General features: G+C 45.3%; 1 protein-coding gene across 1 annotated transcript; it reads left to right on the top strand.

Moving 5' to 3' along the window:
- Positions 1–7,669: 7,669 nt before the first annotated feature.
- Positions 7,670–54,640, top strand: MAP6 (microtubule associated protein 6). Its single transcript, XM_062511718.1, has 4 exons — positions 7,670–8,394; positions 39,316–39,529; positions 41,391–41,587; positions 54,571–54,640. The coding sequence occupies exons 1-4, from the start codon at positions 7,670–7,672 to the stop codon at positions 54,638–54,640; spliced, it is 1,206 nt and encodes a 401-aa protein (XP_062367702.1).
- The last annotated feature ends 7,257 nt before the right edge of the window (positions 54,641–61,897 follow it).

Here is a 61,897-nt window from a genome sequence, read left to right as displayed (position 1 = left end):
CTGACACAGAGGATCTGCAGGAAGAAATGCAAGGAACAGTGCAGTGGCTCATACAGGATGCCAGGATGCTGCACATTTGGCAGGAGGAGCTGGCCATGAAGTGGACCTGTGGAGTTTGCTGTTGAAGCCCCACCACCTACAGACCCTATGGAACTTAGTGCTCCAGCAGAAGAGCTGTAAGCACTCTTCAGATCACTGCTCCTCTCTTCCAACCATAGATAATCCCCTTTTATTTACCCTAAAGCCTCTCAGTCATTTCTCTGTATACCTAATTTACCCTCCAGTGGCCAAAATTATGAGAAGGAAACTGAATGTATCATCTTGGGGGTTGCACAGTGGATTCTCTGAGTCCCATTCATTTCTGACCCATCACTCCTTTGGTAGCAAGTGTTCCTCACCTAGGAGGTTCTCCTCCTTTCTACTACCCCATACCTACGTGATACCATTTCACCAAGCTTGGTCTTTGTCCCTCTACAGCTCTGAGTGAGGCCATGGGTGTGAGAGAAGCTCACTTCTGCCTGGTGGGAATTTTGGTTTTGGGGTTTTTTCAGTGCAATTTTTTTTCAAATTTTACTCCCCCTTCTACCTGTTACAAAATCACTTCTGAAATCTGGCTGTGTTATGCCAGTGATTTTCATTAGTTTCATGTCCTTTAGAGCATTTGATTTATTGGTCAAATTTTCTTTTTATGCATTTCAATTATTCTCTTTATGCAGCACTCTGATATGGATTTGCTTGGGCTCCTGTCCCATTTGGCCTTGAAACTCTCTCACAACATACATGAATCATAAGCACAGCTGGCAAGGAAAACAGGAACACCCCAGGCTGAACCTTGTGAACCCACCAGGCAGAACCTGTGCATGATTATAAAATGATTTAAGATGTGAGAGGCCACTGAAACTCCCCTTTAAATTGTCACCTGCAGTGTTGTCATGTTCTCTTGTCCCTGGTAATAGATGTTATCTCCTGCAAAGCAGAGGGAGTGCCTGGAATAGCCAGAGTAAATAGAGCTTTCCTGCATCTCACTGGGATAGTGTGGAGCTGAACACTCTGCACAGAGGGAGCTGCAATCGTGGTCTGGCTCAGGTTTGGAGATGGAGTCTCACCTACCTTGATCCCAGGGCATCTCCATTCTTACAGTGGAGGGAAAAGGTTCCTAAGGAGATGTGAGGCTCCTACCTGATTATTTTTTCTTCATTTGTGCCTCATTCCAGCTTTTGTCAGAGATCTCCTGGGAGGATAGGATGAGCTGCCATCCCCTTCCTCTGACTCTCATCAGTGATTAACAAGGAGTTTGGTTAGCCTGCCCTAGAGATGGCTACCATTGTATGCTGTGTTTTCCAGAAATAAACCCACAGTCCACTCCTATAAGTTCTTGCCCTGAGCTTTGCCATGCTGTTCTCACAAAGCCATAGCACTATTTCCTAAAAGAATTGGTGGATATGAGTGCACAGGGTGTGGGGGAGAATGTGTACAGACAGCATGTGGTGAGATGTCAGCTGGTGGTCTGAGAAAAGCAGCCAATCCACCTTTGTCATCATCAGATCCTGCAGAGATATAGACATCTGCTCACATTGTCACTGCCAGTCATTTCGCCCTTCATGCCATCACAAAATGCAGGAGAAGCTATAAAAAATGTCCTGGATGGTCTGCAATAGCTTAAGTTTGACTGAAAGGTGCCTTGGCTTCGTGTGAGGATGCCAGAAGAAGGTTCATCAGGTTCATTATTAATCAGCTTCCAAAACATCCTGGTTATTGTTGCACAGGGGATGCTTGGAGCTATTCCTTGCCTCCATGCAGGTGGATCCCAGCATGAATAGGACAAGGAACCACTGCTTGGGGCTCTGCTCAAAGTCAGTGATGATTTTGAGAGCTATGAAATATTTGTCTTGCTCTGGTTTGCACCACACCATGGTGCCTTTGGCATCATCATACATTCACAGACTGGTTCAGGTTGACAGAGACCTTAAAGACCATCCTGTTCCACCCCCTGCCATAGGCAGGAACACCTTCCATTGGACCAGGCTGCTCCAAGCCCTGTCCAATACTTCCACGGATGGATTAGCTGCAGCTTCTCTAGGGAATCTGTGCCAGGGCCTCACCACTCTCAAAGGGAGGAATTTCTTCCTAATAATAAATTTTTAGCAGGATTGTGCCCCAGACTGATGCAGTTTGATGCTGTATGACACCCATGTCCTTGGCCACCCCCCATGTCCCACAACGTGGCATCACACTTGGCCACGCCCTTTTCCCAGAGGAGGCTGGAGAAGGAATTCTTCCTGCCAGGGTGGCTGTAATTTACAAACAGAACTTTTTTTTTTTTTTTTTTCTCTCAGAGATTTTGCAGCCAGCACATCAATTCCACTGATTACAGCTAATGGACTTTACTTGATGATGCTTTTCCATAATCAATTCCTGAATGAGAATGAGCAGCCATGCTTCAAGAGATAGAGATAGAGATAGAGATAGAGATAGAGATAGAGATAGAGATAGAGATAGAGATAGAGATAGAGATAGAGATAGAGATATATGACCATATAGTCCACTGAGATGCTAAGCTTATTTTTTTTTTACTTCTGCAGCGTCTAACACCAGCTAGGTCTGCATGGTACATGCAGAGCAACAAAGTCTCCTGATGCTGCAAAACCTCATAAGGCTGTTTTGCCCATGAGTTTTGTTATAAATAAAGATGATTAATACATGACTGAATGTTTTCATGTGGCATGAGCCCAGGCCTGCTGCAGATGAGGGACCCTCAAAAAGAGGCTCTAAAACCCTTCATGTTCATGCCAGTCCCCAGTTCCCAAAGAGGTTCAAGATACTGTGCAATTCCCAGTGTGATGGCACTGCTGAACACAGAGCTAGGACATGGATTAGCTCTGGAGTGGAAGCTGTTGCAATGGATTCATACAGGCTTGCACCCTCCAGAACACACTAATATCTCAGAATCACAGAAACACAGAATAGTCTGGGTTGAAAGTGACATCAAAGATCCACTCACCTGCCATGGAGGGACACCTTCCACTAGACCAGGGTGCTCCAAGCCTCATCCAATGTAGCCTTGAACACTTCCAGGGATGGGGAAGTCACAGCTTCTCTGGGCAACCTGTGCCAGGGCCTCAACACCCTCACAGCCAAGAATTTGTCCCTGGTATCCCATCTAACCCTGTCCTCTGGCAGTGGGAAGCCATTCTCCATTGTTCTGTCATTGAAGGCCCTTGTCCAAACTCCCTCTCCATCTCTTGGAGCCTCTTTAGGCACTGGCAGGGGCTCTAAGGTTTCCCCAGAGTCTTTCCTGTCCAGTCTGAACACCCCCAGCTGTCCCAGCCTGTCTCCAGAACAGATAGGCTTCAGACCTGTGATCATCTTAGTGGCCTCCTCTGGACTCATTCCAACAGGTCCACATCCTTCTCACAAAACTTCCCTGTTATATTAAGAACAACTCATTTCACTAACAGCTCTCAGTGCAACAAGTCCTGAAACAGCAACACAAATGAACTTCAAAAGGTTTTCTGCAGGAAAGTTCACAAACATGTGTGAAGTCTCAGTGGACAGCAGTTCTCAGATCAAGATGGGGTTCACACTCTCAAAAACCACCATGACAGCTTTAAGATAGATGTAATTATTGAGAGTATTTCAAAAGAAATACAGTCTTTAATTTCACCAGCCAGAAAGCTTGATCCCATTGCAATACTTTGCACATCTTCCTTGCAGACATTGGGTCACCATCATAAGGTCATTCTTTTCCAATTTTCCTTGCTCCTGTTTCCATGCATATATTATCGTTTTTTTGCAATACCATAGTCCATTCAATGTAAAAACTGTTTGCCATTAACCTGTAGTGTGTGTGGAAACACAGAGCTGGGGTCTGACAACAGGTTTTGGGATGACTCTATCATCTTTGATGCTTGAAAAGGGCTGCTGGGAGGGAGTGGCTAAACATGATCCTAGGTGCTCCCAGACAGGGAAGAGGCCAAGGGAACTTCATCTGTGTCAGCAATGGTGTGTCCAAAAGGACCAGGGCAGTGACCATGGCCCTGTGCTGGGCCCTGCTGAGGCACATCCAGTCCTGGGGACAGTTCTGGGCCCCTCACTGTGACAAGGACATTGAGTAGTTGGACCACGTCCAGAGAAGGGAACAGAGCTGGGGAAGGGTCTGGAACATGAGGAGCAGCTGAGGCATATGGGGGGTTCAAAGGAGGCTCACTTTCTCCTTTCAGCCAGGAGAAAAGGGGGAACCTTCTCACTGTCTTCAACTCCTGTGGCAGGACTTCCCCCCTAGCACAGGAGAGCTGACCTGCTCTGTCCATCAGCTGGACAGCTTGGACATTCTGCCCCCAACATGGATTGATGAGATAACCCAGGCCAGCTTGCCTAGATAGTGAGTTATTTCTCTCTGGCTCAGGGTGGAATTCCCAACAAACAGCTGTCTTGAGGACAAGATGTGGGAAGATAAGCTGGAATTCCTGACTGAGAGACACTTCACTTTACAACTATAAAAGCTGCACAAACTTTCACAGAGGCAGTGGCCTCCCACACACACCTTGGAAAGGTGTAGGACTTCTCCTATAGAGTGTGGACACAAATTCTGTGGATAATTTCCTGAAAACTGAGTGAAAGTATTCTGTGTGTACTCCCATCATCAATTTGGTGGTAAATTACATTGAATTCTAATCTATACTATTACTTAGCTAGCTGTAATATAGGTACCTTTTTGTTGTGCACTGTATTTTAACCACTAGTAGTTCTTTTTGTTTTATCCTGGGTAGTAAGTAGTCTGTTCAGAGTCTAATGTCTGTTAATTTTGTGTCTATTCAATAAATAATTCATTTTGTAATAGACCTAATCAGCCATTATCAAGAACTTGTGAACAAGAGCAATCTGGGTGCAGACTGCCCCAAACAGAGCTACTGCCAGAAATCTGAGTCAAAGGCAGGACTTGTTTAAGCTCATCTCCATTCATAAAAACTCCTTGGAGGGAGGTTGGAGCCAGGTGGAGTTTGAGCTCTGCTTTCAGGTAAGAAACAAAATAACAAGAGGAAATGGCCTCAGGTTGCACCAGGGGAGGTTTAGATTGGATGATCCTCATGGGCAGGATTGTCAAGTCATGGCAAAGTTCCACAAGGCAGTGGTGAAGTACCTATCCCTGGAGGGATTTAAAAGCCATGTAGATGTGGCATTTGGGACACGTTTAGTGGCGGCCTTGACAGCACTGATGGAATGGTTGGACTCGGTGATCTTAGGGGACTTTTCCAACCTCAGTAATTCTGTGACTCTGTTTCAAAACCCAGCCCAAGCAGAGATGAACACATCTATCACAGATGCACAGGAGTACACCACACACTTACAAGGTTGATACACAGTGCATTGATGTTCCACAACACTATGGCTTGTGTCCCAACTTGGGAAATACTGAGGAGCTTCCTAAATCTTTAATTGTAATCCTCACTTTTAATTGCAATGGATGTAATAGCAGGAATTATATAAATCTGGAAGACAAAGAAATATCTGTGTATAGACACCTCTAGTTAATATTTATTTATTTATTCTCTTTCCAATGGCAGCTCTTTGAACTGTCTATCCCCACTGAGTGCTCCAATACTACCCATAAAACGAGTTTCCACAATTTGCCTACAGGTAAGAATGAAATTAAGCCGTTCCAGGCAAAGACAAGCAAAGGAAAAAAACAAACCCAAGCCCAAAATCCTCAGGGCCTAAGAATCAACAAGGGGATACACAGTATTGTAGTAGAGAAACAATCCCCACAGGGATAATCCTGCCTTTCACTGCACTCCTAGCAGCTGCAGTCACTAATGAGCGGGAATTGCTTTTTCTCTTTGTAATTCAGCATTTGGGTGTGTGGATTTCACTGTTTTTATTGGAGTTCTGCTCCCAGTGGAAATGCTGACAGTGCTGCAAGGCTGACAAAGACTGGAGGGCTTCAAGTGTGGATGTGATTTGGGTGCAAATGGACTTTATTTGCACAAGGGAATACAGAGAAAGATGCAGAGAAGAATGGAGGGGTTCAGGGAGAGATGGAGGGACAGTGGGAGAATGGGATGGAGGGCTGAAGGGATGGAGATAGAGAGGGATGGAGGGATGAATGGAGAGATGGAGGTGTGGAGTGACAGAGTGATGGAGGAATGAATGGATGGAGAAACAGAGGGAGGAATGGAGAGAGGGAGGGATGGAGGGAGGGACTGGTGTGAGGAAGGGTTGTAGGGCTGGCATGACGGATGGGGTGAAGTGGAGGCAAGGCTAGAAAGGACTGTGGGATCTGGGGCTGTGAATCCACCCCGGGAATCAGATTTCAGAGGAAATCAATCAGCAGGAGATGGCTGGGGGGTGTTTTGGTTTGGGTTTGCAACGGCAAAAGAGGCAAAAGGAGAGAATAAAATGTGTGTGTGTGTGTGTGTGTGTGTGTGTACACAGATGAGCAGCTCCCACATGTGTACATGTGTGAGCAAGTATCTGTTCATGAATGCATGCACATGGGAGCACACACATGTGTCTATGTCTGTCTGTCTGTGCACGGGTGCATCTGTTCATGTGTTCACATGCATGTGCACGGCATGCGCACATCTGTGAGATTGGGTGTGTGTGTGTCTGTGTGTATGTGCATGTGCACATGTGCATATGCAGCACATGCACGTGTGAGTGGGCAGACCCATCCACTTGTGTGTGTATTCATATGTGAGTGCATGCTCGTATTTATGTCTGCGTGCACGTATATGCTCACACATGTGAATGCAGGTGTGCATACTGTGCATGTCTGAGCACAGGGCTGCATTTTCACAGTTGTTCACGTGCATGGTTGTGCGTGTGTGTACAGGGGCGAGTGTATGTGTGTGCTGGTTTGAGTATACATGCATGAGTTTGGATGTGCTTGCATGACTGTGTGCGCAGTCATGTGTGTGTACGCACGCTCACATCTGTGTGTACAAAGGTCACTGTGCACTGCATATGCACTTACATGAGAGCCTGCATGTGTGAGTGTGATTTGTGTGGTGTTGCAGGTCCGTGTGTCTGTATGCAAATATGTGTGTTTTCTGTGTGAGTTGACATCTGTGCATGTGCACATATGCCTGTGCAGGTGTCTGCACACAAGTGTGTCTTGCATGAGTGTTTGCATTCCTGTGCAGGCACGTGCGAGTGACCATGCGTGGATGTGCATGAACACACGGGCACTTTGCACATATGTGTGCGGGTATGGCACCAAGCATTTTTGTGCGTGCATACATGCATGGGCATTTCTTGTAGGTTTGTGCTCTGGTGTATGTCCATGCAGTTACATGTACACACTCATGGGCATGTGTTCACATGTGTGTGCAGCTGCGTGTGACTGTGCAGATGTATGTGTGCACACAAACAGATACATCCCTCATGGATGTGTGCCAGAGTGTGTGTGTGAGGATGCATGTGTTTGCACACGCCTTGCACATGTGTGCGATCAGTCATGTGCAGATCTGTGCGCACACACACAGAGCCATGTGTCACACGTGTGTGTGGATGTGCAGGTGTGTCTCGCGTGTCCGTGCCTTCCCGTGTGCGCGCACGCCCCGCCTCCCCCGGCGCGCTCCCGGCGCGGTGCGGGCGGAGCGCGGAGCTCGGGGCGGAGAGCCGTGCGGGGCTCGGAGCGCGGAGCGGTCGCTCCCGGCGCGGGGCCGCCATGGCGTGGCCCTGCATCACCCGTGCCTGCTGCATCGCCCGCTTCTGGAACCAGCTGGACAAGGCGGACATCGCCGTCCCCCTCGTTTTCACCAAATACTCGGAGGCCACCGAGCATCCCGCCGCCCCCGCGCCCCCGCCGCGCCCCGCGGCTCCCATCGAGACCCAGCCCGGCGGCGAGGCGGCTGCGGGGGCCGGAGGGGCTGAGCCGGCTCCCGGTCCCGCCCGGCCCGGCCCGGCCCCGCACGGCTCTCCCCCGGCCGACTCGGTCATGCGGCATGACTACAAGCCTTGGAAGGTGCAGCGGCCGGAGCCGAGCTGCAAGCCCAAGAGCGAGTACCAGCCCTCGGACACTCCCTTCGAGAAGGAAACGCAGTATCAGAAGGATTTCCGTGCCTGGCCCATCCCCAAGCGGGGCGACCATCCCTGGATCCCCAAACCGGGACCTTCCCCCGTCCTGGCCCTGGACCGCGCTCCCCCGGAGAAGCCGGCTCAGGAGAAGCGGAGGAAGGTGCGCCTCGCTCCCGAGAAAAAAGAGGAGCACCCCGAGGTGGAGGATGAGCATCTCAAAACAGCGCTGCCCGGGGATGGGAGAGAGAAGGGTCGGAAGAAGGCGGAGGAGGCGGGCGGGCAGCCGGCGGAGCCGAGCAGGGGCCGGGCGGCTGCCGATGCTGTCAATAGGCAGATCAAAGAGGAGGTGGCGGCGGGGGTCAGCTCGTCCTACAGGTGAGAAGACATATCCCCATCCCCCTGTCCATCTAGGTCCCCAACCTTCCGGCCCCTCGCCAGCTATTATCCAGTTCCCCTCTGTGCGCTTTCCCGGAGGGGCATCCCACCCTGGGAGTGAGGCTGTGAAACATTCCAGGGGGGCTTGCGGATTTCCTGCCCGGGGGGTGTCCTTAAATTCCCCATCTCTGTGGGAATCGATGATAGGTATTGTGCAGGTAGTGGTTACACGGACACTTTTTGTTAGCGGGTTTGGCAGCAGGTTTGAGTGTCTCTGTGCACACCCCCCCCCCCCCCCCCCCCCCCATTCCAAAATTCAGAGACACCCACCACCTTGGATTTCCATAGGGGTAATGTTTGGGGGCACCTCCGTGGGATGTGCAAGTCGCCTCTGGTCCTTCCCAGCACATCCCCGGCTGTCACGCAGCAGCCAACCCAAAGGACCGGCGACCTGACCACATCCCAGGGGGCCCATGCACGAGTGGGGTGCCCCACACGCAGGAGCCTCCCAGGGAGCATTCCAGGCTGGCCCACGCTCAAGACAAAGCAACCCGGCGATGCGCCAGGATAAGGGCATGCATCCTAGGCCGCTTGGGTGGGGCAGCCTTCAGATGCTGCCATGTTTTAATGCAGCGCAGCAGGGGATGACACATCCTTCTGTCCCCCCCTACCACCTCCCCAGCCGAATAGAAATGGATGCCCTTATTTCACCTCAGCAATAGACCTTGTTTGGGATTCAGAGTGTGAAACTGCTTGCAGCGAGCCGCTGTTGTTTCTTTCTCTCCGGGTCAAGGCGTTTCGATGTGTTGGGAATGCAGAAACAAAAGTGGTGGGGTGGTTGCCCTGCATGTACGTCTGCAAGGAGGGTTTGCCGCGGTTGTGTTTTCCAGCACTTTCTTTGGCAGAGCCCACCACTGCCGAGAGCAGGGTGGAAGTGGCATAGAGCAAAGCTGGGGGTTGTGGTGGCAAAAGTGTGACTGCAGCCTTTTTTGCTTTTCCCTATAGCTGTGTGAATGCTGAGGTGTTTATGCCTTGAATGATTTATTTTCCTTCTTGGGGAGATTAGAAGTGACACCTGGCCATCAAACGGGTTGTACATTTATGCAGATTTGAGATGAAGCTCTGACTTGACTCCTCTGTCCCATGGGTGGCACAGCAAAGCTGACAGTCGTCTGCTTCCCCCCTCCCTAGGTGGGAAACAGTTCAAGCAGAGAGATCTTGATTTTTGCAGTCATTCAGCATCAGCTCTAAATCGCACTGGGTAATGCCGGAGGCTCCGGTGCATCCAGGTGTGACAGTGATGCTTGGCTGAGGCACAAGAAAATGGCCAGGGATTTTTGGGGGTTCTGTTTTGCAGGGGTGGAGAGTGTGGGGAAAGGGGTCTCAAGGAGTGACACAGCCCTTAAATCAGCTGTGAACTGAGACTCAGCTTTTTGTCTGCTTGTAAGGTCTGGGCTAAAGCAGAAAGCTCTCCTGGAACTGGAGACCCAGATGTGTTGTTTCTCGTCCGCTGCTACAAAGGATAATTATTTGCATATTTAAATGCGGAATGCTCACTTTCCTATCCCTCTTTCTGCTCCAGCAAATTCCTAAGGCACTAGGCTAGGATGCCTTCCCAAGGAAAGGGTTTGGATCAGCAGGGATGTTAAACCTAAGAAGAACTAGAAGGATCGAGCTTTCTTTGTGTCGCTTGTTGGCTTTCACAATACTCTTAGGGCTTCTCTTTCCACTCGGGAAACTGTTCTCCCACTTCCATGTTTTTCTTCCTTGCTGCATGTTGCAGAAGTGTTTGCTCTGACACTCAGCTGTAGAACATAAGTGCCTCTTCATTAATGCATAAGTGATGTATTGGCTAATTGTTCTCATTTTCTGTTCAAATTAGGCATCTTCTAAGTGTTGTTTATTGTTTGGAATTCTCTTTAAAAACCAAATTCTCCAAATCCTGATTACTGCTGAGAACCTGGCTGCTGACATGCTGGGTGGGCATTGAACATCTCCAAGGATGGAGACTCACAGCCTATTGGGGCAACCTTAGGGGCCACCCAGCAGCCAAAAATTACCTCCTAATGACCTCTTGCTGGATAGGAGCAAGGATGGCTCTCATGGGACTTTTCTTCCTTGTGCATGGATGAAGGCTCCCCATTAGCAGAGAGCTGTGGGGGGAGATTTCCTTTCTGTCAGTGCTCTGTCACTGCTGAAAATCAGTGTTTCCAAGGCTGGGAAACAATTCCTTGGTGAAACCAAAGAGCAGACCAGTAGTTTTAAAGCTCGCTCTGTCCCACTGGGTATTATTTCCATGTAAGGAATACCTGAGAGCATGGAATAGAGTAAGCAACTAGCCCAAGGTCATGGGGGAAGTCCATGCTAAAGGGATGAATTCTCTTTTTTAACCTCTGCACACCTAGACAGATGAATATCACAGAGACCATATGCCTGTGACCTCCTCCCACGTCCACCCAGAGCTAGAGAGCAGAGGTGGTGCCTGGTGGTGACGTCCATGGAAGATGGAGGTTCCTCCCAACCAGAGGGATGAGTGATTTGTTTGTGTTAGCATTTGAGCCAGAAGCCTTCTGTGAGTGGCAGGACTGTGGATGTCTGCTGGAGACTGCCTGTGCCCAGGGATCCTACAGAATAAACAGGATTATTTCCAATATTTCTAGCATTTATTTACCTTATTCATAGTATTTACATTATTTGTATTTTTATATTTATATATTCATTAACAATACTTTTTAACTACTCAGTTATACATGGGATTTATATAGGTACTTATTCCCGCTGCTCTCACTGGGTGTGCCATGGTCAAGCAAGGTTCCAGCACTGAGGGGCTTCTTGCCTCAGTTTCCCTCCCCAGCAGATGAGCTGTCCAAGTTTACAGATAACCAAGGTAGGTTACATCTCTTTCACCTCCCCCCCATCTTCTCTTTGGTCCTGCTTCTCAGGGTGGCCTGTGGACCCTGAGGGACCAAGTACCAGGGAATCCTTCAGTCAGGTCAGTGACTATCCCCTTAAAAAGCTGCTGCTGGTGGATGGAGCTATTTCTTGTTCAGTTCTGACGATTTTATCTGTATTGGGTGAGGGGATTTCTGAACGTCTGGATGGGATGGGCAGAGCATTTCTCCCTGCTGCACCAAAGGATGGAGTGGGCTGGACTTGTTCCTGGGGGTTTGGGACCAGAAAGAGCAAGTGACCAAATGTGCACTCAGGGGCATTTTCTGGTGGATGTGAAACAACTGAAAGCACATTTGGCAAAAATAAAAGAAGGAGTGAATGAACACTTTCCATTTTTATTTGGAAATTGTGGGGAAATTACAGAATTAGGTGTTTCTTGGGTGTTCCCCCCCTTCTTCTTTGTCTTTCATTCTGCTTCTTTTGTTACCTTTATTCCCTGAAGAAAAAAGATACAAAAGGGAAAGGACCATTTACCCTCTTGTAAAGTATCAAATGAGTGCTAAGAAAATTAATTTCTCCCTGAGAAGTAATACTGCAAATCCAGATTTTTAATATTTTTTTTGGCAAACCAATTATTTTTTTCCCTCCCACCAACTTCCTTTCCTAGCAGAGGAAACAAGACAATAAAGGCTTCAATGGAAAATTTTGGAATACCTCTAGTACTAATGAATTGCCTGTTGCTAATGTTCTGTCATTAATCTCAGACCCTGGAGGTACTAAAGATGTGGAGCAAATGAGTATTTGTAGTAGCTATAGAGATGAATGAGTCAGCACTGGAGACTTGCTGCCTGGTTTTCAGAGATACAGCTGAGATAATTTAGAGAGGGATGTCCACACAGGAAGGCTGGACCAAGATACAAAAGGGCAGGAAATTCATACTGCTCTTTGTTCCAAAGACAGGCTGGAAGGCTCTAGGGAGGCCTTAGAGCCCCTGCCAGTGCCTAAAGGGGCTCCAAGAGTCAGAGAGGGACTTGGAGCAAAGGCCTGGAGGGCCAGAACAAGTGGTAATGGCTTCCACTGTCAGATGGCAGGATTAGAAGGAATATCAGGGAGAAATTCTTGGCTGTGAGGATGCTGTGGCCCTGGCACAGGTTGCCCAGAGAAGCTGTGGTTGCCTCATCCCTGGAAGGCTCCACGGCCAGGTTGGATGGGGCTTGGAGCATCCTGGTCTAGTGGAAGGTGTCCCTGCTAATGGCAGGAGAGTGGAACAAGATGAGCTCTAAGGTCCCTTCCAATCCAAGCCATTCTGTGTTTCTGTGATTTTATAAAGCCTAATTTTGAAAATCTCCAGTGGAGGGACATCTGTCTTGGTGAGAATGTTAATAACACTGCTTATGCTCTAAGATGGGAAATTTTCCATTACCTTCTGGAATTTCTGATCAGATCCATAACTATGTCTATGCTAGTAAATTAAATAGCCCCAGGACATGTTCCTGGATGTGCAGGACTCTCATGAACACTCCTGTTCTTAGAACTGTCCCTAGCCCTCTTCTCACACTGAGGTTGGTAGCACCCACTCCCAAGCCAAGAACTTATCCCTACAATGAGTTTAGATGCAGCCACCTTGGTTTTAGAGGCTAAAGAGGTTTAATAGCATTAGTGAGGACTATCCCAGACTCCACTGCCAGAGAACATTCCTGGGCAGGTACCATTCTCTAAATCCTTGTTGTTTCAGCTATGAGAGTGTTTCCTAAAGTAACTGTGTAGGCAGATGGATCCAATTTTCTTCTCAGATGGAAAGGAGGGGGGAAAATTTTTCTTCCATCCAGAAAAGGCTGTTCAGAGAAGGGTTTGGCAGCTTTGGGAAAGGCTGAGCTCTGTCTCAGGGGTCACTTGATAGAGACCTTTAGTAGCAGGAGGAGACACAATGTGTGTTGATACCACAGGGATCAGCTGTGTGAGTAACTAATGACTGTTGGCCCTGGTGTTCACTAAGACACAGAGCATGGAGATGGATGATGCAGGCTTTGCTGGCTTTGCATAGCATGGTAGTGGGGGGGGGGGGGGGGGGCACAGGGGTGGCTCCTGTGAGAAGCTGCTGGAAGCTTCCACCATGTCTGGCAGAGCCAATCCCTGATGGCTCTGAAGATGGACATGGTGCTGGACAAAACTGTGCTAATGAGAGGTGTTGGTAACACCTCCGTGATAACAGATTTAAGAAAATCAAAACAAAGTGGGAACAGTTGTTCTGTAGCCAGAGAAGAGGAGGAGGTGAGAACATGTGAGGGAAGCAACACGGAGACACCAAGGTGAGTGCAGAAGGAGGGGCAGGAGGTGCTCCAGGTGTCAGAGCTGAGATCCATGGGGGGATGCAGAGATCCACCCACAGCCCATGAGGGAGGTGCCCATGCTGGAGCAGGTGGATGCCTGGAAGAGGCTGTGATCCAGTGGGAGACCCAGAGGAGAGAGGGGGCTCCTGCTTCCAGGATGGAGCAACCTGTCCCTGTTGGACTGCACCCTGTGGATGAATGACCCATGCCACAGCAGTTTTGGGAGGAATGTCTGCCCATGGGAGAGACTCATATTGCAGAAGTTTTGGAAGGACTGGTGCTCATGAGATTGAAACCACGCTGGAGAAGTTCACAAGAGAATTTTCTCCTGTGTGAAGGGACCCCCTGCCATATCAGGGGAAGGATTTCTCTCTCTGAGCAGTGGAAGAAGATCTTGAGTTATGAACTGAACCCCCATGCCCTGTTCTCCCTGAGCTGTCGGTGGGAAGGAGGGAGGGGTTGGGGTAAAAAGGTGTTTTCAGGGCTTATTTTACTTCTCATTATCCTCCTCTGATTTTGTTAGTAATAAATTCACTTTGTACCTCTAAGATGAGCCTGTTTTGCCCTTCGAGTGTTTTCTTCCAGTCCTTATCTCACTCATGAACCCTTTGTTTAATATTTTTTCTCTCCTCTGTCCAGTTGTAGCAAGGGAAGGTGAGTGAGCATCTGTTGTGGGTGCCTGGCGTTTGGCCAGTGTCAAACCACAACCATGCAGGCAGAGAGCTATTCCACCACACTCTTGATCTCCTCAGGATGTAGTCCATCAGCTGAGAAAGACTGGTGCTGTCTCCAAGGTGGGGACACTTGCAAATAGGTAGCTCCAAGTTGGAGTATGTGGCAATGTATTCCCTGCAATCAGTTTAAGGTGGACAACATCCAGCCCCAAAAGCCAATGGGGAGCTACTCAGCAGTGTAGATAAGGCTGAGTCTTGCTGCTTTGACTCTGTGCAAGCGGGCGCAGGTCTGTGCCTGCCTTGGGACATGGTAGAGGAAGAGGTGGTGGTGGCATTCAGGTGATGGAGTCAAGATGCTTGAGCAACTATTCCTCTGCTCCTGCTCAGCTGGGTCTCCTCAGAGAGACCTTTAGGCACATGGAGCTGGATGGGACCTTCTGAACCTTGAAGTCCAACTATCTGGTTCATTATTTCGTCTTTATGAGTAACACCATTTCTGTCTCAGAAACGCAGAGTTTTTAGTTGCATTATGCCATCAGGAAGGTTGTGCCAAGACCTCCGTCTCTGGTGATTTGCAACTAATTTCCAGTCTGGGTCAATGACAGGCTGTAGTTTGCTGTTTTATTTGGTTTATTTCTCTCATATATTTTTTCTGGTTTATTGGCATACTTAGTGACTTCTGTCCAAATGTCATTGCTAAGTGTCTCCACATCGTTAAGCTCTGTAGCTAGGAAGTAAAAAATTTTTACTTCCTCTTATCAGCCTTGTCTGTCTAGATCTTCCTAGATGAAATCTGTTTCTTAAACAGAGATGCAGACTACTGCCCTTTGGAGATGAGGTTCCCATTTCTACTGTAGACTCATGAGTCATGTTTGTGGGCATCACGGATTCATTATGAATCCCTCATTTACTCTTTGATAACTAGGATGCCCATACTGTTCTCCTTCTCAGGCAGTTACATCCCATAGCAAAAAATTCTGGTGGTTAGTACCAAGCCTAGAATTAACTTCTAATTTTCATTCAGTTTTGAACACGGCAGTCAAGGTCAATCCCTTCCTTCCTTTGTGATTTCCTGATCCTCCTACACATTGGTGCTGCTAATTACGTTGTGTCATTAGGAGGTGTCATCAATGCTGCCCTACTTTTTTAGTGGCAAAGTCAACCTTAAAGATGTTAGACACTGCTAACCTCCTTCCGGGCTGCAGCTCAGCCTTCCAACACTCATCATTGTCACTTCCCTTGCCTAGTTTCCCATTCTGCTGATGTTCATGTTCACTGGCTTAATTACTCATTTCCAACATGGCCCTGGATAAAATGCTCTGCTGAAACCACATAGATTTTTCACATTTCTTTTGTCTGTTAAGTCAGTTGTCGTGTCAAAGGACATGTCAAACATCTCTCCTCCTCCCCTTCCACACACTTCTGTGTCTGGTGAAACCACCAGCTTCTTTGGGATGCAGGAGCTGATGCTGTAGGAGACAACCCAATTCTACTTGGTGGCTTCAAGCCACCACTGTAACACAAGGAGTAAATAAAGAGGAGAGAGATCAACTAATTGAGATAACCCATCCTTTATTTTTCAAATAAATCACTAAGAGCTGTTATGAATCTGTCTCCTCTCGCATTTAGAGCATGACTTTTCCTGTCTCCTACAAGCTAAACAAGCTAAGTACTTCTGCACTCAATATTGCATCAATCTCACTGTTCTTTGCTCTGAGCTGAGTGTATTTTATATATATATATATATTTATATATTCATATAGTGTCTTTGGCTAAGCCTTGCCCCACTGGGGCAAGAACATGGATGATCTTCTGCTACCGTGGTCAGCACCAGCCAGGAGGGACAGGGCCATTTTAGTGAATTTTTATAGGATGGAAGTTTTATTTCTCTTGATGTATAACTCAGTATTCTGGATATCCTTCCAATGTCCTTTTTATATAAATAAATATATATATATAGGACATTGGAAGGATATATAACTATTTGTAATTATACATTATTTATTTTTGTTGATTAATATATTTTATATGCTAATGTTTTATAAATGGTGTTTATATCTAGGCATATCTATGTTTATATATTATTAAAATACTATACAAACAAACTGGGGTGTTCACAAGTTACTGCTTTAGCCTCCAACTCATTTCTCCTCCCCAAATCCAGTATTGCATGTGTCCTATTGCAAACAAATTTTGCTTTCTATTAATAACTGCTTTATTTTGATTAATAGCTCCTTATATGGCAAACTATTCTTTCAGTTTGTAATTTCTTTTTGATCAAAAAGTGCCTCCAGCTGAGGGAACCCTGCAGCACTTTGCACACACAGTGTGCATATGGAGAGACTGCTGCTGCTTTGCTGAGTTGGCTGCAAGCTATGCTGTTAACACTACAAAATAGGAGGTTTTGGTGTTGAGAAGGTGGAGAGGCTATTTTTCTTAAAAAAAAAAAAATGAATGTTTTTAGATGTTAATTTTTAAAAAAACTTCACATTTTTAGGAATTAATTTTAAAATAAAATTTAATTTTTTTTAAATTTAAACTGGTTTTTTAGACCAACACCTTCTGGTTTTTTTTCCCCTTTCTAAGCAGCAAAGCACCTGCAGAGCATCACACATCTTTAACCTTTTGAAACACAAGAAAAGAATAGCAGCAGCCAAGCACCATTAGTCAGGCACCAGCAACCTTGCAAAGTATTCCAGTGAGAAATCTCTGTCTGCTTTCTAATTCAGCATCTGCAAGGTTGGGCAGATAAACACCCTGTGACAACTAATAATGTCTTTGTGCTGGATGAATGGGAAAAGGAGAGGTTATCCAGGCACAGGAGAAGGAAATTCTTCAAACCTGACTGCTGAGCTTCAGGCTTCCTCCCAAATTTCACTTTGCCTTTCACCTTGAAGGAGGCTGCGCATCTGCTCTTGTGCAGGGAGCTTTGTTTGAAAGGAGTGAGTATCACATACTGATGGGCTGGAAACACAGGCAGGGATGTGAGCCCTGACTGGTCCCATTCCCAGGCTGAGGCAGCAGTGGGGCTGCTGGTTGGTTTATTGGATGAGGCTTTAAAGGAAAGCCTGCAGATGCCTTCAGGATGCCATTTCACTGCACAGGTGTCTCCTCTCCCTTCTCACATCCATTTTGACTGTGTAGTTCCATCACTGTGAGCCTCAGCAGGAAGTTGAAAGAACCCTGGGTATCTTGCAAACTTTTTTGCAGCCTGAGCAACACTTCTCCACCAGAGAAGTGCATCAGAGCAGACTATCAGTGAAGTTCCTAAAACTAGGGAGGGAATTAGCTGACAAGGTCTGATTATTCCAGTGTGCTGGATTTGTGGACACCAGCATGCTGGGTCGCAGATCAGGACTTTGAACATGTTTTTTGTTCTTGTTATTTGGATATAAATGGATGTGCAGAAGATGGGAGATGAGGGAAGGAATGTGGGATTGAAGGTTACTCAAGCAAGATCCTACGAAGGTATGAAAGCCCTGGGCTGGGTTTGCCATGGCTGATAGCCCCCAGCCAGGTATCCTGTACATCCAGGGGACAAAGGCACGGGTCTCAGCCAAACAGCAGAGCTTTGTCACAGTGTCAGCCAGCAGCTATGGCAACTCACACACAGGATTCCCAGAGAGGGATGTGTTGGCAAGCAGCCCAGTGGAGGGAGGTCACAAGAAAAGAACACGTGTTCCCTTTGGGGAACTGGGATGGGTTTTGGCAGCATCATCATGCAGAGAGCAAGGAAGGTGGCATTGGAAGTTGCAGTGATGGAGTCTCCCTTGGTGGGTAAAATTTCTGAGAGCACAGCAGCTCTGGGACAAAGCTTGGAGCAGGATGACAGAATCACAGAATGGTTTAGGTAGAAAGGATCCTTTAAACTCATCCAGTTCCACCTCATGCTATGGGCCTGGACACCCTGCACTAGAACAGGTTTCGCCAAGCCCCATCCAGTCTGGCCTGGAACACTTCCAGGGATGGGGCAGCCACAACTTGCTTTAAGGGGAGAGGTGATTTCCTGGTATCTCGCAGAAATTCTCCCATGGCTCTGTGTAATCCACAGAGCTGAGAGGGTCTGCAGCATTTGGCTGGTGTGAATTCTGTGAATGACACAGGACAGGTTGTTTCAGCCACTGACTGTCAGTAGCATTTCCAGAAAGCCAGACAACCTTCAGAGGAGATACAAAGGTCCATTGTTTGATCCTGATCCCAGAGCATGGGATGAATTGAATGTGCTCTTGAGATTCTCCCCAGCCCTGTTTCCTAAGATTCTTCTTCATGATTGTTCTAGGACTGCATGGCATGCTGATCCCTGTACATGGAGGATTTTCATCCTCCCAAGAGAGATTTCTCTTTTATGACCAGTTGCAATTTGTCTCCTTGTCTGCTTTGGAAATTGGAAACCCTCAGAACACACAAGCTCATCTATTGCCTTAGAGGATGGTTTTCTGGTTAGGTTTCTGCTGGTACCTCTAGTCATGGAAGTCTTGGCAGTATTTTTGGTAAGAGTTTGCAAAGCCCAGCTCTTAGAGTTACGTGGTTAGGGGAGGTCCTCAGCTTCCTCTAGAACAAAGACCTTGCTGGGTGGTGCGATGTCCAAAGTTGGCAGGGAATAACTGAAAGATGTTTCTTTAGACTAAACACATTGTGGTTGTGAATTGCAACCAGGTGTGTCTGTCCAGCCCTTCCTGTCTCAATCTTTGGTCTTCCAGTGGGTCTTGATGTCTAGTAGTCCGTCAGTGGTGATGGCATACATATCATCATCTTTCTCACACCCTCATGGGCAGTAGGGGTGCTCCAAGGAATTAGTGCTGGAAACTTGTGATCAGGCTTTGGACTATATCACACTGATGTTTGGTATGGATATTGGGTGGGAAGTAAAACTGGATGATTGTGTAAAATTGGTCTTTTTGTGTCAGACTTAGGGTATGATGCCAAATAGGAGGAAACAGAGGCTTGTCTTATAATTATGGTCTGGGAAGAGTGAAGATGTGAAAGTGGTGAACTGCTGTGCCCCACTTTCATCCCCGTGTTGCTCTAATGAGGGGAGCTGTAAGCACTGAGATAGAGGCTGTATTTTGTTTTAAGGTCTCAAAACACTTGCAGACAGTTCCAAATTAATCTGGTCCCCAGTCTGGATTTCAGCAGACATTACATTCCAGCCCACAGAAGTATTGCTGGGTGCTAGAGCCTGACAGTATCCAGGTTCAGGGCTATGCCCTTGACATAGGAGCTGCATGTGTGTGCTATGCAGAAGGGGAAGTGAGGGGAATCTCCATGACCTCAATTGATGTGCACACTCTATGCCTCTTTGCTGTGTGGAGACATCCCTTGGGAAGCTGCACAGGTGCTGGAAATGTGTTCAAGCTTCCAAAGGAACAAATGATTAAGGATATTCTACTTATTAAAAATTACAGGAAATTACTGTATAATGTTCAGTGTAAGATCTTGTGGAAGCAGAAGATACTTACTTACAAAATATATAAAAAACTAGATTTTTCCTCTTTTTCCCTTTGATTTAATTCATTTACACCCACCCTGCAGGTAAAGAGATGTCCGTGTTCAGGTGATCTGACAAGGATCACTGGTGGACAGCCTGAGGGGCAGCAGCTTTTGAGTTCTCGTGTCATTCCTTGGGTTTTTCTCAGCTGATGACTACCAATTCAGTTTTGCACAGGTCATTCACATCACTTAGGGGTTATTTATCTCAAACTCATCCATCAATAAGATTCTGATGCTGAACATGTCCAGGGATGGGGCAGCCACAGCTGCTTTGGGCAACCTGTGGCCAGGACCATAGAAGGAAGAATTTCTTCCCAATATCCCATCTAACCCTGGCAGTGGGAAGCCATTTCCCCTTGTCCTGTTCCTCCAGACACTTGTCCGAAGTTGCTCTCCAGCTTTCTTGGAGCCTCTTTAGGTGGAGGATGCCTTAAATATCCCACAGGCAATTTACCTTTGCAGGACTATGTTCTTCCTGTAATTCTAACTGAGACTTTATTAAAGGAAAGAGATTTATAAGGACAAAATGTGGCATTAGGACCTTCCCACCTGGGAGCCTGTCCAGAGCCATATTTCATCCATGTAATCTCATGTTCAGTCCATCACTTATGTTTGGCTAAATCATTTTGCATGGATTGGAATTCAAAGAGATTTTGACATATTGAAGATGTAGCTTGAAACAAAGAAGCGGCAGTTCAGGAGAGGTGAGGGCTGGGAATGACAAAGAGGTAGGGATCAGCTGCAGTGCCAGTGCAGATGGGAACAGCTGGTGGAGGAACAATTCTGCAGGGAATCACAAATTACATGTCAGTAATTGTTACTTCATGTTAAAAAACAATAAATAACAACAAAAGCACTCTGAAATAAATACTTTAGGGCAAGTAATGTACTGAGATACATGGAGAGGATGTCTAATAATCTTTCCAGATTAGCCAAGACTCGGGTAGATTTTTTTTTGTACTTCAGCAGTTATGAACAAGAGAAAGTTCTGAGGACACCCATTAGAGAGGCCAGGAGCGCAGCAGACATGGTCATTGTAGGAAGCTGGAAAGTATGGAATGGTTTTGGAAGAGAGAAATGGATTATTAACTTCACATCTATGAAATGTAACAGTGGGTTAGGATGCTCAAACCTGCTGTTGTCACAGCCAAGAGGAGCAAAACTTGAATGTCAAAAGTTAAAAATGCCTTAAGTGCATTGCTGGACAAAGTCCAAGGGATATTGTGCATCTCTGGAGATGCCAGGAGGATATCTCCACAATCCCTCTCTGTGAATCTAGGAGAAAAAAAGTCATTACCACTCATTCTCTGCATTGATTTTTTTTTTTTTTTTTTGTCTACAGTGACCTTGGTGCTGCTAGCTTTTATTTATGCTCCTCAGGGCACAGGTTGGATCAAGCAACTAGAGTTTTAATGAAAACTGCCTGGGTGTATGTGTGGTGACATTTGGTTTCTATTATTTTCATGGCTTCTGCTGATTGTCAATCATCCCACTACCCTCTCTCCTCCCTGCCATGCTCTCAATCCTCCATCCCATGTTGGGGTCCAACTGTTGGAGCCTTACCCCATGTTGGACCTTGTGTATCTTTGCAACCAAGACCAAATAACTTGTTAGTGGGCTCACAACCTCCTCACAGTCATGTTGGCTTGAAATCAAAATCATCATTACTTGACAGCAGAGCTTAATGTGGGACCACTGAACCTGCCCTGCCTGGCTGGAAAACACTTCATGATGTTCAGAAAGTGTGTGGATGTGGCACATGGGGTCATGGGTTAATAGTGGGCTTGGCAGTGCTGGGTTAATGGTTTAACCTGATGATCATAGAAGTATTTTCCAATATAAAAGATTCTTTCATTCTACTATTCAAGAGTAGGCTTCATGTAGCTGTTGCAGAGATCAATGGAAAACACCCTATTCAGGGCAGGACCAGGACTTGACCAAACAGAGCAGAGTACAGCCAAGAATGACCCCATTGAATTGCTAGCATGTTAGTTAGGGCTTTTTTGCAATGCCAAATTAAATTATTACTTAATATAAACATTTTATGAACTGCTACAGGAGGTGAATTATTTATGGGATGGGAAAGAATGCTTTTTCTGAGGCTTTCTGCTCTGTCAGTTGCAATAAGTATCAATCTAAGAGTGTGTTTAAAGCCTGCATGCTCTGCCTGAGAGACAAGAACTCTGCATTTTTCCATCATCTCTCCTCTCAATTAAATAACTGCTTAATACATTTGTCTCTAACATGTTTTATTTTTCGATTAAGTTTGGAACAACTCCAAAGGAAGAAGTATTTGCAGATCGCCTCATTTTCAAATGAGACAAAGTGTTTACCCAGCAGGATACAAATGGCTTGGAGGGGCTGACATTTGCTGTGTGCACGAAAGTGCATTGTAACAACAAATCCTCCTTCTAGCTCTTCACAAAAGACATATAAAAGTGGTGCTTCTATTTTTTAGTTCCTAAATTTACTGCCTGGGAGCTTTTCTTTCTTAAAAAAGGGTTGCTGTGCACACTTATGTGTGCTGGCAGCTGGGTTTGTCAGGTAGGTCTGGCATGGGTGGTGCATGAAGATTATGCAGTGAATAAATACTTTTATTCAGTTCCATGTTAATGGTGCCTTTCTTGGGAAGTGGGTTTCCATGATCCAGATATATTTTTAAGGCTATTTACAGCCACATTATCCTCTAAATAATCCTCTAGACCAGGTGTCTTTGTCCACATGAGCATCAGTGCAGCACTGTCTCTAAGCAAGTGGCCCATTTGCAACCTCCTCCAGATGTTTCAGGATGGGCCTGGAGGTGCCAAAAGACCCCAGGACATCAGATCGGTCATAACATCCCATCAGCTTCACAAATCACCACCATGCAAGATACTCCCTGAAATGGGAATAGGCTCTGAATCTCTTGAGTGTTTCTGTGGTTTTCTCCCATCCTGTGCAGCTCTCCAGGCTTTAACTGCTGCACACAATATTTCTACAGTGCTTTTGCTAGCACAGGCAGCTGTGCACATAGCCTGGGATTTTCTTTCTCATGCATGTGTGAATGTTGTGTCTCCCTGATGTTTTTGGTATGCTCAGCATGATGCTTTTGATGGAGCACAGTAGGCCCCTCTGGACACAAGCACCTTTGATATAAAGACACAACCCATTTGGTCTGAGCTTTGCTTTCAAAGCTTTATACTCTGCGCAAACACTGGCGGAGCCCTTGGAAATAACCAATTAATTATAAAAAACCTTCTTCCACAACATGCTTTCTCTCTGTTTTCCATATAATGCTTTCCTACAGTCATCCTTAGCCCTTCTTATCGACGGCTTTGGTGTGGACAGTGTGGTACCTGCAGAGACCACTGGTTGCTTAGTTCACTCATACCAGTCCTTGTTTTTAAGTAATTAGGAGGAGATTTCACAACAGAGCCATCTATTCCAGTGCCTTCTGCTGTGTCTTCCCAAGGCAGTTTTGGTGGTCCACTATTTACAGATTTGGTACCATGGGACTAATCAAGTTGTTACAGAGCTGGAGTCAGTGAGTCCTCCCCATTGCATTATTGATGTTTAAGTGATCCTGGCAGTTTCCCAGGCTTGGGGTAGAAAAATGCGGAGCATTTTTTCATTCCCTACTGTTCATCTAACTTCTGTGTCTCCTTCTGGTAGGAATAGCTTCTAAAGAAAGATATATTAACTGGAAGTGGAATGAATTGAGTGTTGCACTGTTAAAAGTGATAAACTTTAATTGCTCTCATTCTGCTCTTCATTACACCAACACAGTCCCAGTGACTTGTGCTGGTGTGTTGTATGTTTTCCTAAGAAGATTCATGGGCATGCTAACTTTGTCTCCTCCCAAAGAAGCTTTCCCAACTCCCAGTTCTCCCACACTGTCCCATGAAATTCTCTGCTCATCCCACTTTAGTCACAGAGTCACAGAAGGGTTTGGGTTGGAAGACACCTTAAAAGACCACCCAGTTCCACCCCCTGCCATAGACAGGGATACCTTCCACTAGAGCAGGTTACTCCAAGCCCCATCCAGCTTGGCCTTGGACACTTCAGGGATGGGCAGCAAAAGCTGCAATGGGCAACCTGTGCCAGGGCCTCACCACCCTCACAGGGAGAAATTTCTTCCTAATATCTAATTTAAATCACCCTTTTTTCAGTTTAAACCCCTTCTGCCTTGTCCTAGATTTTCATGGTGCTTTTTAGAGCAACCTTCCTCACAGCACCCAGGGCAATTTCAACGGAATAATCCACATTTCCTCTCCAGTAACTCCACATATATTATGCAAACTCTGCACCTTGATGTCTACAGCACAAACCAATTTTATAACAGGATTTTGCAGCCTTTGCAATAACACAGTATTTAAGGGTAAAGATGGGAGGGGAAATCCAACTCAGCCTTTCTCTTAGCTCAGTAATCCTTTATCCTAAGATCTTTGCTCAAGCCTCAGCTCTCTTCTTTCATCTACTTAGTTCCCACCCAGATCTGTTATGGTTTTTTTTCAGTTAAAAATAATTACAGAATCTTAATTTCAAGTACAGAAACATTCATTGGCAACATTGCACAGGAGGGCATCCGCTAACAAGCGGTATTCAGTCAAAGGCAGTGACTGGCTTGTCACTTTTGAATGTGTAAAAAATCCTTTAGATTCATTATATATATATATATATATATATCAGATTTTGTAAGGAAATAGGACAACCTCAAATACACACACATAAGCATGGCAGAGGCGGGTGATTGGACCAAATGTAGGTTAATCTGCATTCATCCACATCTGTATTGCATTATTCAAGGCTGTGTAGTTGTCACATTACCCATGTTGTGTGTAGCACTTTTCACTGTCCCTGACTTGTGTTACACACTTGGGACATAGTTGGAAACAGGGAAATGTAGCCCATCAACCTGCAGAAATATTTGCTGTGGAATAATCATCATGTTGGATCTGGTGCCCCAGTGGATGTATTTCTGCCAGAGTAGTTATTGCAAAGAATATGTGTGACAATACTTTTATTACTATGCATTTTATATACTATATGTAAACATTTATATAGTATATATAAAATGTATGTATTTTATTAGTATTATATTTTTAATATCATTTTTTTTTGTATAATAAATATAAACCATTACCTGATCTGTGCAAGCTGATCTAGTTGAAAATATCCCTGCTTATTTCAGGGAAGGTGGACTATATGGTCTTTCCCTTCCAAACTAAACCATTCCATGCTTCCATGATTTTAAACCTCTGGTCAGTGGGAGTGCCACTAGAAGATATGCATGCCTTGAGGATGGATAAAGCATCATGGATTTGAATTCTCCTTCTATTTCCAAGAACAAGATATTATGCACCAAAAGCATATATAAATAAAAGTTTGGATTATATGTCTGTATTTGTCTTTGTACACTAAAATGGGAAAAAATTGGGTTTCTTTGGACCCTAAGCATGTGTCTGTGTGATTTGCTTTCACAGAAGGTACTTTGGGCTTAGAGGCTCTGGGATGTTAAATCATAAGATCACTTACATGGCGCCTGGTTGTTGCAAGAACACTAAGTTCAGTGATCAAGCAGAAAACAAGAGGTTATCCTGGCTGCTTGGCCTCTGAGCTGAGCTGCAAGCTTGTCTATCCTGTAGGCATCCATTGTTGTGAGAGTAGTTAGAGCTGGGACCTCACATCAGTATCTCCCTCATCTCTGCAGGTCGCTGAAGGTGGACACAGGGATAGTGCCAGGTGACTGCAGAGTTAGATGATGAATTTACCTGCCATGAGCAGCATGGACAGAAGAAGTAGGCAGTATTCAAAACACTCTCTGCATTGGACTTTCAGCCATGTGTCACTGCTCCAGCCCAGTGCAAGGAAAAACTCAATTACCACAGGGTCAAGATTCTGGGAAGACCTTGGAACCTCTTCTAGTACTTAGAAGTACTTACTCCTCTCTCCAGGAGAGACAGAGAGGGACTTTAGACAAGGAGTGACAGGATGAGAGGGAATTGCTTTACACTGACAAAAGGCAGGGTTGGATGGGATATTGGGAAGAAATTCCTCCCTGTGAGGGTGGTGAGGTCCTGACACAGCTTGCCCATTGCAGCTGTGACTGCTCCATCCCTGGAAGGGTTCAAGGCCAGGCTGGATGGGGCTTGGAGCAAGCTGGTCTAGTGGGAGGTGTCCCTGACCATGGCAGGGGGCTGGAATTGGATGGTCTTTAATGATCCTTCCAACCCAAACCATTTTGCAATTCTGTGATATTCTGGATATTAACTTTGCCTTGGGACTTGGTTTACTGCTTCTTTACTTAGCAGTCAAAGTATTTGTTCCTCAGTGTCTCCTCCATGAATGTCCATGGGAATTCCTATTAATAACCTCCCTTTTCCTAGCATCTGCCTTTTGCTCACTTTGGACTTGTAAAGTATTTGAAACCAGGTGACTACTTCGTCTATGAAAGCCCACACTGGAATTGCCTTCATATATTAACTGAAACTCAGATTGTTATGTCTTAGTTTTGAGACAAATTTAGGAGAGGACCCTCTTCTAAAGAGTTGTCTCCTCTAAAAGGGTTACAACAGTCACTTTCCACCAATCGGAAATTAATGTTAATGGTGAAAGTGAAAAAAAACCAAACAAATCCAACAGTTTATTAACAAACAGAATGCCTGCAAGGCAAGGGGGAAAAAAGTAACTGCTAAATATTAAAGTGTCAGACTTTACCCCCCCACACACACCGGAACAAAAACCCCAGACACCAGGAAAAATACCCGTTCACAACATGGAGTACAAAATAGTTCTGACTTCTCTCTCCGGATAAAAATCCAAACAGAAGCCTCACACAGCAGTTTGAGCAGCAGATGAAAATTTGGTGACTGTTTGGTATCAGCCTCCTCTGCATGGCAGACTGAGCAGCCTGGCTGGAGCCTGTTGGTGTGCTTTCTCTCCCTGTCTCAGTTTCCCAAAGTTTGGGGGCTGGAATGAAGCTCCCGCTGCTGCCGGTCATGCTTCTCTGGTCTCAGACCAGCAGCTGTTCACTTCACCTCAAAGGCAGATGAAAGATTGCTCCTGCAGTTTCTCCAAGGCCAGGGAAGGAAAAAGGTTCTCTCCTGGGCCAACAAAAAAACCAAGCTAGCCAAACAAAACCAAACCACACAGGTCATGGAACGCCTCGCTAGTAAGTCTTTGAAAAAAGTGGCCGAAGAGCCCAAAGTTCCCCATTCCCAGCTCTGCACACACCCAGTCCTGGGCCTTAAAGATACATCAACCAACATTTTGGGCATAAAGGAGAGGATCGTGAGGTAGACCATCATCATAAATCACTCCAAGATATATGACTACCTAATTTCTTCATTTTTCATGTAAATAGTTCAATTTTAGGACACCTGCCCAATCAGCATTTACAGGATATTGAAATACATTCATATAGTAGCTACTGCAGTGAGGAGCAAATAATATTGCCCAAATCATCGATGGAATGGCAAAAAAAATTAGCTGCTATTTAATTTTCACCATCTTTCTCCTTTACTCACTTTACTGGTTAATCTATTTCTACTCCCATGTGAGTAACTACAGTCATGCAGACTAGAAACAGAATCTAAGAACAACAATAAGGAAGAAGGGAAGTAATGATTCCTTGAAGGGAGCAGCAAAATACAGCAAGTCAAATTATATTGCTGCGACAGAAAAGTTACTTCCTGTCAACAGTGATATCCTGACCTTTCTCCAGGGAGACCCATCCTTCTGTATCCATGATTTGGATAGTAATTGAGGAAATTCAGACAAAATCTTACTTGTGGTCCCAGGCACCACCCATCTCCATCTTTTGCCTCAAGGGCAGACCTCACAGTTCCCATGCAGTGGACTGCAGCATCACCTATTGGAGAAGGGGCCAGATTTAGGAAACAGGAGCTGGGGATGGGCTCAAGCAGCTTCAAAGCAGAGCTTCCCATAAAGTCTGGGAAGGAAGGCTTCCCCAGCAGTCCCTGACCAGCACTATGAGAGTAATTGGAGTTGCTGAACTTCCCCCTAACAGTGTGAAAGGACACCGGCACAGGTTTCCAGGGAAGATGTTGCTATCCCATCCCTGAAAGTGTTCAAGGCCAGGCTGTGTGGGATTTGGGGCAACCTGGTATAGGTGGAAGGCATCTGTGCCCATGGCAGGGAAATTGGAGTTTTAAGGTCCCTTCCACCATTCTAGTATTCTATTAATTGACCAGAGGTGCTGTCAGTGAGATTCACTTGTCCTGCATCTCCTTGGGCAGTTGCTCTTTGATTCTTTAACCAACCATCTGTCCTGTCTTTGCTGAAAATTGATGCCTTTGGCTTCTCTCCTCATCCTGCTGCTGGATCTCCATCAAGGACTAATGACATTGAGTTTGTGAAATGCAATGACTTTATTTGACCTTAAAAAGCTTCATTTTCCTAGGTGTTCATTAGCACATTTTGCTGCAATAGGTTCTCCTCTTACAAGTCACATCATGGATTCACATGGGTTCATTCATAGATTTTGCAGAATGAAGATCTGATTCAGGAAGTTGTTTACTGTCCATATTTACATCTATGGAACAGCTAAGGGCCACTAAAAATGTGTTAAAGTTTTCTGATGAACTGACATAATGCACTTTTAGTTCACCTGCAATTTGTATCTTCAGACACTTTATATGAGGTGTGAAAACATCTCTCTGCCAAGAATCCCACTAGAACCAAAGGCTCACAAGGCCATCACATGAGGGGTGTTCAGCCTTGACACAGGCTGCCCAGGGCAGTGGTATAGTCCCCATCCTGGAGAGACTTGACAGATGGATTTAGTAGGGACAGATAGATATAGCACTTGGAAACATGGGTTAGTGTGGGCTTGGCAGAGCTGGGGGACTGGTTGGACTCAATGATCTTAGAGGGCTTTTCCATTCTTAAAGATTCAGTGATTCATTTTTGCATGAGGATGAGCAGAGGCAGGCAGCTGCCAGTTTCTCTGCATCCCATTAGATATTTGAATTACTTCATTGCGTTCACCATGAATTACACTAAAAAGTCTTCGCACTTCGAAAAGAATTTCCAGTGCTACGTTGTCTTTGCAATTTCTTCCACTTTTCATAACATGATGGTTTCTTCTCAAGGGTTTTTATCCCTGGGACCCTAATAGATGAGCCTATTTAATTCACATGTCTGTATTTCTGTGCAGTGGTGTGTGTTGTCTTGAACAGAGAGTCAGATATGGGATGCTCTTTGGCCCAGCAAACTCTCAAAAGAGCACTTTGGCTCTGTTATGGTTTGAGTGAGTGTGTTAGGCAAGCCCTGCCTTAGTTTCAGATTTTTGGCAGCAGCTTTACTCAGGTGACTCACAGCTAAATTGCTCTGGGTTGCAAATTCTTAAGAATGGCCAATCAGGTCTATTATAAAATGAGTTATTCTTGAAGAGACAGGAGCTTAATGGATGAAAGGCCTTAAACAGGGTTACTTACTGCACAGGATAAAACAAAGGATTACTACTAGATAACATAAAACAGTGCACGATATAAATGTACCTGTATTATAGCTGGCAGAGAAACAATATAGATCAGGAGTCAGTGTAATTTGCCACCAATTGATGATGGGGTACACAGAGTCATATCACTCAACCCCCAGGGGAGTAACCATGAAAGTCAGCATCTCAACGCTGGGGAGAAGACCCCACACATTCCAAGGACTGTGCAGATCTCTGCTTTGTGAAGATATGGTGTAGCTTTTGTAGTTTGTAAAGTGAAGTGTCCGTCAGTCAGAAATTCCAGCTTGTTGTCCCACATCTGCTCCCACAGCAACGTTTACTGTCAGCTGAAAGCATCAATCCTGTGGCACCAGAATAACTTGCTACGAGGCAAAACTGTCTTTCACCAAGGCTTATGTGGTGCTTTACTCAGAGCAAGATGCCCTGAGTTGTTGCACCAGGTAATAAACAACAGATAAGCTTTCTGGTGGCAGGGACAGAAGTCCTGCTGCAGGCTCTACTCATGCTGTTCTGGTTCCTTCAGCCTATCTAGATCTGCCTGTGGCAACACTTTTCCCAATCCTACAGCACTCCGTTGCTTTGTTTGTTAACTGCGTGGCAAATTTTACAGTTTTCTGTCCTTTTGGAGGAAAAGGGGACTGAGTTACTGCTCCTAGACCAACCCACTGGAGAATAGACATGCAGGCAATTAAATGGGATGTTGGCAGAACTTTGACCTGATCCTGACCCATTTTCCAGGGGTGAACATGGCATTTACAGATGGATTATTTCTGCAAGCAAGCTGAGGCTATGATCACCCTGGGAGCTTTTCCAGCAGGCTGAATGGGCTGGCTTCCTTGGTGACACCAACACTGAGTTCATCATCTGTACAGGCTTAAGCATGTATGGAGACAACATGGAAACTACTATATGGAATGGCCAACATGTGTCCCTTCCTTAGCAGGACTCACAAGTTTATAATACACAGGGAAATTCAGGGTGGTATAAACTGGCAGATTTCCACAGGATTGTGGTTCACACCAGGAGGTCTCAGTATTGTTTGGTTTAACCTCTCTCCAGATCCCCAGATACACCTTTTCCTGGTTTCTGGGATTTCTGATGTGGGATCTCCCAGTGTTAGACTCCCCAGAGTCCATGCTGTTCTCTTTGGCACGTCTTTACCTGCCAGAAGATAGGGATGGCTGTGGGCTCCTGGGCTGTTGCAGATGGTGATGGATATCTTCTATCAGGCTCAGAGTATGTTCCCACTGTGGCTGGGGACCACAGGGAGCTGGCTGCAGGCTGGAGAGCAGATCTAAGATGAAGGCAGCAGTGGAAAGGAGGAAACAATCCTGGGGGTGTTGGTGTTTACTCTGAGGTCTGCAAAGTTGATTTTTGTGTGGCAAAGCTGCCTAGATGTGCCACTTAGTATGAGTGTGAGGATTTATCTCACACTTTTGCATCATACATGCACCTGTCCATGCTGGCTGGGATGTTACTCTTAGAGTTACTCACCCACAATGATGCATCTCACTCGGCTCTTTGGCCCTCTGCAGTGTTCACCATCACCTTCAGTGCTGGTTTTGTGACGTTTTAATCATGACAGCCTGCACAATAATTCTCCGTCCTTGAAAGCCCATATTCCGTGGTCCTCAGCAATGCAATATCCATTCTTTGGGGGCTGCTGACTCAAACACTTTTTATAAATGGATGGCAACATGGTTCTGCTCTGCCAAATGACTTGGTTTCATCCTTTCCAGTACATTGATTGTCTTGCTCATAACCTCCTTCATCCAGTGCTAAAGTCACCTTCTTGAAGGCTCAGTACTTTTCTCCTCTTCTTTGTGCCAGTGCTGTGCTTGATGAGCTCTCTCCAGGGATGTTCAGAGATACTGGTCCCTCCCCATACTGCTTACATTCACTCCATTGTCCATTGTCCAAGTTTCAAAGTAATTCATTCATATATTTCACATTGTTTTAATCTTTGTGCACAATTGTCTTATCCAAACAGACTTGTTCTCTGGACATATGTTTATGTATGTGTGTGTGTGTGTGTGTGTGTGTGTGTGCGCGTGCATGCATATCTGCAAGTCTCAGAGGTTGATTATTGTTTGGGCAAAAAAATAATCTTGGCCGCCAGGAGCCTCTTCGTACCATTCACAGCCTCACTGAAGCTTTACAGTAAATTATTGTGTACAAGATAATAGCACAGGCATTAGAGCATAAATCTGTCATTAAGCCTCCATGTAGGAGTTGGAGATGGGGCACTAGATGCATCAGGCAGTGACAAGGGTGCTCTTACACTTGCATGTTGACAAGACCATTGAAAACAGGAGCTGGTTGGAACTGACCTTTTAACTAAAGGAGGCTGGGATGGAAAATGGAATTAAATGGCTGAATCACAGAATCACAGACTGGATGGGGCTGGAGGGGACATTGAAGATCATCTTGTTCCAGCCCCCTGCCATGGGCAAAGATACTTTAAACTAGACCAGGATGCTCTGAGCCCCATCCAACCTGGCCTCGAATGCTTCCAAGGATTGGGGCAGCCACAGCTTCTCTGGGAAACCTGTGCCAGGGCCTCACCATCCTCACAGGGAGGAATTTCTTCACAATATCCCATGTGACCCTGTCGTCTGTCAGTGGGAAGCCATTCCCCTTGTCCTGTCACTCCAGTCCCTTGTCTAAAGTCCGTCTCCAGGGACTTGGAGCCTCTTTAGGCACTGGCAGGGTCTCTAAGGTCTCTGAGAGCCTTCTCCAGGTGAAAACCCTCAGCTCTCCAGCCTGTCTCCAGAGCAGAGGGATTCCAGCCCTTGCAGCACCTCCACTGCCTCCTCCAAACTCATTCCAACAGCTCCAGTCAGTATCTTAGGGGGCAGGGGACATGCTGTGTTGCAGTAAAATATCAGGCAAAGCAAGAAATTACTGCGCCTCAGAATTTCAGGTTTATTTCTCTGCGAGGCAAGAGCACATTGCACTGTTTATTATTGCATGAGGGACCTCAGCATGGGGCAGCATTCCTTTGCTGCTGGAAATGGGCTAGGAGGCAGGTTTTGGCTCTTGCAGAGCAGTAACCATTGCTCAGGCTTTAAAATCAGTTATTTGCAGGAGGATGCACCTGTTTATGCTGACTCCAAATGTATTTATTTCTGTTTACATTAGAAAAGAGAACAGCTTTGGGATCAAAACACGGACCTGCTCCTCAACTGAGCAACCTTTTCTGAGAAGAATTTGCCTGGAATCCATGTAGTCCAGTGTCTGGCCAATCACAGCCAGAACCAGACAACTAGAGGGGGGCTAGAGGAGATTCCTACATCATGGAATATCTTGTGCTTTGGCTCATGGTTTATAGGGAGCAGTTAAATGCTGAAAACAGCTCTGAATATTCTTGATATCCATCTAAACAGCCATGACTTAATTAAATCTCATTATATACTGAAGTTCAGTGTCCTCCTTTGGCATTGAATTCAACCAGCCATTATTATGAATTTTGGGTTTCCCACTACTTCATTTCACCAAACTCTCTTTTCCTGTTTTAAGAGCAGGAGAATACTTAAGAGTATGTGACACTGTATTGCAGAAAGGCAAAATAATTTGAAAATCCCAGACATATTTACATATTTTCTGATTAGTTTGGCTCAAATAGCTCAAATATATATATATATATATATATATATATATATATGTATGTATGTATGTATGTATAATTTTTGTTGGTTTTTTTTGTTTAGAGAAATGTTAAAGAGAAACTATTTCAGATGTTCTGGAATAGTCCTTGTGAAGCACTTTGATGTTTTGCCTCATAAAAGGATTCATAGTCTTTGGTGTTGTCCTGAGTAGAATAAAGGGAGAAAATTGGATGAAAAAGAATTAAAGAAACTGAAAAAATAAAGTTTCATTTTAGAATTAATTAAAATTTTTACCCCTAATATTTTGTAAAGTTTTCTCTTTTTTCAGTGAAAAATCTGAATATTTTTCCTCTTTCATCGAGATGTACTTTTCCAGATTAAGCTGGAAATATCCTTCCTGTTCAGGACTCCACCATGAAATGCCCCAATCTCCTTTTTCTGTATTATTCATTATTTTGTGTGTGTACATCAAGAAGAGGGAATTGGCCTGGCTCAGTGCCAGCAGAGCTGCTGTCAGCAAAATACATTGAACACACTGTGCTGCTGCTGCTGAGCAAATGTAGCCTCTCTTTAAAGTCCTTCAAAGAAGGTGGAAGCTTGAAGTGGTTAAACCTTGCTCCTTCCTTCCTTCCTTCCTTCCTTCCTTCCTTCCTTCCTTCCTTCCTTCCTTCCTTCCTTCCTTCCTTCCTTCCTTCCTTCCCCCTTCTGTCTTTCCTTTGTCCTCAGTAGATAAAGGCAACCTGTGCCTTCACAGGACTTGAAAATCATCTCCAGAGACAACTGGGAGCTCATTTCAAGCCCAGTGTGCCCTGGCTGGGCTGAAAGAGGCTGTTCAGGTCACCTTCATCTTGTCACCACTTTCAGCAGTCCTCAGTCAAAGGGAAAGTGCAATTAAAACAATCAGAGTGGACAAAGCCTCGCGCAAGAGCAGTGTGGTGTTCACTGATACGTGTGGAGAGCAGGCTTGGCTTTAATGGATATGGATCAGGCCACCACCTCCCCAGGCTACTGTCATCTAAGATCTGCTGCCTTTGTATTTGTAATGCATCTGCTCTTGTGTTCTCATCAGGTCTGTAGATAGATAAGCTCACTTTACCCTCACTGGGAAATTTTCCTGTTGAGTGTGGCTTGCAAAAGTTCACCTGATGCCTGATAATACTCTTTTTCACTGAGCTTTATTTCAAGTTCCATTTCAGGTATTATTCTTTGTAAGGCTGGGACCAGAACTAGGCAGAAAATTAGGAGACATGTAATTTGCTGGTATTTCAACCCTCCATTTAATGCAAAGAGAGCAGTTCTTAAAATCTTCCTCAGTGAAATTAAGAGCATTTAAAATCCCTTGGATGAAGAATTCATCAGAGCTGGACTAAGCTGTGCCAGTTGGTTACATCCAGACTGGAGCTGGTCCATGGTTCATACTTGTTGCTTGAGCAAAGGTTTAAGTGAGCTGTGAGGCCAACCTCTTTTAGGATGGGTTCTAGCACATTCCTTGAATACTTCAGGAGCTAATTTGGTGTGCAGAATTCTTCGAAGGTCCAGACACCACTATGACCTTCTGTTCTGAAAATAAGGGGAAAGCAATATTTTCAGGGCTTATTTCAGATTACAGAATGTATTTGTAACTTTTGGGCACCTTCCCCAGAAACTGCCCTTGGAATGTTAAATAATAATGAGGGAAGTGTCAGAATGACAGGATCTTTCTCCAAACCAGCATAAGTTTTAGTATTGCAGGAGTAACAAATATGGTACCTTAGAGTACAGATATTTTTAGTATACCCAGAATAATTTTTTGTTTTAAAGTTAACTCTTAAAGCTGCTAATTTTCCTCTCACTTCTTCACTGCATATAAGAAGTATTTAAATGTATAACACAACATCTCTGAGTGAGGTAAAGATCCTAGAGATTCAGGCCAGTTCCAGATGATAGAATCATAGAAAGGTTTGAGTTTGAAAGGACCTTAAAGACCAACTCCCAACTGCCTTAAGAGAGTGTAGGTGTGCCATGCGCTCTTTGGACAGCACGAGGTCATGGTGACACTGAACAGTGTCAGACAGACATTTGAGTGAGAATCATCAGACCTGGAAGGGGGGTTTGGGTTACCTTCCTGAGACATCCCCTTCATCCCTACCAGCAAAAGAGATGCAGACCCCAAGCAGGGCTCCTGCCTCCTCTTTCATACTCTGCATTAGGAAATTCCCTGTGCCTGACACTCAGGTATGGTGATCCAAGTTGCAAGGTTGCTAGCACACTCTTGGTTGCAATTCTGACCCGTTGCAACTGATGCTTTTCCAAGCAATTGTTGGGTTGGACATTCCAAGGGCACTTCCCAATAGGTTGTTTTCCCTCACTCATCTGTGCTAAAGATGGAGACTTAGGAATTAGTTCTCACTAACCATGTTGAGTTTCTGTGCACTGATGCAGTCAGCAGAGGATAGTCTGTGTCTATTCTATTAACATTATTTAAAGTTTGTGTTGTCTGAATATCACAATAGGCTTTGAGACCAGCCTGTTTCACCAGCTGTAACTATAGCAAATGGTCAGAGGTTCTCTCCTCTGCATTCCCTGGGTGGCAGATATGGAGAACTGGACACACTGGCTGTTTCAGTGATCTAGTGGGAAGTGTCCCTACCTGTGGCAGGGCAGTTGGAATTATATGATTTTAAAAGTCCTTTTCAAATCAAACCAGTCTGATTCTATGTATGTGGTAACAATGGGGAGTGGCTTGTCCATCCCAGGTGTGGTAGGACTCCATATGAATGTGGCCCGCACTGTCACATACTTAAAGGGACCAGTTGTAGTGTATTAGCTGGTATAGAAACATTTGCCTGAAAAGGATTTAGATTTAGATTTAGATTTAGATTTAGATTTAGATTTAGATTTAGATTTAGATTTAGATTTAGATTTAGAATGCAAACATAGAATCACAGAATGGTTGGGGTTGTAAAGGACCTTTAAAGGTCATCTTATTCCAACCCCCCTGCCATGAGCAGGGACAACTTCCACTAAATCAGGTTGCTCCAAGCCCCATGCAACCTGGTTTTGAATTCTTCCAGGGATGGGGCAGCCACAGTTTCTCTGGGCAACCCGTTACCACTAGATGTGCTGTGAATCCATGTGACATGCTGGCACTTAGAATTTCTTTGTCAACAAGGTGTGGTATTTCTAGATTGATTGCCTTCTGTCCTCCATTTCCAGAGGCTGTGGCTGAGCTATTCCAGAGCTGGTAGACAACAGTGTATCAGTGCACATACACCTAAGAATGGCTGCTGTTCTATTATTGCCTGCAAAGGCTCATCTTGGAAGACAAAGTAGTTAATGTTCAAGTCCAATCACCAAGAACAGTGGAGCTGGGTACTCACAGAATCATTACATCTGCATTCAGACCAGCAAAGCAAGGATGGAGACAAGCAGTCTCATTTCTTACAGTCAGATGAGACTGATTGTTGCATTAAGAGCCCAACTGTGTTGCAGAAATGCATTCCCTGACAGCCCACAGGGAGGACAACACTTTTCTGTGTCTTTTCTGCAGAGATCACAGGGGGTGGGGGGAAAGCCTGTCACTTTCTGCATGTTTATATCTGCATAATACATCTGCTAATGAAGTTTGCAGGCACTATTGTAACAAATATCACGCTGCTTCAGAGCTCACTTCTATAGAAAGCAGCAGACTATGAGCAGCAGAACGAATAAGTCCTGGTTTGTGTTCCACCTTTAAAACACACTCCCTACACCCACACTACAACAGCCTTGTCCTTTGTCTCTAGTTCTGTAGATGCAACCTGTGCTTGGTCTTGCTGGTTGACCTGGTGATCCGTGGGGGCTGGTTGTTCAGCTGTCCTGAGAATGAGTGAGAAATATGAATTTCACCTCTTTCCCTCAGCTGCAGAACATCATTTGGATGTTCCCCAAGTGCCTGTTCACTGATCTTGAGGAAAGCTGTTGTGATTTCCACCTCTGAGATTTCTCCTTCTGCCACAAATACAATAGAAAATAGCTAATGGGTTTTGAAGTCACTAGGAAAGAAATCTGAGAGACAGATGGGCAGAGAGAATTAGTCTACCATTTTATTTATTTCCACATACTGAAAATATATAGTCTACTTTGGAACAAAAGTGGATCCTAGGGAGAAACCTCTTCTGAGGAGTTTAGGATGAACTTTGTCATTCTGTCTTGGTTTGAACCAATTTAGAGGAGAATGCTCTGGAATGAGCTGTCTCCCTTTATAGTTTCTAACAATAAGGAATATATTTTCCACCAATAAGGAACATAGATGAGTAGATAACTGAAAAAATAACAGTTTGCTAACAAACTGCAACGGGCAAAAATAAAAAACAAACACAAAATTGGTAAATCCCATGGACTGCCCCCAGAACAAAAAGAGACCAGCAACACACACACACACACACACACACACACACACACACACACACACACATATCAGCCAAGATGCTGCTCTGCAGTCATCAGTCAGAATGTGTGGCTTGAAGGACAAAGGGAAAGGGTCTCAGTCTTCCCCCCACCACCCTGCTCTGCCTTTTGGACAACTAGAGCTCCAACTGGTATTCATTCTCTGGGTCAAGGGGCTAGAACGTGCAGAAGGACATCGCCTTCCTTGCAGCAAGAGATGACAGGGCAGGCAAGGCATGGTGGCTGGGCTGGGACAAGTCATGGTTGTCTGTCCTCAGCCAGGACAGACAGATGACCTTTTGCAGCCTAGCATCCCTGCCTGAGCATCCTCTGATGACATTCACATGTCCATACTTAAGCTTTCCTGATCCTCTGGACTCAATACAGCTGAGTACATAGAAGTACATCCGAATATCCCCATTCCAGTTTGACAAATTTGGTTGAAGCTGATTAACATGTTCAAAAGTATTATGGGAAGGGATTGACTGGCAGCCCCCTTACACAGAGTTTTTTTCCCTAGTGTTGGGGGTTAGGTTTTCTTTTCCTTTTCTTTGGGGAATTTTCCTCTATTTCTTGTCCTAGAGATGGTGAATGGACCTCGATTTAAAAGACAAAAGATGTAGCCAGGGCCTTGGCACATCTTTGGAATTGTTCTGGGAGAGGGGGAGAAACAGTGTGGTGGTTTCTTGCCTTGGGTTGGGTCTGTTTTGTTGTTGTTGCTGCTGTCATTGATATTTGTCTGCCTTGTTATAAATATAAATATAATTATAAATATAAATATAAATATAAATATAAATATAAATATAAATATAAATATGTATTAGTAAAGAACTGTTATTCCTTTTCCCTTATTTTTTGCCTGAAAGCCCTATAATTTCAAAGTTATAATAATTAGGAGGGGATCATATTTTCCATTTCAGGAAGGTTCCCACCTTCTTAGGCAGACATTTGTCTTTTAAACCAGGACACCTAGTTAGCCAGGCTGAAAATTAACAATACAATCCAAAAGTGGTTAGGTGGAACAGGCAGGAGGTGCAGGGTCTGTAACTTAAGGGGGTTAATACCTTGGAAGTCCTGAAATTAAGACAAGATCTTGGAGCAACCTGGTTTACTGGAAGGTGTCTCTGCCCATGGAAAGGGGTTGGAATGAGATGAGCTTTAAGGTCCTGGCCAACTCAAACCATTCTGCAATTCTGTGATTTCCAAGGAAAGTTTACCCCTTTGCAGAGGGCTTTTATCAGCTCTGGTAGGATAGTGGTAGGATAGATCCTGGTTTGCATTGGAGTTTTAAGGATCTAAACATTGTCTTGGCCTATGTCTGAGCACAAGCCCCAAATTAGCAGCCCCTTTAGGGTTTCTCCTTCTCCATTCTAAGGTGAATGGTGAGCTTTAGAGAGAAATTGAAATGGCCTGGAAGATTGTTGGTGTTGTACTGGGAAGAACTACAAAAAACAAGAGAAAGAAGCTGTGGATGGGAAGCGGAATGTGTCCAGAAGATACTGATTCACACTTTCAACTGATTGGGGCTTTTTCTACCAGAAGCTGCATCTCTGTCCAAAAGAAATGAGAGGTGGCATTATTTTTTGCCCTGTAATTCAGGAATCCACTATCAGTTAACAAAGGGAAGCCATAGCTCACAATATATCGGATAAACTGCATTCCTTTCTCTGCTTGAGTTTACATCTTAGTTGGTATTGTGTTAATTAGTTATCTGTTAGTCCTATTTATCTGTTAGTATAGAAATAACAAAACTGTTCTGTCTAATAGGTGCAATATGGGTGGCATCATACTGATCTCTACTTTAAGGCATGGCTAAGGGGTGTCCAGGACTGGCTGATTTTAATAGATCACATTTCATTTTAATTTCTCATGATGCGTCAAAAGGTTTCGGATGAGGTAAAAAAGGAGTTGCTGGGACACAGTTTCTATGTAAACCTGATTGGATGGAGGCAAAATCCTTTCCACAGAGACTTGGTTGCACAATGCAGGACTCGATTCCCATGTTATCATTGCTCTCCTGTTGGTTTAATTCCTGAATCTTTCTCCTTTTTGATCTTCAGAAATGAGTTCAGAGCCTGGATAGATGTCAAACCCGTGAAAGCGATAAAAGCAAAGCCCCAGTACAAGCCACCAGAGGAGAAAATGACCCATGAAACCAGCTACAGTGCTCAGTTCAAGGGGGAAACCAGTAAGCCTTCTCCAGCTGATAACAAATACCTGGAACGCAGAAGGATACGCACTCTCTACAGCGAACCTTACAAAGAACCTCCAAAGGTGAGAAACACGGCAGAAGGGACCCAGGGCAATGCCTGCTTCTGGTGGGACATGTCCAACACAGTGAGGCTGGGCTGGACACTGCTTGCTGTCACTCCCCTTGTGTGGTATCCTCATTCCAACCAACAGGTGCATCTCAGGATCCACCTTGGAGATGGTGGTGAATAAAAAATTAAACGCATCCTGGCCACGTGCACTGCCAGCCCAGAAAGCCAGCAGGGTCCTGGGTTGATCCCACAGCATGGACAGGGATGTCAGGGAGGGGATTCTGCCCCCCTGTTCCATTCTGCCCCTCTGCTCTGTGAGACCCCCACCTGCAGTGCTGCCTCCAGCTCTGGGGTCCTCAGCACGGGCAGGACATGGATCTGTTGGACTGAGTCCAGAAGAGACTACGGAGATGCTCCAAGAGATGGAGCACCTCTGTTTCGGAGACAGGCTGGGAGACCTGAGGATGTTTATCTTTGAGAAGAGAAGGCTCTGGCGAGACTTCAGAGCCCCTGTCAGTGCCTAACAAGGCTTCAGGAGAGCTAGAGAGGGACTTTGGACAAGGGCCTGGAGTTACAGGACAATGGAGAATGGCTTCCCAGGCAGGATTAGAAGGGATATTGGGAAGAAATTCTTGGCTGTGAGGATGGTGAGGCCCTGTGGCTGCCCCATGCCTGGAAGTGTCCAGTGCCAGATTTGAGGGGGCTTGGAGCAACCAGGTCTAGTTGATCTAGAAGATGTCCCAGCCCATACAGGGGGTAGGGAATGAGATGTTCTTTAAGGACTCTTCCAACCCACACTGTTCTATAATTCTATGGGCTCTAGGACAGCTTGAGGCACTTTGGAGACAATAATGCCCTATGCCAAACTGTAAAGAAGTGAGGGTAGGGCCAAGATGAAGAGGTTTTTCTGTTGTCATTTCCTATGTGATTATCCAGACAGCTTTTTCTTCCTCCCTTCAATATTTTAGGAGCCCCACCTTACTTATGCCAGGAGCCAGATGTCTGTCATTAATTCAGATAATTCCACAGATTCTGACAGTATGCACTTCTGGCTTTTATCAGATTGAGAACATGTGTTGAGGAGGACCTGAGCTGAAATGTCTTCCAGCCTTGTTTTCTAGGACCAGCAGAGGATCTGCATATAGAAGGAGTGAGTCTATGAAGTTTTAAATGGAGGACCATAAGTTGTTCCCTAAGTTGATGAGTGCTTAGATCTGTGAGGATTGAGAGGGATTGCAGGGCAAGCATGTAAGAGAGGAAAGCTTCTGCTCTCCCTCAATTTTTGTGACTGTCCTTCCTATTTTGGTGGTGTAGAAACAAGACATTGTTGTGGAATTTGCTCATGTGTCTATTTGTGTTCTGCACCCCAGGTATCCCAAAGTAATTTTTCTCCATTTTGGGAAACTGTTAAGGACAAACAGAGGAGTCCCCTCCTGCAAGAAAGATGGAGACTTACAGCAGCCTCTTTGTCCTGAGCATCATTTCTCTGTTTCCAGCCCAGAGAGAGACAATCCTCTGTGGGTTTGCAAAACCCTTTCTGAAGTCAGAGAAAGATGCAGAAATTGATAAAATTGCTGATAATATTCCCTCTCCTATTTACCCTGCTCTATCCTGATCTAGATAAAATGGGCTCTGCTGGCTCCAGGGGCAGTGACTTCAGGGCATCCTGAAAGGAGCTGTCCATTTGCAACTCAGCTTAAGCTCAGCTGCTCCCCTGCCTCTGTGGCAGGGCAGTGATGAGCAGATAAGTAACAGTTGTGCTGTTTCAGATCTAAATCCTGTTTTCCACTTTTCCTTGTGTCTGTCCTTCTCTCTCCCTCTCTCTCTCTTTCTCCATCTCTGTGTTGTTGTTTTGCCTGTCGCCCTTCATGCAGGTGGAAAAGCCTAGCATAAAGCCTTCCAAACCAAAAAAGACCACAACAAGCCATAAACCTCTGAAAAAGGCCAAAGACAAGCAGATTGCATCTGGCCGGGCTGCCAAGAAAAAGAGCGCCGAGACCTCCAACACTGCAAAGCCAGAGGATAAGGAGAAAAGTAAAGAGATGAACAATAAACTGGCTGAGGCAAAAGAGTAAATGTCACTGCACTTTCCTTTCTTTCTCATTTTTTCCCCTTTTCTTTCTTCCTTCCTTCCTTTTTTCCCCTCCTTTGATTAAATAAAGGCCACAAAATTAATTAGAGGCTTCTAATCTGCTTTTTGTTCTGATTGTATTAGAAGCTTTTCTGTTTTATTTCCAAGGAGGATTAGGAAATCCTTGTTTCTGAGGTCAGGTTCTGCTTTGCCTGCACAACACGGCTCTGCACAGAGTGAGGGATGTGAGGAGGCATAAGCAGGGTCCTAAGAGATTAAGGTGATGGGTCAACAGTGATTACATCTAACAGCTTGTCCCTTTCCTCAGGCTTGGTTCTTCACTGCTTTGAGAGCATGGAAGTGCCCACTGAGCCACGGAGGGGCTGTGCTCTCATCCCATGAGGCCCTTTTGGGTTGGCCATAGTTGTGTCATCTCCCACTGGTGTCAGCAGGTAAAGGGGTTTGGAGGCAGAGAGGATCAGTTCATTCATGGTGCCATGGATATGCTGTAAATCCACCAAAATCAATGGTACGGCCAAGAATGTTTTCCCCTAGCGACACTGATGGGAATTTTGCTCCAGGAAGCAACAGGAAAGGAGATCCCATGGAAGCAAAGGGCCAAATCCTCCCCAAGGGTAGCTGGGAGTATGTCTAGCTGCATCAAGGCAACTTCACTCATCAACAGCACTTGAAGTCCTTGATTAAAAAAATAAAAATTTGGTGAGGAAAGGTGCAGTGAGCAGTGAAAACTTTCCAAGCACATGGTAGGTTAGGCTAGGTTATCAGCAGGTTGTTCTTCCCTATTGTTTCCCTTAAGTTATTGATCTTGTTAATTATTCCTGTTTTGTTTTGAATCTTGGTCTGCTTTCTTCACTTCTGGGATGCCAACAGGCAGAGCTAGGTTTCAAAAAGGGGTTTAGTTTGCAGATGTGACCTTCCAAGGTGTAGAAAGAAATGTGTCACCAAGGTTGGCTAGAGCTGTCAGCCCCCATTGTGTTTATTCTTCCAGCTGTTTATGTTCATGTTGGCTCATGAGTATCTCAAGAGGGCCATAAAAAAGTTGCTGGGATCCCTAGACTCCCTCCAGACAAGATCTCAGGGTTTCAATCATATATGCTGTGCTCTTACTCTAGGAAATCCCCACGACCAGTTTGGAAGCCCTAAACACAGCAGGACCATTTGTCAGAAAGTATGAACTGGCCCAAGAGAATGGCATTGCATGCCACAAAATCCGGGTCACTGGATCAGTGAGAGGGTTGTGGTCCCAATCCAAATTTATGTGCCTAACTTCTGGATTGGGTCCTAAATACATAAGAATTAATCTTTATCCCACCAAACAGAGCTATTAAACTCTCCCACAGCAGAGTGGCTGCAAGTTAAGATGCAGGGTTCTTGTTGCTTATTTTTGCAGCTCCAAATTTTCTCTACTAATATGAAGTCCAGCTTGAAACATCCAGTGGACAATTGGGAAGCATGAAGACAGAGATAGGAAGTAGAGTAGGGAGGTGGTGTGTTGCTGTAGAGGTGGTGGAATAAAGAAAGTGTTACTGCTAGGGGTATTTTAGAGATATGAAACTATCTAGCAGAAAAATGGATGGGTTGGGAGGGTGAGGAGTCCTGGTTTTGGGGTTTCATCCCATTAGGATTGGGTCTTTTGAAAACATAAATGAGTGGTGGGCTACAAGGTTGGGCAAAAGTTTCCAGTGAGGAGGAAAGCTCTGTGATATACAGATAGTGACATTTGCTGGCCTTAGTAATGAATAAATGCCAAGTTCAGTGTATCATGTGATGTGTCCTGTTTGCCTTGCGCTAACAGCCTAACCTTCGAGTATCAGTAAATGTAGTGTTCTGAATTCCGTGGTGTAATTCCAAGCTTAGCTGTGTTAGAACTGTGTGCTATGAGCTAGTCAGGTTGTGTATGTGGAAAATATATATTCATATATAGAAATATATATATATATTTAAACCTCCGCTGTTTAGGAGGAAACCAGGGAAAATCCTCCAGGAAGTAAAACTGTGGAAATCTTTGTGAATGTAGTGCTTTTTAAATTTTTTTTTTATGTGCATGCCTCATGGAGATGCTGACCTATCCATATTGATCATTGCTTTTCTGAGTGCTCAGAAGCCCCTGCAGCACTGCTCAGCTCTGTCTCCAGAGCAGCTCAGCAAAAGGCTTGTGTTGAGCTGGCAGAGAAGCATGCTGCTCACAGCTCTTCCTACCTGTCACATAAGGGACAACTTGCCAGGGAAGATGAGCTCCCAAGACTTGGTGTGATTCCTTGGCTTTTGAGATGCTTCATGCATCTTCAGACTCCTCAGTAACATCCTTTCCTACGGGATGTAGCACAAGCTATGAAGATGATATGTCACAACAGGCAGAACACATCAGGAAGGCACTACACAGTTCAAATAGCTCAACACACCAATCTTGCATTAGGACGGACCATGCAAAAAAATTCTTCCTATTACTTTTCAGCCCTAAGCTTCACATTTAAAGATATACCACACTTGCCACTGTTTCACCTGGAATTCGATGAGAATTTAACCCTTGACTTCAAGGTGAACTAAATTTTTCCCAAGGAACATCGCTAAGATGCTTAGACCACCTAATCCAGGCATCTCCATGGCTCTGGATGAACTGCTGGTCATCCAACTTGGGATGGTTTCTTCCTAATGAAGAGCATCCATCAGTGTTTGAAACATACACAGTGAGTGATCAGAATATAGCTTTATGTATCCATAATACATGAAATTTTTTTTATGGCAGGGGGCTTGGAACTAGAAGATCTTTAAGGTCCCTTCCTACTCAAGCCATTCCATGAGGTCACTACAAAGCTAGGTATGAAGTGTTAGCCAGTGGTTTTAATGCCCTCTCTAGTGAAGGAACTTGCAAGGACCATTGAGCTGCCTATTTTTGACACCTGTCTTTGGTGGGATGAATGGTCCTTGAAAGGTTTTCTTTGCAGAAAGAGCCTGGGAGACGGGTAAAGCCTGAGTACCATCCTCTCACTTCAGTAAAATAGGGATAGAAATCCTGGCTTGTGCTCCATGTGCACCATATCTGCAGCATGCATCCAAGCACACACACATATCCAAGCACACGGGCTGGCACTGTATTGAATACCAGGAACTACAGCAGAGGCAAGCCTCAGGGTGAAATCCTGCATTGCTGTACCTTCCACAGATTCTGCCCATCCAACCCACTCAGGTTTATCAGAAAGGAGACCAAATCTCTGCCATTTCAAATCCATTTTGGGCTCTGAACTTGTCAATCCCACTGAGAAACAGTGCTCTGCTGTTCTGTGTTTCCAGCTACCACAATGCTGATTCTGTTCCACTGCTGATTTGTAATATGTTTTACTTTTCTTGTAAAAAGAAAAAAAAAAAAAAGAAATGTTTTGCTTTTTACCCTGTGAGAGTTCCTGTGCTATTGCTTGCTTTCACATTTTCACTGTATTGTACTGTTACTCCTTTCTGCAAAATGGTGCTAATTGCTGACTGAGCTCCTGTTTCCTGACTGCTTTGCACACCAATCACCTGCTTCTTCATTTGCTGCACAGCGGTGCCAAATCCTGGTGCCCATGCATTCCACAAACTCCTGCCTCTTGGAGGCAGATAGGAAGTGTCTAATTAATATTTTGTGGCCTGGGTTTGGTTGCATATCACAAATTGTCTCTTGTAAACATGTTAAGCACACTTCCTTGTGGTGCTTTCTCATTGTTGGTATTCTGATGAAAGTCTCTCTCACACACACACACACACACACACACACACACACATATTAATGTACCGCCAATTGATTGTGATGTGCTTGTGATCTTTGCTTGCTCAAAGGGTTCCTTTTCCAATGATAAATAAATGCTGAAGACGAATACCACCTCCTTGATCTTGTTTTCTCAATCAGAAGCACAGTTAAGTGAAAGAAATGCCTGTCCATCCAAAATGAGTCATGTGTTGCTTAGAGGTGCCACTTCCATGCCTGCTGTAGGGACAGCTGGGCTGGCACAGTCTAAATCCCTTTAGGTGGCTGCTAACCTCAGACCAGTTTGGCATGAGCTGTAAGTGTTTGCAAATGCAAAGATGGACAGTGAAGTCGTATGGATGATGCAAGTTTTATTTTCTATATAAAATATCTTTGAGTAGAGGGTCTGTGCAGTGCCTTGCTCATGTCCACTTGTCCTGGCTCAGGAAGCAGAGACCAAATCCCAAGGAGAGGTGGAGGGAGGGTAGATGATGTTAATTACACTTTTTTGCAACTGTCTACAGCTTTTGTTTTCTCCCTAAACCAAACCTGAAAAACCTGGTCAACGGGAATTTGTCCCTTCCCTTGGCAGGGGATTGGAACTAATTGAGCTTTAATGTCCTTTGCAGACCAAACCTTTCTATTGTTCTGTGAAAAACATCTGAAAGGCCAATGAGAGGGTTGAAGGGGCTATAAATCCTCTTTGGAAGAGGTGGAAAGTTCTGGGGTTGAGCACTTTCAGTGCACTGCAAACCCAGCCAAACTTGTTGAGCAAGTGCTTGGCACAGTATGTAGAAATGCAAAGCAGAGATTTTATATTAATGAAATCAGTGGCTATCTGGAGAAAATGGCACTTGAGAAGAAAGCAGGACTGAGGGCGCAATTTTATTTTAAATTGTGAACTCTAATCTTAGCTTAATCCCTTTTTTTTCTTTTAATTAGTCATAATTCCAAGTTTTAATCATGTTTTCTCCTTTAATGTATATCCCCACCAACCTGAAGAAAATTACTGAATTTTTGAGCAAACAGGTGTAGTGGAAGATGTCTCTTCCCAGGGTAGGGAGTTTGGAACAAGATGGTTTTTAAAGTCCCTTCCAATCCAAACCATTCCATGATTTTGTAGTTTTGAAACCTCTCCTCCATCTCCTTCTCCTCTCTGTTGACATCCATGGGCCACCAAAATTTTCTGCCTTCCTGTTGCTATGGGTGCTATTTCTCATCCCTGCCTAGTTTTGCAAATCACTTTCTGAATTTATTCCATTTTTGACCACAAGCTAGTAACTGTGCTGCTTTCTGATGTCCTCTGTATCACCCTGCCTTCCCTCTCCCTTCCCCACCAGTTTCATCCATTCATCAATCACACCTATCTATATGATCTTTGGAGTGTTCCAGCTGGACTGTAGGTTGCAGAATTTATCATTTAACTCTCTACAGCTGGTAGCAAAGAAAATGCTCATTTCTAAAAGATTGGTTATTCTTGGGGCTTATCTGTGACAATCCATGATGGGCAACAAAGTGTTTCTCCCATGACACAAAGGTACAGGATCTTTTCCATGCTGCAGTCTTCATAGGGAATCCATCTGCTCCCTGCAGCTGCCCAAAAGGAGTGCTGGAAAACACACCTTGGCTGCCCTGTTGATCTCTGAACTCACTCAGCCTTGCAAAGCCCAAATGCAGGGAGGGGCAGGATGCTTCCAAGGGAACAGTAGGACTTATTGGGCTGATGGAAAGCCTGGACTCCCTGGTCTTTAACCATCACTATCTGAACCCACTGGTGCTGACTGACTCCTTAATCTTCACCAGATCACTGGTGACTGGCACTGCCCACCTCTTTCGAAGGGCTGTGCTGGAGGGCTTCAGTGAAAATGAAGTGCTTTGTCCTATAAGGGCATTTAGTGTGGAGGTGTGGAGGCACTGGCTGGAGGAGAAATAGTCTTATCTGTCTGTGTTGGCATCTGGGTGAAATGAAAAAGGAGGGGAGACAATAAATTGAATTTTGAAAGTTGAGTCTCCCTCTCAAATACTTAACCACAGAGCATCTTAGAGGCCTTTTTCCAACCTAAATCTGTGATCTGGGAGTGATCAGGGGCTTTGCAGAGGTGTTGCTTTGACTGCCATGAGCAGTCTCATGAGGAGTTGCCTCCCTCCTTGCAATTTTACTGAGCTGCTTTTAAATACATTGTGTCCACCCATCTAGGAACCTGGTGCATGGGTGGCTGAAGTTTTTCCTTGACACTCTTCATCCTTCCACTCCAGCTTGGGCACAAAACTAAACTCCCTCTGAAAACCTAAGCCCAATGATTAAAACATAATTTTTACATCCCTGACTGGTAAAAGGATGTTTCATCAGCTGACATATCAGCCCTTGTACAAATGCAGCCTCTTGTGTCATGATATTCTTTTGATTTAGGGTTTAATTAGAAATGTGCCAGTGCAGGAGAGAAAAAGACTTTTTAACAAGGTGCTTGTGACACAGCTTGTACCTCCCAACATCCAAGAATAATCACCATCCCCAACAGTGACATCATATCAAGAAGAGGAGCCATACAAGAAGGAGAAATTCCCTGGTATAAACATGATGATACGGATGTGCTCAGCTCTAAGAACAGTATCTTTTCCACATTTGGAAAATACTGTGTTCAGACATGGGCTTCTGCTCTGCCTTGTTCCAGCAGTTTCATGGTAAGTTTGATTCAGCTGGGGAATTGGCACCTCACTTCCATTTTCCCTTATTCACCTGAGCTTTCTGGGTTGGGAGCAATTCCACTAATGCCACTGGGTCTGCTTCCAAGCTCAGGGTTGTGTGATGAGAGGTAACACGGCTCTGAGTACTTTGGGACTGGCGGTCTATCATTTACTCTGAATTGCTTGTAAACACTCTTAATTTCTGTTGCAGGGTGCCTTGGGAACAGCTCCCTAATCCTGACTGGCATGGGGAGGACAAGTGAGGCAAGAATGAAAGAAAATCCTACTAATGGATTGAAGGCATCTTTATGCTTTCTAAAATACCAGCTCTCCCTTCAGGCAGTCTACTCCGTGGAAGCCAATGACAAGGCTCAGCCACCAGAGAAATGATGGATGGTAGTGATGTGTGAGAGCCATGACTGCTTTCAATGTGTTCATTGGTGTGAGAGGTGGGAAAGAGAAAGCATTTCTGAACCCTCCTTGTTGTCCTCTGCCCACCCCAACCTAGCCTGTGGCATGCAACTACCCCAAGCCCCGAACTAATGTTCCCATATCTTCTTGGAGACACATACTGCTGTGTCCTCGCTAGCTCTGAAAGAGGTCTGGAGGACTGGGTCACAGCAAAGAGTGAGGAGCACCCTGCATGGCACGTGGTGGAGGGGATCTCACCACATGACAGGTGGCAGATGGGTCTGTTCTCATCAGTTAACAACACACATAAGCATTTGATGGCTCCAGTACCAGATGGTCAAGGCAGGGAAATCCTGAGAGCAACCCCTGGCCATTGCACTGACGTGCTCCTTGGTCTGGTTCAGGATTTAGTACCCAACTGAAGACAAGTTCAGCTTGGCCACCTTGTTTGGACCCAAGAGATTTGCCCACAGAAGCTGTGGCTGCCCCATCCCTGGAAGTGTTCAAGGAGAGGTTGTGCTGGAACAATCTGGTCTAGTGGAAGGTGTCTCTGTTTATGACAGGGGGGTTGGAACAAGAGGATCTTGAAGATCCTTCCCACCCAAATAATTCTGTGATCCTGTGATTTTTCAGCAGAGACACATCTCCCCAGTGTACCCTGAATTTAATGAAACAGACAGTGCTTTGGAGCCACAGGACAGTGAATGTCTCTGTGCCCCTTGCCCCTGCTCTCCCCACTCCTCAAGGTTCATTGCTGATCAGAGATCTCTCTCCCTTGGCTCCTTCTCCTACAGTCTGCAATGCCCTCACCTCCCTATCTGACCCCATTTCCCTGCCACACAACCATTCCTTCTTGCCTTCACAACAATTTTCCCTCCATCCCCTCTGCCAGCTTTTCTGTGTCTGTCCCACAGCTGCTTCTCCAATCCTTTGCTTTCTCCCACTTCTCCCCCTCCAACACCTTTCCCCTCCACATCACCCCAAATACCCAGCTCCACCAAGGACCTTCTCCTTCCCATCCTTCTCAATTACTGTCTCATGTCCTGTGTCTCTTGGACTGTAAGCCTTTTTCTTTGCCTGTACTGTGTGATATCACTCATGATACTGCTTGAATAAAGGATACCTCACCTACTGACGGCCCCTTCTCTCTCCCTCTGTTCTTGGTGTGACTTCACTAGATGTGTCTCCAAGTGCCTTGTGTGTCTGTCCTGGTGGCCAGTCAAGCAGTCAGTCTTGCTTCCACAAATCTGTCTGTCTTTTAGGATGACACTGCTCGTGCTTTTTTCCCCTGGTACCTTTGGTTTGTTTTTTTTTTGTTTGTTTGTTTGTTGTTTTTGGTTTTGTTTTTGGTTTTGTTTTTTTTTTTTACAGCCACAGGGACAAGCTTTGTTGTCAGTGTAGGAGCCTGGCACATTCAGAGCTGCAGGATCTTCTGTCCTTTGCCATTCTGGTGCATCTGATAAAGAGGTTGGCTTTTCTCCAGCTTCCTGCAGAGATGTCCTGTGCTGCCAGGTGGCTCAACAAATGCAGCAGCCAAGGAGAATGAAGGAAAAATCTTGCAGCCCAGAGCAGAAGCAGCTGATGGTAAAGGAGCAGTATTCTCCTATAACAAGAAGCAGCAGGCAGAGATGTGTCAGTGGAAATCCAAGAAGATACATCTCTCAGGGGAATCAGCAAAAGCTGGCTTAGCATGTTTCAGAGATGGATGCCCAGGAGGCTTCTTGTGGCTCAGAAGGTGCCCTGGACATCTGATTCCTTCACCCCAAAGGAGGACCAGACTGTCCATGGTCCCTTCTACCTGTGAGTACATCAAGGACCCAGTTGTGACTCAGTCTCAGATGGCTCCTTGCTGCCTCCTTGTCCTAATTTATTGCCTCAAAGCACTGGTTTGGTCAGTGCTGGTTGGTCCACATGGAGATGGTGCTTCTTCCCAGGTGCTCCTTACAAGCATGAAAAGTTGCAGGAGCAGCTCGGTTCCTCTACCCTTACAGTGACCCTCACTGCCTGTGGTGTGACATCAGCCTGCCAGAAAGCAAAGGAGACTCCTGGTCCTGCTGAGTGAGCTCAGAGCATGGTGACCAGTCAGGTTTCATGGGCCATCTGCAGAAGCAGGGTCTGAGGACCTAACAAGAGGCAAAACTGAAGGAGATTGTTGGATATGGATGGGAGAGGGATGAAGCAGTGCTCAGTCCTCTGGCTTCCTTCAGTGCCTGTTCCTGCCCTGTCCTGCCTGCAAGAGAAGACAGAAGAGATGAAATGTGTGGGGAGCTCAAATCCTCAGTGAGGAACCTGGAAATGCCATCTGGGACAAGCAAGACTTGCAGCTGGGTTGTGCCTAACATCTCTAGGCTGCTGGTATTTTGGTGTAGGTGCTGGAAAGAGGCATTGGGAGAGAGGATCAATCCCTTGATGCAGATGATATCCTGCATCCTTTCCTATGTGCCACAATGTCTTACTTCCACCTGCCTTGCTTCCACAGTGCTGCAGCCTCCTCCTCCAAGCTGTAGATTCCACCAGTAAAAAAGCACTGAAAAAATCTCACCTGCGGTTTTAGGGGCTGACTAGTATTTAGGACATGATTCCTCCATGCTGTTCAGGTCCTCATCTGACTTGGATGTATGCAGAAGTCTTCTAAAATAGATTTCTGCTGGCAGAGCTCTGTAAGAGCTTGCCTGTCTGGTGCTTTGGTTTGGACTCCAAAGGGCTGAATTCCTTGTTGCTCATCCCCCATTTACATCAGGCCAGATTTCACAACCAGGCACTTTCTTCTTCAGACCTTGCTGGCCCCAAACAGTTGCACATTTCCAGGTCTCACACCTTTGTAAGGACAGCAACCCCTCTGCTTACTGAGGTATAGAGCGAGGCTGAAATTCTGCACTTCCCTGATACAATTCACAGGGATCCCTCTACTGCTTGACGTGCCTTTTCCAAAGAATGTGACGGAGACCTATTATAAAGTACCATGTTAAGACCATTTTTCAGGACAAAAATGTTTGTGTTTTTGCTGCTGTTTTGTAAAGACAACAAGCTTCAGTGCACAAAGGGCAATGCAGCATTCAGAAGACAGAAGTGACTTGTCATAACCTACTCATAAATAAACTGGGAATTGCATTTGCCCAGAAATCAATGAGTTTCTATCTTCTGAGGAACATGAACCTGCTAGTCTCCTCCTGGATAAGGGCACTAGCCAAAACATGGTTCTTCCACAGACAACAGCTGTCTCCTCACCTGAATTCTCTGGCAAGGAAAGGACAGATTTCTCATGTTTTTTCTTTAAAATATTCCTTCAGCACCGAAATTCTGTGCCTGAGGCTGTTTGCTGTTTCTGAGCCCCTCATGGAAGATTCCTGCTGCTTCTAGTTCTCTTAAAGGCAACTTTTAATTTTCTGTGTGCCTATTCAGACTCATAACAGCTCCCAAATAGCTAAATTGCTTTAAATTAAAGTAATTTTGCAGAAGAGAATATAAGTCATCAGCTCATTTTGATATGAGGCCACCAAAACATCAAGATTCATAGGGGAACGGGGGTGAGATGTGAGCAGATCCTCCACATCTCTGAGGAACATGATAATATGGCTGGAGCTGTCAGAGGCTAGTTTAATCCCAATAAATCCCAGCTCCATGTGGTTATACCAGGACCAACAGAGAGAAGATGGTCCTATGTGTGCTCATGGGGCTCATGAACACCCCTGGTTATTTCCAGACACCTTGTGCTGCCTTTGGGAAATTAACCCCTGCTGAATTTAATAGTATTTCTGCACCTCTCTCAGACATAATGGGAGGAGAAATCGGTCACCTCCAAATAATCTTTTCTACATTTCTCACTTTCTCACAAAACTAAACCAACAATTTGCTATCAGCAACCCTCATGAGGGCAAAAATCTCCAAACTCTTTCCTCGCGTGGCTTAAACAAAGATCATTTTATAAATGTTGCTGCATGTGTGTTGGGGCTTGTTATGATCTTTCAGTATCAGGCTTTCCTTTCAACTCTCTGATTTGCACACTGCCAGCTGGCTCTTCCCAAGGCTGGTACATGGGGCTAGACCTCACTACAGCCACAGTTGTTCTCTGCTGTGCATGCTCTGTTGTTTCTGAATACCAGCTCCAGGGGAAAACAATGCAATTACCTACCCCTCACACCCCTTCCAGTTTAAGACAGTTTTGGATGGACAATCACACAGTTGTTTATATTCACGCAAACAAAGAGGAAGCCTGGGGGTGAGATGGGACAGTCTCTCCTCTTCAGGCCTGAAATCCGTGGCTGAAGGATGCACACATTCATGGGAAAAAAGCCAGTAGATTAAAAGGAAGAACATACACTGCAGGCAGCAGCTTTTTGGCTGTCTCAACAGGGAAGGACCACCCCAATGCTGCTGAGGTGGAGGAATTCCCCTGGTGCTTCTAGCAAGGGCTCAGGAAAATGCTGGTTGGTTGAAAACAGTTCATGCTGCTTCAGGGAAAGATGATTTTTTGGTTTCAGCTATCTCCTCTGAAATGCAGGGTAGCAGCAAGAGCAGGGTTGGATACCAAGGAAGAGGTGGGATGGCTCTGGTGTTGACCCACCTGAATCGGGTTGAACCTGGATCAGCACTGGCACAGGACAACCTGAGATCATGCCCCGTAGTTCCTGCCTCCTCCCTCACTAAATGAGGTGTGAAGATGTGCTTGGTTTATGGAGTAGTTGCTGATGGCCTTCAAACTGCACATGCAGATGCCCTTGGGCACAATTTCCACTGGCAAGGATGTGCTGGCATCTCCCACCTTCTCCAGAGACCAGGCAGTGGGTCCTGTCCTAGCAGATCCCTGTGCATCAGCAGTACAGACCTGGTCTGCCCTGACAGTGGGCATCTTTCCAAAGAGAAGCTGCTCTGCACTTCCCTTCTAATCCTTTGATTTATGGTGCTGGGCTCACTTCATTCCCATAGAAACTTCTGGGCTGAAAGAACTCAGCAGATTTCCTACTAAACTCCCCAACTGCTTCTGGCCGCGAATATCTCTTCGCAGTAAGCAAAAAGGGCGAGGTGAGGGTGAGTATCTGAGAGAGAGCTGTCCTGTCAGGGCTCTTCACATGGTCCTGCCCCATGAGCTTCTCACAAAGAAATGGTTTTTCTCATGTCTGGGTTGGGCTGATTTCATAGACCAAGAAAATGGTAACCAGCCACTCCATGGTGTCAGCCCCTCCTTCCCTCCTCTAACCTGGAACAATTTCCTGCACAAAAATGATGCAAGACTGGGGGACAAATGGGGATCTCCACAGTCCCTTGATGCAACTACCATGTGAAGCTGCCCATTGTAAATCTTAGCAGGTTTCTTGTTCATCGTCAACTGCTTTCTGCACCATAGCAGAACCATTCCCATCCATGCATGTGTCTCCTCATCCCCGGAAATCCTCCTCCTCTTTCCTAATGAAGACTGATTCCCTTGTTCCCTACAGGTCTTTCCCATCCCTCCCTCTGTGCTTTCTCAAGACCCAGCCTTCCTTCCAACACATATCCAGAGCTTCTACTGGCAGCATCCACCCTAATTCCAGGGTGCCTTTGCTCTTTTGTGCTGCCATCCAAGGCTATCCAGGTGACCTCACCAGGCATCCAGCAACTCCTGGTGACTCCTGGGGGTATTGAAGAGAAAAAGGGTGCTCTCAGTTTGGGGCTAGTGTATGTTAGCTGGGCTTGCTTTCCTGCCAGCTGTTTTAACAGGTTCCAGGTGCTTCCTGAGCAGCACAAGAGTTCAGCTCCACTGTGACAGGGCTTTCACCACCCATCACAAGGGAAACAAACTGCTTCTTTGTGACACAATTTTATGGCAAGGTGTTTGTTCCACGCAGGTTATAATCAATTGGCAAGTATTTTTTGTAGCTGATGGTGGATATGATCCTGGTCACAGTTAAACCAAGGGCTGGTCAAAAAGTCCAGCCCAAGCTCTCACAGGTTTTGGGGACACCCATGGGTTTTGGACCAGTTCCTTGCAGGGAGCAGGACCACTCACCAGCCAACCTGAGGATGTACCAAATATGTGGTTGCTTGGGGAATGCTCTGCAGAGCCATTGGTCATGGGGCAAAGTCCAGCTCAGGGGTGGCATTTTGTTGTCATGGGCCAGCTGATTGCTCTGATACCTTTGCAATAATGCTCTTTCTCTGCTTCCAGGACCCCTGAAAAAAACACGGGTGCTACAGACCAAGAACCAAGTACCTTAGTGCAGGACCAACTCACATGAAGTCAGGAACTTTCGTCTGAACAGCAGCTGGAGCAAACGTGTAGTCCGCATGAAATGTGTTATTGTCTGGCTGGCAGAAAATAAAGCTGATGATGAAAGCTGAATGACAACTTCTGTTGTCTCTCAAGCACTTTGAAGTTATTGTGTGATGCAGTTAGCATGTCTGTGCCTTGATTTATGCATAGTAAAGTTACAGAAAAAAATGGGTCCAAGTCTCCCTTTATTCATAGATGGGAAGCAGTGCTCGTTTTAAAGGTCTCTATATTTTACATGGGCAACAAAGAGATAGATTAATATCCATAGCTTGTGGAGGCATCACACTGGATTTCAGAGATTATGCCAGAATCCTAGTTGACTGAAGCATCAACTCTCTTCAAAGATCCCTGGAAGAGTTAATGCACTATAAATTCTTACCACAGTCAGGAACTTGTGTTTGCATATTTCCAGGTGAGGCACACCTTGTGCAATATCTGGCAGATACCACTGTGCTGTAGCCACAAATATTTCAGATCTTCTGAGGATAGTAATATTCAACTGATTGCCAATTTGGGTATCACTTCAGACAAATCATAGAATGGTTCAGGTTGGAAAGGACCTTAAAAACCATCTCATTCCACCCCCTACCAAGAACAGGGACATACTCCGCTAGACTAGGTTGCTTCGAGCCCTGTCCAACCTGGCTTTGAACTCTTCCAGGCATGGGGTAGCCACAGCTTCTCAGTGCCAGGGTCTCACCACCCTCACAGCCAAGAATTTCTTCCCAATATCCCTTCCAATCCCTCCCTCTGGCAGTGGGAAGACATTCCCCTTTGTCTTGTCTCTCCAATCCTTTGTCCAAAGTCCCTCTCCAGCTCTCTCAGTCCCTTTAGGCACTGGCAGGGACTCCAGTTCTCCCCAGAGCCTTCTCTTGTCCAGTATGAACATCCCCAGTTCTCTCAGCCTGTCTCCATAACAGAGGTGCTCTATTCCTTGGAGCATTTCCATGGCCTCCTCTGGACTTGTTCCAACAGCTCCACGTCCTTCTAATGATGGACCCCAGAGCTGGAGGTAGAACTGCAGGTGGGGAGCTTTTGGACAAGGCAGAGTCTCCTCCCTCTCCAGCTGCCCACACTATAGGGATGTAGGCCAGCATCACCTCATTATCACCTTAAAATTTTCATTTTGCCACAAGCTGGAATATTTACAGTTTATTATGAAAAATAAATAATTTCTCCATTTCTAGTATTTCTCTCCCCCCCCTCTTGGTGTCAGCTGCTATCCTCAGACACGCGCTTCCTTCCACTTTTTGTTCCATTATCTTTTCTTTCCCTACATATTATGTTCCCCTCAGGTTCCTCCTACTCTCAAAAATAATCAAGTTACTAACTGCACTGCCCATCCCATGTATTATAGAAGATTGCAAGTCTTTGCAGCTGGGAGTTTCCCTGATTTTGTGAGCTGCTCATCTTGATCTTATCCTGAGGTATTACTGTAATACATGTAGTACAGGAATTATCCATGTAGTAGGAATTTTCCTCCCACCAACAAGCTTAATTCAGTGCTGCTGAATTTTGCATGCCTGCTTTTATCTGTGATGTAGGTGGCACATTCTTCCATCCCTGGCTGTGGTTTGTGTCAGCAGTGGTGTAAATGTGTAAGGCTGAGGGAGAGGAGGAAATCCCCCAAGCAAAAAAAAAGCGAAGGCTGAAATACGAGCAACACAGGAGACCAGAAATTAGAGCAACGAAAGAAAAGTAATATTTCACATTCAGAAATTAATGCAATGGATGCGGAGAGAAGCAAGGGGCCAAAGCTGTCCGTTCTTCCATCCAGCACCTGGGAAATAATACCAATCCAGGGAGCATATATCCCCTAGAGAAGAGGAAGAGCACTACTGGAAAATGAAGAAGAAAGTGCCTGGGACAGTGTTTCAGGCTGGATTTCACACTTTGTAGGCTCCAGGCCTCACAGCTTTGAGGGCATTTGCTGATTTTTCAGGGAACACCATTGCCCAGGGATAAGGAGATGTGTAAAATTCACATTGGAGATGCTTTACTCACCAGCAGCTCTGGCAGCATGGGCAGGGATTAAAGCTACAAAGCTCCTTATTTATGGGTTATTTCTTATTAATGAAGCAGTGACTGAAGTTGTTCAGTGGCTAAGGAGAGCTCCCAGACAGATCCATCAAAGACCAATGTAGAAGTGAGGGAGGATTCAATTAGGATTTGAAGCCAACAGCATCTGTGGGTGTAAAGTGACTAAAACTGCTGGGATTGTTCAATCTGTCCTTCTGATTTATGGGTTATGTTCTGCTGTGAGGGAAACCCTGGGGTGTTCCTTTTAACAGACTTCTCCCACGAAAGCAAGCACAAAGGAGCCAAACATTGCATCTGAGAATCGTTTATTGGTACAGACCGGTTTGCGGACAGAAAGTCAGAGAAGGGGAAAAAGCACGACCCAGAGAGAGAAAGGCAGACACGGACAGACAGAACGCTGCCGCCCGGATTTTGGGATGCACGGTCGGCATTCCAGCGGCAGGTGGAGCCGCGTGTTAGGGCTCAGCCCGTGTGTCAGAAGATGGGGTTATAACACCAAATCCGGCATAAATAAGCATTGAGGCATAAATGAGAATTCAATTGGTCCCTCTCAGTCCTGATAAGGTGAAAAATACCCAGAACTAGATTGATTCCTTGCTGATTTACCCGAGTCAAAGTCTGTGCAAATGGTGATTCAGAGGATCTGACAGACAAATGGATTGTGCGCAAAAGAGCTTTTACTTTACTTGTCGGGAGATCAGGGGTCCGCACTCCACCCTAAGTGCTGCTCCAACACTGAAAAATTTCAGTGGGTTTATATAAAAAATTTACCAAAAATACCATACATGCTTGCATTTCTTAGGTTAGTACTTATAAGCAAGCGATTAGAAAATCATTACACCGGGTTCCTGTAGTCATAGTTAGTGTCCGCGCACAATCCGCACAGCCTAAAACAAAGAATCGTCCTTACTGCCTCCTTGATTCCCTACTTGCTGCTCTGGGATACCAAATCCAAAACTTTTTGTCAAGTCACACTCACGTCAAGCTAGGTCTGCCACGCTTTCTTATACTAATTTATGCTAAGCACTTCTCTATACTTGATTACACTGATTTCTTCTGATTACGTATGCAAAACGAATTCATTATTGCGAAAGGGTTAAAAGAACTGTGCCTAGGCATTCTTAGGCAGGGCGAGGAAGACGCCCAGCCTTCATCAAAGGGACCACAGAGGAAGATGCGGAGGAGCCTTCCTCAGTGCGACAACCAGGGTGAGCTACACCCGCGCCTTGCTAATGATAATAGCCAGTTCTAAGAAATAGTTTGCCTGACGCCACTTTTTCTAAGGAAAACGATGAGTTCTGCAGGAGTATAACCATATATTGTGATGTGCTGTGTACTGCTGTGGGTATTAGGAGGAGATATCCCCCGGACACCCGGCGTGCGGAATAAAGTAAATGCCCTCTTCTTGGACTTTGTCTTGGAAATGTCTCTCTGACCGGTTTGGGGCAATTCAATTTCAATGGCACAAAATATCCAACAGTTCTTTTTAATGCCATGAATATCATGTTGAGTTTGGTTGGTTCCCTCCCCTCCACCAGAGATTCTTAGATGACTTACGCTCCCTTGTTTCCTCAACACTCTTTAAATCTTTATCTGAATTATTTAACCCCCATTCACTCCCCCCTTCCTCCACTGACTTTTATCTTTTGTTTCCTTTACCTTGATGTGTTTATTTTCTGCTCTGTCATTCTAGTCACTTCATTTCCCCTTCTATCCTTATTCATCTTTCATAATTTACCCCAACTTGCTCTGGCAAGGGGCAGGTTTTCCTACTGATGGAGTCAATTTTTGTGGCATATCTAGGTTACTGTCAGAACTTCTTTCCTGTGTAAAATGTCTTTCATTTTGTATGAATCTGCTTTAATAATTTATCCCACATCAAAGATGTATAATTAAATCACCATCTTGAAAATGGCTTTTCTGTGTTGAGGTAATGGAGCAGAGATGGGCTGGAAGGTATTACCCCCAGATAGTATTTTGGTGCAAAATAAGCCACAAGATTCAGGGGAAAGAGAAGGCTGGAACAGCTGAGAAGACACTAATGTTTGAAGTCTGGCTCAGAAGAGAAAGGACTGGACCCAACTTTACTTTGCCTTGTAGTAGAGAAGATAAAAAGCTTAAGAACAAAATTATCCCAGCCAAAACCAGTACAGATGTGAACCACTGAAATACTTTCACTGATGACTTTAGTCTCAGAGCTAAGCAGCACAGAGCTGAACCACTTTAAAGACCCAAAACACCTCTGCCATAAAATCTTACTCACTCATCTCAGGATTACAAAACCACTAAGGATTCTGTTACTTACCTTTCCTGAGCTGCACAGTTCCTCAAACTCGTCCAAAATGGATCACAAGATGTAAATGAGGTTTATAACCCTCATGAATTCATAGTGATGGGTGAGCTGCTGTAGTCCTGGTGATTTAGGGATACTTGTGAGACAAGGATGGTAGCTGTTTTATCTTTTATGGGATGGGTGTATTTGATCTGGCTCAGATGGAGTTCGTTTTCCCATAGAAGCCTTCACAGGGCTGTGTTTTGCATGGGTAGCTGGGAAGGTGTTGATAACACATCAGTGTTTTGGCTACTGCTGAGCAGTGCTATCTCTAACACTCCCCTTCCCCATTAAGGGACTGGGAGCGAGCGAGATCCTGGGGGGGGACAGAACCAGGCCAGTTGATCCAAATTAACCCAAGGGATATTCCACACTATGCTGTCAGCTCAGATATAAAAGCTAAGGGAGGGAGGAAGAACAGAGAGTTATTCTTATTAATTTGTTATTCTACAGTATTTGGCTTCCAGAGCAGCTGCTGTGGGTGCTGAAGTCCTGCTTCTGGGGAAGTGACTGAACATTGGATGTGGAGATTAAACTTTCTTCTCCTTTCCTTGTGTGGGCAAAAACCTTCACTTACTTTTTGCTTTAGTAAACTAGCTTATCTCAACCTACTAGTTGTTTTTTTTTTGCCTTATTTTCCCTCTCCTGTCCCGATGGGAAGGGGAGTGATAAATAAACCAGAGAAGGTTTTGATAGTAGTCATCTCATCCCTATAAACCAAAATATTTGGGAATCTCATTGGCTCTTTCTGAAAAGCTTCTAGACATCATCCACATTTTCTTAGGCCAAATTTTCCCTCTTGGTTTGTCGTCTCTCTGTTGTTCCTCTGTGCAGAGAAAAGACATGTCTTGAACAGTTCGTTGCTAAGCCAGAGAGGAAAAAAGGCAAATTGTTTGAATTCAGAAGGATGAATTTGTGTGAATGAGGTTAAAAATACATGAGTTGCAATCCTTAACTCTGAGTTCTTGAATCATCTGGTTAGATGTGGTTTGGATTTCATTTTACTGCTTGTACGAAGCAAGCTAAGAGTGCATCTGTGCAGAAGGAAGTTCCTTTTTGGAATGGCTCCTGAGCTGTTTTCAGCAGGGGGATCTGGGCAGCGCATGGGGACACAGGTGCTTCAGAAGCACCATGTGACTGAATGCAGGGTGATCTCTTTGGAGAAATTATCCTGCCACGTTTTAATCCTGACCAGCAGCTGCAGAATAGGGGGGTACCAGCTGGTGCCATCTCCAGTTCAAGGAGCTCTGTAAACAGCGCGATTGGAAATGAACCTTGCCTGAGGCAATATTTTAAACAGGCAATGGCCCTACTGGTGCCACAAACTATCTATCTATTTGGAGATGTGACATGGTTATTGGAACACAATCTAAATCACAAGAAATGTTCCCTTGGAGTACTTTTGTCCCTCTTCTTTATGGCGAAAGGCAATTTTGTAGCAAAGATCTCTTTTCTGCAAAGGTCTGGATTAGAAACAGAGACCAGGGAAGGCTGGCAAAAATGAAGTGGAAACAGAGAAGGATCTGGGGGTACTAGTGTGTCAAAATTGCACCTACCCCAGCTGTGTGTGCTGGGCTGATCCCACAGCATGGGCAGCAGGGAAGGGAGGATTCTGTCCATCTGTGGCAAGACCCCACATGCATTGCTGCCTCCAGCTCCAGGGTGCAACACCAGAAGGATGTGGAGCTGCAAGAGTGAGTCTAGAGAAGGCCACAGAGATGCTCTGATGGTGGAGTTCCTCTGCTATGGTCAGGATGAAAGAGCTGGGGTGTGCAGTCTGGAGAAGAGAAAGCTCCAGGGAGATCTTAGAGCCTCTTCCAGTGCATATATGGGCTCCAAAAGGGCTGGAGAGTGACTGTGGACAAGGGCCTGAACGAAGGAAACCCTGAGCTTTTTTATAGTCACATCTAAGCATGAAAGTCTGGAGTCACAGGCTCCTGCTATGTCTCTGGAGTGTCTGGTCACCCTGTGCCTTTAGTTACTCCGTGTTCCTGTCCCAGACCTCGACCTGCAGCTCACACTGCAGCTGCACACTGAGCTACCTGCACTGAATGTGTTCCTCGAGAGCCCTCACTTTAACTGACCACTGCTGCTAATATTCTGAAAGGGAAAAGGAGAAATTTCAGTATATTTAACCACTGTCCTTCCATACAACTTTATTTCAAATACCAAACATAACACAATTAAGGCTAACAAGGTTGTCTTATGAGATTGGAAATTATTATCAATATAAAATCACACAGGAATCTCGAGTCAGCTATTGATCAACTGCTTGATCATTCACTGCTTGTTAAAACACTGCAACTAGCATTCATCTCCACCCAGCTGGGTGCCTCCTAAAGAGGCACCTCTATCCCCGAAGACTTACACAGCTAATAAATTATGTTTGCTTTCAAATGACACCTCTGGCTGATTCAATTGACTGTGGAACCCCATACCTAGGTGCAATTTCCTCTAGTATGACTTTTACTGTTCCTCCTGTGTCAGCCCTTGTTGCTGGAAAGGCTTCTGCCCAGCCTGCCAGCTGTCTGCTATCACCAGAAAATTCTTGCACCCAGCATAGGTTGCATGTCCCAGAGTCCATTTGCAGTCTCTGAAAAGGGAGGCAGGACCATGGTTGCCATCCTAACTCTGAGCTCAATTTGATACTTGAGAACTCCTGGCAAGTTGGGAAGCAGTTTGTGATCCTTTCTGCGGCAACATAAATTCCTGGAGCTGTCCATAAGTTTTTAATTTGGTTAGCTATTGCCTCTGTGCCTCCAGGGGCTTGATTGTGAAACCATGTAGCCACAATGTGTGACTGAATATTTCTTTGGCAGAGCTGGCTTTCCCCTCATTTCAGTTTCTGGA

This window comes from Cinclus cinclus, chromosome 2 (genome assembly GCF_963662255.1).
Source record: "Cinclus cinclus chromosome 2, bCinCin1.1, whole genome shotgun sequence".
Taxonomy (NCBI): Eukaryota; Metazoa; Chordata; class Aves; order Passeriformes; family Cinclidae; genus Cinclus; species Cinclus cinclus.
This window is presented reverse-complemented; position numbering and strand designations above follow the sequence as displayed.

Bases quoted from the DNA above. Each gene is read 5' to 3' on its own strand.
- MAP6 (XM_062511718.1), top strand. From the start codon at position 7,670: ATGGCGTGGCCCTGCATCACCCGTGCCTGCTGCATCGCCCGCTTCTGG. The intron at 8,395-39,315 runs GTGAGAAGACAT...TTTGATCTTCAG, and splicing joins GGGGTCAGCTCGTCCTACAG to AAATGAGTTCAGAGCCTGGA. The intron at 39,530-41,390 runs GTGAGAAACACG...CCCTTCATGCAG, and splicing joins CTTACAAAGAACCTCCAAAG to GTGGAAAAGCCTAGCATAAA.